The 72089-nt window shown below is 33.2% G+C and overlaps 2 protein-coding genes across 4 annotated transcripts; both read left to right on the top strand.

Annotated features, from left to right (window-relative positions):
- Positions 1-27366: 27366 nt before the first annotated feature.
- Positions 27367-61679, top strand: LOC143224918 (putative E3 ubiquitin-protein ligase UNKL). The gene is made up of 16 exons (XM_076453388.1): positions 27367-27494; positions 27596-27805; positions 34114-34400; positions 39382-39517; positions 39960-40077; positions 41153-41237; positions 41829-41947; positions 42333-42452; positions 42773-42921; positions 45490-45686; positions 47220-47339; positions 48742-48971; positions 54235-54504; positions 56559-56633; positions 57910-58071; positions 58790-61679. Exons 1-16 carry the CDS (start codon positions 27427-27429, stop codon positions 58964-58966), a joined length of 2523 nt encoding a protein of 840 aa, XP_076309503.1. The 5' UTR covers positions 27367-27426; the 3' UTR covers positions 58967-61679.
- Positions 61680-62969: 1290 nt separating this feature from the next.
- Positions 62970-65966, top strand: LOC143224919 (histone H3.3A). 3 transcript variants are annotated; one of them, XM_076453392.1, is made up of 4 exons: positions 62982-63095; positions 63824-64011; positions 64423-64718; positions 64934-65966. In XM_076453392.1, the coding sequence occupies exons 3-4, from the start codon at positions 64437-64439 to the stop codon at positions 65060-65062; spliced, it is 411 nt and encodes a 136-aa protein (XP_076309507.1). In that variant the 5' UTR covers positions 62982-63095; positions 63824-64011; positions 64423-64436; the 3' UTR covers positions 65063-65966. The 3 variants fall into 3 exon arrangements, with proteins under 3 accessions (XP_076309504.1, XP_076309507.1, XP_076309506.1); XM_076453391.1 differs by having other exon boundaries at positions 62987-63095; positions 63919-64011; XM_076453389.1 differs by lacking the exon at positions 63824-64011 and having other exon boundaries at positions 62970-63095.
- The last annotated feature ends 6123 nt before the right edge of the window (positions 65967-72089 follow it).

The raw sequence follows: 72089 nt of genomic DNA, 5'->3' as shown, positions 1-72089 counted from the left end.
GTCTATTAGTTTAAAATAGGAACAGTTTTGTGTGCTGTTGAGTACCTGGTCTATTAGTTCAAAATAGGAACAGTTTTGTGTGCTGTTGAGTACCTGGTCTATTAGTTTAAAATAGGAACAGTTTTGTGTGCTGTTGAGTACCTGGTCTATTAGTTTAAAATAGGAACAGTTTTGTGTGCTGTTGAGTACCTGGTCTATTAGTTTAAAATAGGAACAGTTTTGTGTGCTGTTGAGTACCTGGTCTATTAGTTTAAAATAGGAACAGTTTTGTGTGCTGTTGAGTACCTGGTCTATTAGTTTAAAATAGGAACAGTTTTGTGTGCTGTTGAGTACCTGGTCTATTAGTTTAAAATAGGAACAGTTTTGTGTGCTGTTGAGTACCTGGTCTATTAGTTTAAAATAGGAACAGTTTTGTGTGCTGTTGAGTACCTGGTCTATTAGTTTAAAATAGGAACAGTTTTGTGTGCTGTTGAGTACCTGGTCTATTAGTTTAAAATAGGAACAGTTTTGTGTGCTGTTGAGTACCTGGTCTATTAGTTTAAAATAGGAACAGTTTTGTGTGCTGTTGAGTACCTGGTCTATTAGTTTAAAATAGGAACAGTTTTGTGTGCTGTTGAGTACCTGGTCTATTAGTTCAAAATAGGAACAGTTTTGTGTGCTGTTGAGTACCTGGTCTATTAGTTCAAAATAGGAACAGTTTTGTGTGCTGTTGAGTACCTGGTCTATTAGTTTAAAATAGGAACAGTTTTGTGTGCTGTTGAGTACCTGGTCTATTAGTTCAAAATAGGAACAGTTTTGTGTGCTGTTGAGTACCTGGTCTATTAGTTCAAAATAGGAACAGTTTTGTGTGCTGTTGAGTACCTGGTCTATTAGTTCAAAATAGGAACAGTTTTGTGTGCTGTTGAGTACCTGGTCTATTAGTTTAAAATAGGAACAGTTTTGTGTGCTGTTGAGTACCTGGTCTATTAGTTCAAAATAGGAACAGTTTTGTGTGCTGTTGAGTACCTGGTCTATTAGTTCAAAATAGGAACAGTTTTGTGTGCTGTTGAGTACCTGGTCTATTAGTTCAAAATAGGAACAGTTTTGTGTGCTGTTGAGTACCTGGTCTATTAGTTCAAAATAGGAACAGTTTTGTGTGCTGTTGAGTACCTGGTCTATTAGTTTAAAATAGGAACAGTTTTGTGTGCTGTTGAGTACCTGGTCTATTAGTTCAAAATAGGAACAGTTTTGTGTGCTGTTGAGTACCTGGTCTATTAGTTCAAAATAGGAACAGTTTTGTGTGCTGTTGAGTACCTGGTCTATTAGTTTAAAATAGGAACAGTTTTGTGTGCTGTTGAGTACCTGGTCTATTAGTTCAAAATAGGAACAGTTTTGTGTGCTGTTGAGTACCTGGTCTATTAGTTTAAAATAGGAACAGTTTTGTGTGCTGTTGAGTACCTGGTCTATTAGTTTAAAATAGGAACAGTTTTGTGTGCTGTTGAGTACCTGGTCTATTAGTTCAAAATAGGAACAGTTTTGTGTGCTGTTGAGTACCTGGTCTATTAGTTCAAAATAGGAACAGTTTTGTGTGCTGTTGAGTACCTGGTCTATTAGTTTAAAATAGGAACAGTTTTGTGTGCTGTTGAGTACCTGGTCTATTAGTTCAAAATAGGAACAGTTTTGTGTGCTGTTGAGTACCTGGTCTATTAGTTTAAAATAGGAACAGTTTTGTGTGCTGTTGAGTACCTGGTCTATTAGTTTAAAATAGGAACAGTTTTGTGTGCTGTTGAGTACCTGGTCTATTAGTTTAAAATAGGAACAGTTTTGTGTGCTGTTGAGTACCTGGTCTATTAGTTTAAAATAGGAACAGTTTTGTGTGCTGTTGAGTACCTGGTCTATTAGTTTAAAATAGGAACAGTTTTGTGTGCTGTTGAGTACCTGGTCTATTAGTTTAAAATAGGAACAGTTTTGTGTGCTGTTGAGTACCTGGTCTATTAGTTTAAAATAGGAACAGTTTTGTGTGCTGTTGAGTACCTGGTCTATTAGTTTAAAATAGGAACAGTTTTGTGTGCTGTTGAGTACCTGGTCTATTAGTTTAAAATAGGAACAGTTTTGTGTGCTGTTGAGTACCTGGTCTATTAGTTTAAAATAGGAACTGTTGAGTTTTATTAGTGTTTTGCTGTTGAGTACCTGGTCTATTAGTTTAAAATAGGAACAGTTTTGTGTGCTGTTGAGTACCTGGTCTATTAGTTTAAAATAGGAACAGTTTTGTGTGCTGTTGAGTACCTGGTCTATTAGTTTAAAATAGGAACAGTTTTGTGTGCTGTTGAGTACCTGGTCTATTAGTTCAAAATAGGAACAGTTTTGTGTGCTGTTGAGTACCTGGTCTATTAGTTCAAAATAGGAACAGTTTTGTGTGCTGTTGAGTACCTGGTCTATTAGTTCAAAATAGGAACAGTTTTGTGTGCTGTTGAGTACCTGGTCTATTAGTTCAAAATAGGAACAGTTTTGTGTGCTGTTGAGTACCTGGTCTATTAGTTTAAAATAGGAACAGTTTTGTGTGCTGTTGAGTACCTGGTCTATTAGTTCAAAATAGGAACAGTTTTGTGTGCTGTTGAGTACCTGGTCTATTAGTTCAAAATAGGAACAGTTTTGTGTGCTGTTGAGTACCTGGTCTATTAGTTTAAAATAGGAACAGTTTTGTGTGCTGTTGAGTACCTGGTCTATTAGTTCAAAATAGGAACAGTTTTGTGTGCTGTTGAGTACCTGGTCTATTAGTTTAAAATAGGAACAAGTACCTGGTCTATTAGTTCAAAATAGGAACAGTTTTGTGTGCTGTTGAGTACCTGGTCTATTAGTTCAAAATAGGAACAGTTTTGTGTGCTGTTGAGTACCTGGTCTATTAGTTTAAAATAGGAACAGTTTTGTGTGCTGTTGAGTACCTGGTCTATTAGTTTAAAATAGGAACAGTTTTGTGTGCTGTTGAGTACCTGGTCTATTAGTTTAAAATAGGAACAGTTTTGTGTGCTGTTGAGTACCTGGTCTATTAGTTTAAAATAGGAACAGTTTTGTGTGCTGTTGAGTACCTGGTCTATTAGTTTAAAATAGGAACAGTTTTGTGTGCTGTTGAGTACCTGGTCTATTAGTTCAAAATAGGAACAGTTTTGTGTGCTGTTGAGTACCTGGTCTATTAGTTCAAAATAGGAACAGTTTTGTGTGCTGTTGAGTACCTGGTCTATTAGTTCAAAATAGGAACAGTTTTGTGTGCTGTTGAGTACCTGGTCTATTAGTTTAAAATAGGAACAGTTTTGTGTGCTGTTGAGTACCTGGTCTATTAGTTTAAAATAGGAACAGTTTTGTGTGCTGTTGAGTACCTGGTCTATTAGTTTAAAATAGGAACAGTTTTGTGTGCTGTTGAGTACCTGGTCTATTAGTTTAAAATAGGAACAGTTTTGTGTGCTGTTGAGTACCTGGTCTATTAGTTCAAAATAGGAACAGTTTTGTGTGCTGTTGAGTACCTGGTCTATTAGTTTAAAATAGGAACAGTTTTGTGTGCTGTTGAGTACCTGGTCTATTAGTTTAAAATAGGAACAGTTTTGTGTGCTGTTGAGTACCTGGTCTATTAGTTTAAAATAGGAACAGTTTTGTGTGCTGTTGAGTACCTGGTCTATTAGTTTAAAATAGGAACAGTTTTGTGTGCTGTTGAGTACCTGGTCTATTAGTTTAAAATAGGAACAGTTTTGTGTGCTGTTGAGTACCTGGTCTATTAGTTCAAAATAGGAACAGTTTTGTGTGCTGTTGAGTACCTGGTCTATTAGTTTAAAATAGGAACAGTTTTGTGTGCTGTTGAGTACCTGGTCTATTAGTTCAAAATAGGAACAGTTTTGTGTGCTGTTGAGTACCTGGTCTATTAGTTCAAAATAGGAACAGTTTTGTGTGCTGTTGAGTACCTGGTCTATTAGTTCAAAATAGGAACAGTTTTGTGTGCTGTTGAGTACCTGGTCTATTAGTTTAAAATAGGAACAGTTTTGTGTGCTGTTGAGTACCTGGTCTATTAGTTCAAAATAGGAACAGTTTTGTGTGCTGTTGAGTACCTGGTCTATTAGTTTAAAATAGGAACAGTTTTGTGTGCTGTTGAGTACCTGGTCTATTAGTTCAAAATAGGAACAGTTTTGTGTGCTGTTGAGTACCTGGTCTATTAGTTTAAAATAGGAACAGTTTTGTGTGCTGTTGAGTACCTGGTCTATTAGTTTAAAATAGGAACAGTTTTGTGTGCTGTTGAGTACCTGGTCTATTAGTTTAAAATAGGAACAGTTTTGTGTGCTGTTGAGTACCTGGTCTATTAGTTTAAAATAGGAACAGTTTTGTGTGCTGTTGAGTACCTGGTCTATTAGTTTAAAATAGGAACAGTTTTGTGTGCTGTTGAGTACCTGGTCTATTAGTTTAAAATAGGAACAGTTTTGTGTGCTGTTGAGTACCTGGTCTATTAGTTTAAAATAGGAACAGTTTTGTGTGCTGTTGAGTACCTGGTCTATTAGTTTAAAATAGGAACAGTTTTGTGTGCTGTTGAGTACCTGGTCTATTAGTTTAAAATAGGAACAGTTTTGTGTGCTGTTGAGTACCTGGTCTATTAGTTTAAAATAGGAACAGTTTTGTGTGCTGTTGAGTACCTGGTCTATTAGTTTAAAATAGGAACAGTTTTGTGTGCTGTTGAGTACCTGGTCTATTAGTTCAAAATAGGAACAGTTTTGTGTGCTGTTGAGTACCTGGTCTATTAGTTCAAAATAGGAACAGTTTTGTGTGCTGTTGAGTACCTGGTCTATTAGTTCAAAATAGGAACAGTTTTGTGTGCTGTTGAGTACCTGGTCTATTAGTTTAAAATAGGAACAGTTTTGTGTGCTGTTGAGTACCTGGTCTATTAGTTCAAAATAGGAACAGTTTTGTGTGCTGTTGAGTACCTGGTCTATTAGTTCAAAATAGGAACAGTTTTGTGTGCTGTTGAGTACCTGGTCTATTAGTTCAAAATAGGAACAGTTTTGTGTGCTGTTGAGTACCTGGTCTATTAGTTTAAAATAGGAACAGTTTTGTGTGCTGTTGAGTACCTGGTCTATTAGTTTAAAATAGGAACAGTTTTGTGTGCTGTTGAGTACCTGGTCTATTAGTTTAAAATAGGAACAGTTTTGTGTGCTGTTGAGTACCTGGTCTATTAGTTCAAAATAGGAACAGTTTTGTGTGCTGTTGAGTACCTGGTCTATTAGTTCAAAATAGGAACAGTTTTGTGTGCTGTTGAGTACCTGGTCTATTAGTTTAAAATAGGAACAGTTTTGTGTGCTGTTGAGTACCTGGTCTATTAGTTCAAAATAGGAACAGTTTTGTGTGCTGTTGAGTACCTGGTCTATTAGTTTAAAATAGGAACAGTTTTGTGTGCTGTTGAGTACCTGGTCTATTAGTTTAAAATAGGAACAGTTTTGTGTGCTGTTGAGTACCTGGTCTATTAGTTCAAAATAGGAACAGTTTTGTGTGCTGTTGAGTACCTGGTCTATTAGTTCAAAATAGGAACAGTTTTGTGTGCTGTTGAGTACCTGGTCTATTAGTTCAAAATAGGAACAGTTTTGTGTGCTGTTGAGTACCTGGTCTATTAGTTTAAAATAGGAACAGTTTTGTGTGCTGTTGAGTACCTGGTCTATTAGTTCAAAATAGGAACAGTTTTGTGTGCTGTTGAGTACCTGGTCTATTAGTTTAAAATAGGAACAGTTTTGTGTGCTGTTGAGTACCTGGTCTATTAGTTTAAAATAGGAACAGTTTTGTGTGCTGTTGAGTACCTGGTCTATTAGTTTAAAATAGGAACAGTTTTGTGTGCTGTTGAGTACCTGGTCTATTAGTTTAAAATAGGAACAGTTTTGTGTGCTGTTGAGTACCTGGTCTATTAGTTTAAAATAGGAACAGTTTTGTGTGCTGTTGAGTACCTGGTCTATTAGTTTAAAATAGGAACAGTTTTGTGTGCTGTTGAGTACCTGGTCTATTAGTTTAAAATAGGAACAGTTTTGTGTGCTGTTGAGTACCTGGTCTATTAGTTTAAAATAGGAACAGTTTTGTGTGCTGTTGAGTACCTGGTCTATTAGTTTAAAATAGGAACAGTTTTGTGTGCTGTTGAGTACCTGGTCTATTAGTTCAAAATAGGAACAGTTTTGTGTGCTGTTGAGTACCTGGTCTATTAGTTCAAAATAGGAACAGTTTTGTGTGCTGTTGAGTACCTGGTCTATTAGTTTAAAATAGGAACAGTTTTGTGTGCTGTTGAGTACCTGGTCTATTAGTTTAAAATAGGAACAGTTTTGTGTGCTGTTGAGTACCTGGTCTATTAGTTTAAAATAGGAACAGTTTTGTGTGCTGTTGAGTACCTGGTCTATTAGTTTAAAATAGGAACAGTTTTGTGTGCTGTTGAGTACCTGGTCTATTAGTTCAAAATAGGAACAGTTTTGTGTGCTGTTGAGTACCTGGTCTATTAGTTCAAAATAGGAACAGTTTTGTGTGCTGTTGAGTACCTGGTCTATTAGTTTAAAATAGGAACAGTTTTGTGTGCTGTTGAGTACCTGGTCTATTAGTTCAAAATAGGAACAGTTTTGTGTGCTGTTGAGTACCTGGTCTATTAGTTCAAAATAGGAACAGTTTTGTGTGCTGTTGAGTACCTGGTCTATTAGTTTAAAATAGGAACAGTTTTGTGTGCTGTTGAGTACCTGGTCTATTAGTTCAAAATAGGAACAGTTTTGTGTGCTGTTGAGTACCTGGTCTATTAGTTCAAAATAGGAACAGTTTTGTGTGCTGTTGAGTACCTGGTCTATTAGTTTAAAATAGGAACAGTTTTGTGTGCTGTTGAGTACCTGGTCTATTAGTTCAAAATAGGAACAGTTTTGTGTGCTGTTGAGTACCTGGTCTATTAGTTCAAAATAGGAACAGTTTTGTGTGCTGTTGAGTACCTGGTCTATTAGTTTAAAATAGGAACAGTTTTGTGTGCTGTTGAGTACCTGGTCTATTAGTTCAAAATAGGAACAGTTTTGTGTGCTGTTGAGTACCTGGTCTATTAGTTTAAAATAGGAACAGTTTTGTGTGCTGTTGAGTACCTGGTCTATTAGTTCAAAATAGGAACAGTTTTGTGTGCTGTTGAGTACCTGGTCTATTAGTTTAAAATAGGAACAGTTTTGTGTGCTGTTGAGTACCTGGTCTATTAGTTCAAAATAGGAACAGTTTTGTGTGCTGTTGAGTACCTGGTCTATTAGTTCAAAATAGGAACAGTTTTGTGTGCTGTTGAGTACCTGGTCTATTAGTTTAAAATAGGAACAGTTTTGTGTGCTGTTGAGTACCTGGTCTATTAGTTCAAAATAGGAACAGTTTTGTGTGCTGTTGAGTACCTGGTCTATTAGTTCAAAATAGGAACAGTTTTGTGTGCTGTTGAGTACCTGGTCTATTAGTTTAAAATAGGAACAGTTTTGTGTGCTGTTGAGTACCTGGTCTATTAGTTTAAAATAGGAACAGTTTTGTGTGCTGTTGAGTACCTGGTCTATTAGTTTAAAATAGGAACAGTTTTGTGTGCTGTTGAGTACCTGGTCTATTAGTTCAAAATAGGAACAGTTTTGTGTGCTGTTGAGTACCTGGTCTATTAGTTCAAAATAGGAACAGTTTTGTGTGCTGTTGAGTACCTGGTCTATTAGTTTAAAATAGGAACAGTTTTGTGTGCTGTTGAGTACCTGGTCTATTAGTTCAAAATAGGAACAGTTTTGTGTGCTGTTGAGTACCTGGTCTATTAGTTTAAAATAGGAACAGTTTTGTGTGCTGTTGAGTACCTGGTCTATTAGTTCAAAATAGGAACAGTTTTGTGTGCTGTTGAGTACCTGGTCTATTAGTTCAAAATAGGAACAGTTTTGTGTGCTGTTGAGTACCTGGTCTATTAGTTTAAAATAGGAACAGTTTTGTGTGCTGTTGAGTACCTGGTCTATTAGTTCAAAATAGGAACAGTTTTGTGTGCTGTTGAGTACCTGGTCTATTAGTTCAAAATAGGAACAGTTTTGTGTGCTGTTGAGTACCTGGTCTATTAGTTTAAAATAGGAACAGTTTTGTGTGCTGTTGAGTACCTGGTCTATTAGTTTAAAATAGGAACAGTTTTGTGTGCTGTTGAGTACCTGGTCTATTAGTTCAAAATAGGAACAGTTTTGTGTGCTGTTGAGTACCTGGTCTATTAGTTTAAAATAGGAACAGTTTTGTGTGCTGTTGAGTACCTGGTCTATTAGTTCAAAATAGGAACAGTTTTGTGTGCTGTTGAGTACCTGGTCTATTAGTTTAAAATAGGAACAGTTTTGTGTGCTGTTGAGTACCTGGTCTATTAGTTTAAAATAGGAACAGTTTTGTGTGCTGTTGAGTACCTGGTCTATTAGTTTAAAATAGGAACAGTTTTGTGTGCTGTTGAGTACCTGGTCTATTAGTTTAAAATAGGAACAGTTTTGTGTGCTGTTGAGTACCTGGTCTATTAGTTTAAAATAGGAACAGTTTTGTGTGCTGTTGAGTACCTGGTCTATTAGTTTAAAATAGGAACAGTTTTGTGTGCTGTTGAGTACCTGGTCTATTAGTTTAAAATAGGAACAGTTTTGTGTGCTGTTGAGTACCTGGTCTATTAGTTTAAAATAGGAACAGTTTTGTGTGCTGTTGAGTACCTGGTCTATTAGTTTAAAATAGGAACAGTTTTGTGTGCTGTTGAGTACCTGGTCTATTAGTTTAAAATAGGAACAGTTTTGTGTGCTGTTGAGTACCTGGTCTATTAGTTCAAAATAGGAACAGTTTTGTGTGCTGTTGAGTACCTGGTCTATTAGTTCAAAATAGGAACAGTTTTGTGTGCTGTTGAGTACCTGGTCTATTAGTTCAAAATAGGAACAGTTTTGTGTGCTGTTGAGTACCTGGTCTATTAGTTCAAAATAGGAACAGTTTTGTGTGCTGTTGAGTACCTGGTCTATTAGTTCAAAATAGGAACAGTTTTGTGTGCTGTTGAGTACCTGGTCTATTAGTTCAAAATAGGAACAGTTTTGTGTGCTGTTGAGTACCTGGTCTATTAGTTCAAAATAGGAACAGTTTTGTGTGCTGTTGAGTACCTGGTCTATTAGTTTAAAATAGGAACAGTTTTGTGTGCTGTTGAGTACCTGGTCTATTAGTTCAAAATAGGAACAGTTTTGTGTGCTGTTGAGTACCTGGTCTATTAGTTCAAAATAGGAACAGTTTTGTGTGCTGTTGAGTACCTGGTCTATTAGTTTAAAATAGGAACAGTTTTGTGTGCTGTTGAGTACCTGGTCTATTAGTTCAAAATAGGAACAGTTTTGTGTGCTGTTGAGTACCTGGTCTATTAGTTTAAAATAGGAACAGTTTTGTGTGCTGTTGAGTACCTGGTCTATTAGTTCAAAATAGGAACAGTTTTGTGTGCTGTTGAGTACCTGGTCTATTAGTTTAAAATAGGAACAGTTTTGTGTGCTGTTGAGTACCTGGTCTATTAGTTCAAAATAGGAACAGTTTTGTGTGCTGTTGAGTACCTGGTCTATTAGTTCAAAATAGGAACAGTTTTGTGTGCTGTTGAGTACCTGGTCTATTAGTTTAAAATAGGAACAGTTTTGTGTGCTGTTGAGTACCTGGTCTATTAGTTCAAAATAGGAACAGTTTTGTGTGCTGTTGAGTACCTGGTCTATTAGTTCAAAATAGGAACAGTTTTGTGTGCTGTTGAGTACCTGGTCTATTAGTTTAAAATAGGAACAGTTTTGTGTGCTGTTGAGTACCTGGTCTATTAGTTCAAAATAGGAACAGTTTTGTGTGCTGTTGAGTACCTGGTCTATTAGTTCAAAATAGGAACAGTTTTGTGTGCTGTTGAGTACCTGGTCTATTAGTTCAAAATAGGAACAGTTTTGTGTGCTGTTGAGTACCTGGTCTATTAGTTCAAAATAGGAACAGTTTTGTGTGCTGTTGAGTACCTGGTCTATTAGTTTAAAATAGGAACAGTTTTGTGTGCTGTTGAGTACCTGGTCTATTAGTTCAAAATAGGAACAGTTTTGTGTGCTGTTGAGTACCTGGTCTATTAGTTTAAAATAGGAACAGTTTTGTGTGCTGTTGAGTACCTGGTCTATTAGTTCAAAATAGGAACAGTTTTGTGTGCTGTTGAGTACCTGGTCTATTAGTTTAAAATTTTTTGTGTGCTGTTGAAAATAGGAACAGTTTTGTGTGCTGTTGAGTACCTGGTCTATTAGTTCAAAATAGGAACAGTTTTGTGTGCTGTTGAGTACCTGGTCTATTAGTTCAAAATAGGAACAGTTTTGTGTGCTGTTGAGTACCTGGTCTATTAGTTCAAAATAGGAACAGTTTTGTGTGCTGTTGAGTACCTGGTCTATTAGTTTAAAATAGGAACAGTTTTGTGTGCTGTTGAGTACCTGGTCTATTAGTTCAAAATAGGAACAGTTTTGTGTGCTGTTGAGTACCTGGTCTATTAGTTTAAAATAGGAACAGTTTTGTGTGCTGTTGAGTACCTGGTCTATTAGTTCAAAATAGGAACAGTTTTGTGTGCTGTTGAGTACCTGGTCTATTAGTTTAAAATAGGAACAGTTTTGTGTGCTGTTGAGTACCTGGTCTATTAGTTTAAAATAGGAACAGTTTTGTGTGCTGTTGAGTACCTGGTCTATTAGTTTAAAATAGGAACAGTTTTGTGTGCTGTTGAGTACCTGGTCTATTAGTTTAAAATAGGAACAGTTTTGTGTGCTGTTGAGTACCTGGTCTATTAGTTTAAAATAGGAACAGTTTTGTGTGCTGTTGAGTACCTGGTCTATTAGTTTAAAATAGGAACAGTTTTGTGTGCTGTTGAGTACCTGGTCTATTAGTTTAAAATAGGAACAGTTTTGTGTGCTGTTGAGTACCTGGTCTATTAGTTTAAAATAGGAACAGTTTTGTGTGCTGTTGAGTACCTGGTCTATTAGTTTAAAATAGGAACAGTTTTGTGTGCTGTTGAGTACCTGGTCTATTAGTTTAAAATAGGAACAGTTTTGTGTGCTGTTGAGTACCTGGTCTATTAGTTTAAAATAGGAACAGTTTTGTGTGCTGTTGAGTACCTGGTCTATTAGTTTAAAATAGGAACAGTTTTGTGTGCTGTTGAGTACCTGGTCTATTAGTTCAAAATAGGAACAGTTTTGTGTGCTGTTGAGTACCTGGTCTATTAGTTCAAAATAGGAACAGTTTTGTGTGCTGTTGAGTACCTGGTCTATTAGTTTAAAATAGGAACAGTTTTGTGTGCTGTTGAGTACCTGGTCTATTAGTTTAAAATAGGAACAGTTTTGTGTGCTGTTGAGTACCTGGTCTATTAGTTTAAAATAGGAACAGTTTTGTGTGCTGTTGAGTACCTGGTCTATTAGTTTAAAATAGGAACAGTTTTGTGTGCTGTTGAGTACCTGGTCTATTAGTTCAAAATAGGAACAGTTTTGTGTGCTGTTGAGTACCTGGTCTATTAGTTCAAAATAGGAACAGTTTTGTGTGCTGTTGAGTACCTGGTCTATTAGTTCAAAATAGGAACAGTTTTGTGTGCTGTTGAGTACCTGGTCTATTAGTTTAAAATAGGAACAGTTTTGTGTGCTGTTGAGTACCTGGTCTATTAGTTTAAAATAGGAACAGTTTTGTGTGCTGTTGAGTACCTGGTCTATTAGTTCAAAATAGGAACAGTTTTGTGTGCTGTTGAGTACCTGGTCTATTAGTTCAAAATAGGAACAGTTTTGTGTGCTGTTGAGTACCTGGTCTATTAGTTCAAAATAGGAACAGTTTTGTGTGCTGTTGAGTACCTGGTCTATTAGTTCAAAATAGGAACAGTTTTGTGTGCTGTTGAGTACCTGGTCTATTAGTTTAAAATAGGAACAGTTTTGTGTGCTGTTGAGTACCTGGTCTATTAGTTTAAAATAGGAACAGTTTTGTGTGCTGTTGAGTACCTGGTCTATTAGTTCAAAATAGGAACAGTTTTGTGTGCTGTTGAGTACCTGGTCTATTAGTTCAAAATAGGAACAGTTTTGTGTGCTGTTGAGTACCTGGTCTATTAGTTTAAAATAGGAACAGTTTTGTGTGCTGTTGAGTACCTGGTCTATTAGTTCAAAATAGGAACAGTTTTGTGTGCTGTTGAGTACCTGGTCTATTAGTTTAAAATAGGAACAGTTTTGTGTGCTGTTGAGTACCTGGTCTATTAGTTTAAAATAGGAACAGTTTTGTGTGCTGTTGAGTACCTGGTCTATTAGTTTAAAATAGGAACAGTTTTGTGTGCTGTTGAGTACCTGGTCTATTAGTTCAAAATAGGAACAGTTTTGTGTGCTGTTGAGTACCTGGTCTATTAGTTTAAAATAGGAACAGTTTTGTGTGCTGTTGAGTACCTGGTCTATTAGTTCAAAATAGGAACAGTTTTGTGTGCTGTTGAGTACCTGGTCTATTAGTTTAAAATAGGAACAGTTTTGTGTGCTGTTGAGTACCTGGTCTATTAGTTTAAAATAGGAACAGTTTTGTGTGCTGTTGAGTACCTGGTCTATTAGTTTAAAATAGGAACAGTTTTGTGTGCTGTTGAGTACCTGGTCTATTAGTTTAAAATAGGAACAGTTTTGTGTGCTGTTGAGTACCTGGTCTATTAGTTTAAAATAGGAACAGTTTTGTGTGCTGTTGAGTACCTGGTCTATTAGTTTAAAATAGGAACAGTTTTGTGTGCTGTTGAGTACCTGGTCTATTAGTTTAAAATAGGAACAGTTTTGTGTGCTGTTGAGTACCTGGTCTATTAGTTTAAAATAGGAACAGTTTTGTGTGCTGTTGAGTACCTGGTCTATTAGTTTAAAATAGGAACAGTTTTGTGTGCTGTTGAGTACCTGGTCTATTAGTTTAAAATAGGAACAGTTTTGTGTGCTGTTGAGTACCTGGTCTATTAGTTTAAAATAGGAACAGTTTTGTGTGCTGTTGAGTACCTGGTCTATTAGTTCAAAATAGGAACAGTTTTGTGTGCTGTTGAGTACCTGGTCTATTAGTTCAAAATAGGAACAGTTTTGTGTGCTGTTGAGTACCTGGTCTATTAGTTTAAAATAGGAACAGTTTTGTGTGCTGTTGAGTACCTGGTCTATTAGTTTAAAATAGGAACAGTTTTGTGTGCTGTTGAGTACCTGGTCTATTAGTTTAAAATAGGAACAGTTTTGTGTGCTGTTGAGTACCTGGTCTATTAGTTCAAAATAGGAACAGTTTTGTGTGCTGTTGAGTACCTGGTCTATTAGTTCAAAATAGGAACAGTTTTGTGTGCTGTTGAGTACCTGGTCTATTAGTTCAAAATAGGAACAGTTTTGTGTGCTGTTGAGTACCTGGTCTATTAGTTTAAAATAGGAACAGTTTTGTGTGCTGTTGAGTACCTGGTCTATTAGTTCAAAATAGGAACAGTTTTGTGTGCTGTTGAGTACCTGGTCTATTAGTTCAAAATAGGAACAGTTTTGTGTGCTGTTGAGTACCTGGTCTATTAGTTTAAAATAGGAACAGTTTTGTGTGCTGTTGAGTACCTGGTCTATTAGTTCAAAATAGGAACAGTTTTGTGTGCTGTTGAGTACCTGGTCTATTAGTTCAAAATAGGAACAGTTTTGTGTGCTGTTGAGTACCTGGTCTATTAGTTTAAAATAGGAACAGTTTTGTGTGCTGTTGAGTACCTGGTCTATTAGTTCAAAATAGGAACAGTTTTGTGTGCTGTTGAGTACCTGGTCTATTAGTTTAAAATAGGAACAGTTTTGTGTGCTGTTGAGTACCTGGTCTATTAGTTTAAAATAGGAACAGTTTTGTGTGCTGTTGAGTACCTGGTCTATTAGTTTAAAATAGGAACAGTTTTGTGTGCTGTTGAGTACCTGGTCTATTAGTTTAAAATAGGAACAGTTTTGTGTGCTGTTGAGTACCTGGTCTATTAGTTCAAAATAGGAACAGTTTTGTGTGCTGTTGAGTACCTGGTCTATTAGTTCAAAATAGGAACAGTTTTGTGTGCTGTTGAGTACCTGGTCTATTAGTTCAAAATAGGAACAGTTTTGTGTGCTGTTGAGTACCTGGTCTATTAGTTCAAAATAGGAACAGTTTTGTGTGCTGTTGAGTACCTGGTCTATTAGTTCAAAATAGGAACAGTTTTGTGTGCTGTTGAGTACCTGGTCTATTAGTTCAAAATAGGAACAGTTTTGTGTGCTGTTGAGTACCTGGTCTATTAGTTTAAAATAGGAACAGTTTTGTGTGCTGTTGAGTACCTGGTCTATTAGTTCAAAATAGGAACAGTTTTGTGTGCTGTTGAGTACCTGGTCTATTAGTTCAAAATAGGAACAGTTTTGTGTGCTGTTGAGTACCTGGTCTATTAGTTTAAAATAGGAACAGTTTTGTGTGCTGTTGAGTACCTGGTCTATTAGTTTAAAATAGGAACAGTTTTGTGTGCTGTTGAGTACCTGGTCTATTAGTTTAAAATAGGAACAGTTTTGTGTGCTGTTGAGTACCTGGTCTATTAGTTTAAAATAGGAACAGTTTTGTGTGCTGTTGAGTACCTGGTCTATTAGTTTAAAATAGGAACAGTTTTGTGTGCTGTTGAGTACCTGGTCTATTAGTTTAAAATAGGAACAGTTTTGTGTGCTGTTGAGTACCTGGTCTATTAGTTTAAAATAGGAACAGTTTTGTGTGCTGTTGAGTACCTGGTCTATTAGTTTAAAATAGGAACAGTTTTGTGTGCTGTTGAGTACCTGGTCTATTAGTTTAAAATAGGAACAGTTTTGTGTGCTGTTGAGTACCTGGTCTATTAGTTTAAAATAGGAACAGTTTTGTGTGCTGTTGAGTACCTGGTCTATTAGTTTAAAATAGGAACAGTTTTGTGTGCTGTTGAGTACCTGGTCTATTAGTTCAAAATAGGAACAGTTTTGTGTGCTGTTGAGTACCTGGTCTATTAGTTCAAAATAGGAACAGTTTTGTGTGCTGTTGAGTACCTGGTCTATTAGTTCAAAATAGGAACAGTTTTGTGTGCTGTTGAGTACCTGGTCTATTAGTTTAAAATAGGAACAGTTTTGTGTGCTGTTGAGTACCTGGTCTATTAGTTTAAAATAGGAACAGTTTTGTGTGCTGTTGAGTACCTGGTCTATTAGTTTAAAATAGGAACAGTTTTGTGTGCTGTTGAGTACCTGGTCTATTAGTTTAAAATAGGAACAGTTTTGTGTGCTGTTGAGTACCTGGTCTATTAGTTCAAAATAGGAACAGTTTTGTGTGCTGTTGAGTACCTGGTCTATTAGTTCAAAATAGGAACAGTTTTGTGTGCTGTTGAGTACCTGGTCTATTAGTTCAAAATAGGAACAGTTTTGTGTGCTGTTGAGTACCTGGTCTATTAGTTTAAAATAGGAACAGTTTTGTGTGCTGTTGAGTACCTGGTCTATTAGTTTAAAATAGGAACAGTTTTGTGTGCTGTTGAGTACCTGGTCTATTAGTTCAAAATAGGAACAGTTTTGTGTGCTGTTGAGTACCTGGTCTATTAGTTCAAAATAGGAACAGTTTTGTGTGCTGTTGAGTACCTGGTCTATTAGTTCAAAATAGGAACAGTTTTGTGTGCTGTTGAGTACCTGGTCTATTAGTTCAAAATAGGAACAGTTTTGTGTGCTGTTGAGTACCTGGTCTATTAGTTTAAAATAGGAACAGTTTTGTGTGCTGTTGAGTACCTGGTCTATTAGTTTAAAATAGGAACAGTTTTGTGTGCTGTTGAGTACCTGGTCTATTAGTTCAAAATAGGAACAGTTTTGTGTGCTGTTGAGTACCTGGTCTATTAGTTCAAAATAGGAACAGTTTTGTGTGCTGTTGAGTACCTGGTCTATTAGTTTAAAATAGGAACAGTTTTGTGTGCTGTTGAGTACCTGGTCTATTAGTTCAAAATAGGAACAGTTTTGTGTGCTGTTGAGTACCTGGTCTATTAGTTTAAAATAGGAACAGTTTTGTGTGCTGTTGAGTACCTGGTCTATTAGTTTAAAATAGGAACAGTTTTGTGTGCTGTTGAGTACCTGGTCTATTAGTTCAAAATAGGAACAGTTTTGTGTGCTGTTGAGTACCTGGTCTATTAGTTTAAAATAGGAACAGTTTTGTGTGCTGTTGAGTACCTGGTCTATTAGTTCAAAATAGGAACAGTTTTGTGTGCTGTTGAGTACCTGGTCTATTAGTTTAAAATAGGAACAGTTTTGTGTGCTGTTGAGTACCTGGTCTATTAGTTTAAAATAGGAACAGTTTTGTGTGCTGTTGAGTACCTGGTCTATTAGTTTAAAATAGGAACAGTTTTGTGTGCTGTTGAGTACCTGGTCTATTAGTTTAAAATAGGAACAGTTTTGTGTGCTGTTGAGTACCTGGTCTATTAGTTTAAAATAGGAACAGTTTTGTGTGCTGTTGAGTACCTGGTCTATTAGTTTAAAATAGGAACAGTTTTGTGTGCTGTTGAGTACCTGGTCTATTAGTTTAAAATAGGAACAGTTTTGTGTGCTGTTGAGTACCTGGTCTATTAGTTTAAAATAGGAACAGTTTTGTGTGCTGTTGAGTACCTGGTCTATTAGTTTAAAATAGGAACAGTTTTGTGTGCTGTTGAGTACCTGGTCTATTAGTTTAAAATAGGAACAGTTTTGTGTGCTGTTGAGTACCTGGTCTATTAGTTTAAAATAGGAACAGTTTTGTGTGCTGTTGAGTACCTGGTCTATTAGTTCAAAATAGGAACAGTTTTGTGTGCTGTTGAGTACCTGGTCTATTAGTTCAAAATAGGAACAGTTTTGTGTGCTGTTGAGTACCTGGTCTATTAGTTTAAAATAGGAACAGTTTTGTGTGCTGTTGAGTACCTGGTCTATTAGTTTAAAATAGGAACAGTTTTGTGTGCTGTTGAGTACCTGGTCTATTAGTTTAAAATAGGAACAGTTTTGTGTGCTGTTGAGTACCTGGTCTATTAGTTCAAAATAGGAACAGTTTTGTGTGCTGTTGAGTACCTGGTCTATTAGTTCAAAATAGGAACAGTTTTGTGTGCTGTTGAGTACCTGGTCTATTAGTTCAAAATAGGAACAGTTTTGTGTGCTGTTGAGTACCTGGTCTATTAGTTTAAAATAGGAACAGTTTTGTGTGCTGTTGAGTACCTGGTCTATTAGTTCAAAATAGGAACAGTTTTGTGTGCTGTTGAGTACCTGGTCTATTAGTTCAAAATAGGAACAGTTTTGTGTGCTGTTGAGTACCTGGTCTATTAGTTTAAAATAGGAACAGTTTTGTGTGCTGTTGAGTACCTGGTCTATTAGTTCAAAATAGGAACAGTTTTGTGTGCTGTTGAGTACCTGGTCTATTAGTTCAAAATAGGAACAGTTTTGTGTGCTGTTGAGTACCTGGTCTATTAGTTTAAAATAGGAACAGTTTTGTGTGCTGTTGAGTACCTGGTCTATTAGTTCAAAATAGGAACAGTTTTGTGTGCTGTTGAGTACCTGGTCTATTAGTTCAAAATAGGAACAGTTTTGTGTGCTGTTGAGTACCTGGTCTATTAGTTTAAAATAGGAACAGTTTTGTGTGCTGTTGAGTACCTGGTCTATTAGTTCAAAATAGGAACAGTTTTGTGTGCTGTTGAGTACCTGGTCTATTAGTTTAAAATAGGAACAGTTTTGTGTGCTGTTGAGTACCTGGTCTATTAGTTCAAAATAGGAACAGTTTTGTGTGCTGTTGAGTACCTGGTCTATTAGTTCAAAATAGGAACAGTTTTGTGTGCTGTTGAGTACCTGGTCTATTAGTTTAAAATAGGAACAGTTTTGTGTGCTGTTGAGTACCTGGTCTATTAGTTCAAAATAGGAACAGTTTTGTGTGCTGTTGAGTACCTGGTCTATTAGTTTAAAATAGGAACAGTTTTGTGTGCTGTTGAGTACCTGGTCTATTAGTTCAAAATAGGAACAGTTTTGTGTGCTGTTGAGTACCTGGTCTATTAGTTCAAAATAGGAACAGTTTTGTGTGCTGTTGAGTACCTGGTCTATTAGTTTAAAATAGGAACAGTTTTGTGTGCTGTTGAGTACCTGGTCTATTAGTTCAAAATAGGAACAGTTTTGTGTGCTGTTGAGTACCTGGTCTATTAGTTTAAAATAGGAACAGTTTTGTGTGCTGTTGAGTACCTGGTCTATTAGTTCAAAATAGGAACAGTTTTGTGTGCTGTTGAGTACCTGGTCTATTAGTTTAAAATAGGAACAGTTTTGTGTGCTGTTGAGTACCTGGTCTATTAGTTTAAAATAGGAACAGTTTTGTGTGCTGTTGAGTACCTGGTCTATTAGTTCAAAATAGGAACAGTTTTGTGTGCTGTTGAGTACCTGGTCTATTAGTTCAAAATAGGAACAGTTTTGTGTGCTGTTGAGTACCTGGTCTATTAGTTTAAAATAGGAACAGTTTTGTGTGCTGTTGAGTACCTGGTCTATTAGTTTAAAATAGGAACAGTTTTGTGTGCTGTTGAGTACCTGGTCTATTAGTTTAAAATAGGAACAGTTTTGTGTGCTGTTGAGTACCTGGTCTATTAGTTCAAAATAGGAACAGTTTTGTGTGCTGTTGAGTACCTGGTCTATTAGTTCAAAATAGGAACAGTTTTGTGTGCTGTTGAGTACCTGGTCTATTAGTTTAAAATAGGAACAGTTTTGTGTGCTGTTGAGTACCTGGTCTATTAGTTCAAAATAGGAACAGTTTTGTGTGCTGTTGAGTACCTGGTCTATTAGTTTAAAATAGGAACAGTTTTGTGTGCTGTTGAGTACCTGGTCTATTAGTTTAAAATAGGAACAGTTTTGTGTGCTGTTGAGTACCTGGTCTATTAGTTCAAAATAGGAACAGTTTTGTGTGCTGTTGAGTACCTGGTCTATTAGTTCAAAATAGGAACAGTTTTGTGTGCTGTTGAGTACCTGGTCTATTAGTTCAAAATAGGAACAGTTTTGTGTGCTGTTGAGTACCTGGTCTATTAGTTCAAAATAGGAACAGTTTTGTGTGCTGTTGAGTACCTGGTCTATTAGTTCAAAATAGGAACAGTTTTGTGTGCTGTTGAGTACCTGGTCTATTAGTTCAAAATAGGAACAGTTTTGTGTGCTGTTGAGTACCTGGTCTATTAGTTCAAAATAGGAACAGTTTTGTGTGCTGTTGAGTACCTGGTCTATTAGTTCAAAATAGGAACAGTTTTGTGTGCTGTTGAGTACCTGGTCTATTAGTTTAAAATAGGAACAGTTTTGTGTGCTGTTGAGTACCTGGTCTATTAGTTTAAAATAGGAACAGTTTTGTGTGCTGTTGAGTACCTGGTCTATTAGTTTAAAATAGGAACAGTTTTGTGTGCTGTTGAGTACCTGGTCTATTAGTTCAAAATAGGAACAGTTTTGTGTGCTGTTGAGTACCTGGTCTATTAGTTTAAAATAGGAACAGTTTTGTGTGCTGTTGAGTACCTGGTCTATTAGTTTAAAATAGGAACAGTTTTGTGTGCTGTTGAGTACCTGGTCTATTAGTTCAAAATAGGAACAGTTTTGTGTGCTGTTGAGTACCTGGTCTATTAGTTTAAAATAGGAACAGTTTTGTGTGCTGTTGAGTACCTGGTCTATTAGTTTAAAATAGGAACAGTTTTGTGTGCTGTTGAGTACCTGGTCTATTAGTTCAAAATAGGAACAGTTTTGTGTGCTGTTGAGTACCTGGTCTATTAGTTCAAAATAGGAACAGTTTTGTGTGCTGTTGAGTACCTGGTCTATTAGTTCAAAATAGGAACAGTTTTGTGTGCTGTTGAGTACCTGGTCTATTAGTTCAAAATAGGAACAGTTTTGTGTGCTGTTGAGTACCTGGTCTATTAGTTCAAAATAGGAACAGTTTTGTGTGCTGTTGAGTACCTGGTCTATTAGTTTAAAATAGGAACAGTTTTGTGTGCTGTTGAGTACCTGGTCTATTAGTTTAAAATAGGAACAGTTTTGTGTGCTGTTGAGTACCTGGTCTATTAGTTCAAAATAGGAACAGTTTTGTGTGCTGTTGAGTACCTGGTCTATTAGTTTAAAATAGGAACAGTTTTGTGTGCTGTTGAGTACCTGGTCTATTAGTTCAAAATAGGAACAGTTTTGTGTGCTGTTGAGTACCTGGTCTATTAGTTCAAAATAGGAACAGTTTTGTGTGCTGTTGAGTACCTGGTCTATTAGTTTAAAATAGGAACAGTTTTGTGTGCTGTTGAGTACCTGGTCTATTAGTTCAAAATAGGAACAGTTTTGTGTGCTGTTGAGTACCTGGTCTATTAGTTTAAAATAGGAACAGTTTTGTGTGCTGTTGAGTACCTGGTCTATTAGTTCAAAATAGGAACAGTTTTGTGTGCTGTTGAGTACCTGGTCTATTAGTTTAAAATAGGAACAGTTTTGTGTGCTGTTGAGTACCTGGTCTATTAGTTTAAAATAGGAACAGTTTTGTGTGCTGTTGAGTACCTGGTCTATTAGTTCAAAATAGGAACAGTTTTGTGTGCTGTTGAGTACCTGGTCTATTAGTTCAAAATAGGAACAGTTTTGTGTGCTGTTGAGTACCTGGTCTATTAGTTTAAAATAGGAACAGTTTTGTGTGCTGTTGAGTACCTGGTCTATTAGTTCAAAATAGGAACAGTTTTGTGTGCTGTTGAGTACCTGGTCTATTAGTTCAAAATAGGAACAGTTTTGTGTGCTGTTGAGTACCTGGTCTATTAGTTCAAAATAGGAACAGTTTTGTGTGCTGTTGAGTACCTGGTCTATTAGTTTAAAATAGGAACAGTTTTGTGTGCTGTTGAGTACCTGGTCTATTAGTTCAAAATAGGAACAGTTTTGTGTGCTGTTGAGTACCTGGTCTATTAGTTTAAAATAGGAACAGTTTTGTGTGCTGTTGAGTACCTGGTCTATTAGTTTAAAATAGGAACAGTTTTGTGTGCTGTTGAGTACCTGGTCTATTAGTTTAAAATAGGAACAGTTTTGTGTGCTGTTGAGTACCTGGTCTATTAGTTCAAAATAGGAACAGTTTTGTGTGCTGTTGAGTACCTGGTCTATTAGTTTAAAATAGGAACAGTTTTGTGTGCTGTTGAGTACCTGGTCTATTAGTTCAAAATAAAATAGGAACAGGAACAGTTTTGTGTGCTGTTGAGTACCTGGTCTATTAGTTCAAAATAGGAACAGTTTTGTGTGCTGTTGAGTACCTGGTCTATTAGTTTAAAATAGGAACAGTTTTGTGTGCTGTTGAGTACCTGGTCTATTAGTTCAAAATAGGAACAGTTTTGTGTGCTGTTGAGTACCTGGTCTATTAGTTCAAAATAGGAACAGTTTTGTGTGCTGTTGAGTACCTGGTCTATTAGTTTAAAATAGGAACAGTTTTGTGTGCTGTTGAGTACCTGGTCTATTAGTTCAAAATAGGAACAGTTTTGTGTGCTGTTGAGTACCTGGTCTATTAGTTTAAAATAGGAACAGTTTTGTGTGCTGTTGAGTACCTGGTCTATTAGTTCAAAATAGGAACAGTTTTGTGTGCTGTTGAGTACCTGGTCTATTAGTTTAAAATAGGAACAGTTTTGTGTGCTGTTGAGTACCTGGTCTATTAGTTTAAAATAGGAACAGTTTTGTGTGCTGTTGAGTACCTGGTCTATTAGTTCAAAATAGGAACAGTTTTGTGTGCTGTTGAGTACCTGGTCTATTAGTTCAAAATAGGAACAGTTTTGTGTGCTGTTGAGTACCTGGTCTATTAGTTTAAAATAGGAACAGTTTTGTGTGCTGTTGAGTACCTGGTCTATTAGTTCAAAATAGGAACAGTTTTGTGTGCTGTTGAGTACCTGGTCTATTAGTTCAAAATAGGAACAGTTTTGTGTGCTGTTGAGTACCTGGTCTATTAGTTCAAAATAGGAACAGTTTTGTGTGCTGTTGAGTACCTGGTCTATTAGTTTAAAATAGGAACAGTTTTGTGTGCTGTTGAGTACCTGGTCTATTAGTTCAAAATAGGAACAGTTTTGTGTGCTGTTGAGTACCTGGTCTATTAGTTTAAAATAGGAACAGTTTTGTGTGCTGTTGAGTACCTGGTCTATTAGTTCAAAATAGGAACAGTTTTGTGTGCTGTTGAGTACCTGGTCTATTAGTTTAAAATAGGAACAGTTTTGTGTGCTGTTGAGTACCTGGTCTATTAGTTCAAAATAGGAACAGTTTTGTGTGCTGTTGAGTACCTGGTCTATTAGTTTAAAATAGGAACAGTTTTGTGTGCTGTTGAGTACCTGGTCTATTAGTTCAAAATAGGAACAGTTTTGTGTGCTGTTGAGTACCTGGTCTATTAGTTCAAAATAGGAACAGTTTTGTGTGCTGTTGAGTACCTGGTCTATTAGTTTAAAATAGGAACAGTTTTGTGTGCTGTTGAGTACCTGGTCTATTAGTTCAAAATAGGAACAGTTTTGTGTGCTGTTGAGTACCTGGTCTATTAGTTTAAAATAGGAACAGTTTTGTGTGCTGTTGAGTACCTGGTCTATTAGTTTAAAATAGGAACAGTTTTGTGTGCTGTTGAGTACCTGGTCTATTAGTTCAAAATAGGAACAGTTTTGTGTGCTGTTGAGTACCTGGTCTATTAGTTCAAAATAGGAACAGTTTTGTGTGCTGTTGAGTACCTGGTCTATTAGTTCAAAATAGGAACAGTTTTGTGTGCTGTTGAGTACCTGGTCTATTAGTTCAAAATAGGAACAGTTTTGTGTGCTGTTGAGTACCTGGTCTATTAGTTCAAAATAGGAACAGTTTTGTGTGCTGTTGAGTACCTGGTCTATTAGTTCAAAATAGGAACAGTTTTGTGTGCTGTTGAGTACCTGGTCTATTAGTTCAAAATAGGAACAGTTTTGTGTGCTGTTGAGTACCTGGTCTATTAGTTCAAAATAGGAACAGTTTTGTGTGCTGTTGAGTACCTGGTCTATTAGTTTAAAATAGGAACAGTTTTGTGTGCTGTTGAGTACCTGGTCTATTAGTTTAAAATAGGAACAGTTTTGTGTGCTGTTGAGTACCTGGTCTATTAGTTCAAAATAGGAACAGTTTTGTGTGCTGTTGAGTACCTGGTCTATTAGTTTAAAATAGGAACAGTTTTGTGTGCTGTTGAGTACCTGGTCTATTAGTTCAAAATAGGAACAGTTTTGTGTGCTGTTGAGTACCTGGTCTATTAGTTTAAAATAGGAACAGTTTTGTGTGCTGTTGAGTACCTGGTCTATTAGTTTAAAATAGGAACAGTTTTGTGTGCTGTTGAGTACCTGGTCTATTAGTTTAAAATAGGAACAGTTTTGTGTGCTGTTGAGTACCTGGTCTATTAGTTCAAAATAGGAACAGTTTTGTGTGCTGTTGAGTACCTGGTCTATTAGTTCAAAATAGGAACAGTTTTGTGTGCTGTTGAGTACCTGGTCTATTAGTTCAAAATAGGAACAGTTTTGTGTGCTGTTGAGTACCTGGTCTATTAGTTCAAAATAGGAACAGTTTTGTGTGCTGTTGAGTACCTGGTCTATTAGTTCAAAATAGGAACAGTTTTGTGTGCTGTTGAGTACCTGGTCTATTAGTTCAAAATAGGAACAGTTTTGTGTGCTGTTGAGTACCTGGTCTATTAGTTCAAAATAGGAACAGTTTTGTGTGCTGTTGAGTACCTGGTCTATTAGTTTAAAATAGGAACAGTTTTGTGTGCTGTTGAGTACCTGGTCTATTAGTTTAAAATAGGAACAGTTTTGTGTGCTGTTGAGTACCTGGTCTATTAGTTTAAAATAGGAACAGTTTTGTGTGCTGTTGAGTACCTGGTCTATTAGTTCAAAATAGGAACAGTTTTGTGTGCTGTTGAGTACCTGTTGAGTACCTGGTCTATTAGTTTAAAATAGGAATAGTTTTGTGTGCTGTTGAGTACCTGGTCTATTAGTTTAAAATAGGAACAGTTTTGTGTGCTGTTGAGTACCTGGTCTATTAGTTTAAAATAGGAACAGTTTTGTGTGCTGTTGAGTACCTGGTCTATTAGTTTAAAATAGGAACAGTTTTGTGTGCTGTTGAGTACCTGGTCTATTAGTTCAAAATAGGAACAGTTTTGTGTGCTGTTGAGTACCTGGTCTATTAGTTTAAAATAGGAACAGTTTTGTGTGCTGTTGAGTACCTGGTCTATTAGTTTAAAATAGGAACAGTTTTGTGTGCTGTTGAGTACCTGGTCTATTAGTTCAAAATAGGAACAGTTTTGTGTGCTGTTGAACAGTTTTGTGTGCTGTTGAGTACCTGGTCTATTAGTTCAAAATAGGAACAGTTTTGTGTGCTGTTGAGTACCTGGTCTATTAGTTCAAAATAGGAACAGTTTTGTGTGCTGTTGAGTACCTGGTCTATTAGTTCAAAATAGGAACAGTTTTGTGTGCTGTTGAGTACCTGGTCTATTAGTTCAAAATAGGAACAGTTTTGTGTGCTGTTGAGTACCTGGTCTATTAGTTTAAAATAGGAACAGTTTTGTGTGCTGTTGAGTACCTGGTCTATTAGTTCAAAATAGGAACAGTTTTGTGTGCTGTTGAGTACCTGGTCTATTAGTTCAAAATAGGAACAGTTTTGTGTGCTGTTGAGTACCTGGTCTATTAGTTCAAAATAGGAACAGTTTTGTGTGCTGTTGAGTACCTGGTCTATTAGTTCAAAATAGGAACAGTTTTGTGTGCTGTTGAGTACCTGGTCTATTAGTTCAAAATAGGAACAGTTTTGTGTGCTGTTGAGTACCTGGTCTATTAGTTCAAAATAGGAACAGTTTTGTGTGCTGTTGAGTACCTGGTCTATTAGTTCAAAATAGGAACAGTTTTGTGTGCTGTTGAGTACCTGGTCTATTAGTTTAAAATAGGAACAGTTTTGTATGCTGTTGAGTACCTGGTCTATTAGTTCAAAATAGGAACAGTTTTGTGTGCTGTTGAGTACCTGGTCTATTAGTTCAAAATAGGAACAGTTTTGTGTGCTGTTGAGTACCTGGTCTATTAGTTTAAAATAGGAACAGTTTTGTGTGCTGTTGAGTACCTGGTCTATTAGTTCAAAATAGGAACAGTTTTGTGTGCTGTTGAGTACCTGATCTATTAGTTCAAAATAGGAACAGTTTTGTATGCTGTTGAGTACCAGGTCTATTAGTTCAAAATAGGAACAGTTTTGTGTGCTGTTGAGTACCTGGTCTATTAATTTAAAATAGGAACAGTTTTGTATGCTGTTGAGTACCCAATCTATTAGTTTAAAATAGAGACAATTTTGTGGTTTTGTGTGTTGTTGAGTACTTAATCTATTAGTTTAAAATAGAGACAATTTTGTGGTTTTATGTGCTGTTGAGTACCTAATCTATCAGTTCAAAATAGATACAGTTTTGAGGTGATAACTTTTGTGTCACTTTTCGTGAACATTCGAAATTATTATAAACATTTAATAATTTCAACAACGATTCATACATTATCAGAGAACAATGAAAGAAAATAAATAAATTTGTTTTTGAGAGCTCAAGAAAGACATATTTCATTTGCATTTTTATTTATTTATTCTTGTCCTTCAATTTGTAGTTATATCTATAAACATCCGTAGATTAGGTGTTATACACCACAACATTTAAAGTATAAGAAATATAAATGATTTATGTGTTTCGACAATAGTATTGGTTTAATTAATATATTTTATAGTAAGATTCTTGTAAATGGTTATCCTCCTAATGACATGTCTGCCGACTTATAACGCTAAAAACTAAGTTTCGATACCCGTGATGGGCACAGCACAGATAATGCATTATGTAACTTTGTGCTTAACGTCAAACAAACATTCATAAATAGCTTTATTTAGTTTTTATTACTACGAAACGTTTACACCTCTGTCGAAGACCAGATTATTATCCTAAAAATGGGTCTAGTCTGTTCAGTTAAAACTAATATTTTACACCTCTGTCGAAGACCAGATTATTATCCTATAAATGGGTCTAGTCTGTTCAGTTAAAACTAATATTTTACACCTCTGTCGAAGACCAGATTATTATCCTCTAGTCTGTTCAGTTAAAACTAATATTTTACACCTCTGTCGAAGACCAGATTATTATCCTATAAATGGGTCTAGTCTGTTCAGTTAAAACTAATATTTCGTACGAACTTCTCATTTTAATTTTGAGCCAAAAGTAAGCCTAAAGTTGGATCAGAGCATAGTAGTATATATTGGCCTTTTGTAATGAAATACACCTGAAATTTTGGGAAAACAAAAACATGTTTGTTTGTTTGTGTTTTTTTTTAGAAGAAATTACATTCTTTTATCTCAAAAACTAACCAAAATAATGTAATCGTGAAATGAAATAGAAAAGTGAGCACTCTCATGTTCTTTCTGCAGCATTGACTGAAATATATAGTTGTAACATAGTTATTCCCTTGTGGATTCTTTTAAATTATCAGGTGAAAATATTTCAACTTCCAGTCCACTCAATGAGAGAAAATTAGTTTAATTCCTTCTACAAGCGCAGATAGCCCTCGTGTTGCTTCGCGCGAAATTGAAACAATCCTTTTTCTAGGACTAAAGAAAACTCAACTTCTCAATGTCAAAACCCCGCAGCCGTTAGCTATCAAATAAATTACATCATTAAATATAGTTCACAATGAAATACATGCGTTTAGCCCAAAACTGCACAATGGGCTATCTGGGCTGTAGTGATCAAACAACATGGGTCTATTACTAAGCCACCGGGGATGGTGCAATAAATTAGATACATACACGTTTTCTACAGCAACTTTTAATTTTACATTTATTATTATCTAATGAAAGATTAGAAGAAATGGACAAAAAATTCCGTGCCATTGTTTAAAGCAAACTCATAATTAATGTTTATTAATAGGCAAAACATTAAAATTATTGGTTGATACTGTCACTTCTTCCACCCTGTATAAAATCATAATACATTAGATACATTGTATTTTTTATGGAGAAAAAAGATATAGTAATAATTTTTTGTAGTTTGTATTAGTTCTGGTGAATACATGTGGAAAGAAGAAATTATTTTCTGTTTAAACACAGTGACACAACGACATGTCTACGGACTTAAACACTAGAAATCAAGTTTCGATACCCGTACACAGATAGTTCACGATGAAGTTTGGGACTTAACAACAAATAAACAATCTATTTAAACTAAAAGTGTTACTCATATTTTATTTTCGTATATATTTTATACGATGATATTCCATGGTTTGTTTTCAATTCATTTATATTTATAAATTTGAATTTTAAAACATGAATAAGTGAAAGAATGTTTATTACACATACATATATGTATTTGATCGTGTGGTAATATTACGTATTACATCTCACGCGCTTAAATGACAGATAAATCACATGGGTTGTAGTATCCAATCAGATATCGCCATCGAGAGAGCGTACCTTGCGCAGTAGAATTGCGCAGTAAAAATCAAGATCCAAAATGCCGTCTACAGTAGAGACTAAAATTATTTCTCTACCAACGCAAACGGAGAAGCCAATACATTACACGTAAGTCAATGATTCACCATAAATATGATTTCATTATGTTCCTTAATAATTTAGTTGCGTTATTGTAGCAAAAGGCTTACATTATTTTGTTGTTTTTACAGATATTTGAAAGAGTTTCGTGTTGAGCAGTGTCCGTTGTTTGTCCAGCATAAATGTACTCAACACAAACCATTCACGTGTTTTTATTGGCATTTTATGAACCAACGTCGTCGTAGACCTGTAAGAAAACGAGATGGCACGTTTAACTATAGTCCTGATGTATACTGTACCAAATTTGATGAAACGACAGGACTATGCCCCGAAGGAGACGAGTGAGTCAACTATTTTAAATTCGTTTTCATTTTGAAATTTGAGTTCTGTACTTATATCTTACGATTATCTCGCATTTGAAAAATAACGTATCTTGACATATTAATCCCATTCATTCAAATAATCAAATGCAGTGTCATATCGTAAAACAACCAGTGTGTTTTGTTAACCTTGACAATTAATACTACTACGTTTTGATAGTGTTAAAAATCAACACATGGTTATGACTTTGACTTGTAAACAATGTTATCCACGATATTGTACACACGCCATGTTGGGGTGGCGCGCGTTTGTGACGTGTGCAAATAAGAACCAATGAGAAACAAAATAAATGATCTCATCGTTAGGCGCATGACGGACTGAAGTTGACATTTCAGTTTAGTTTAATAACAGCGAATTTTTATTTGATTTCGAAGTAAATAAACACGTAGTTGCATGAATGACATTACTGTTATATAACAGTTCATTTTACTCGTATTTGTTGGCAGTTTTGAATTACATACTTAAATGTTAAAGTATGATTGTGTTTTTGTAAAACACAGAAGCCTTTTTAAAACGTTTTCATAAAACTTCTGTTAGTGTTATTAATGCTAGTTTTCACATTTATTTTCAGTCATAATCCAGTCAATTGTGTTCCTTACATAATTAAACTGATGGTTAGACAGGGGCATAAAACAGGTTTTTTACACTTTTCTTGCGATTAGTGTAAATTACAATATCTAAAATAGATTATCGGTCCTGTTGAATACATAATCTTGTCAGTACATACTTTCCTAATAAAGATTTTATCATTACCATTCAAGCTGTCTTCAGACATTTATTTTCTAAAACTTATTGGGTTGCTCGTTATCAGATTCAAAATTAGTCGATTGTAGTTAATAAAATGACAAAATGAATGTTGTTTGTAGAAGGTTAGAAAAAATTATATATTTTTTTGCAATTTGTAATGCACTGTTTGTTAAGGAATTCAAAATAAGGAATATTACAATTTCGTCAGTTTCTGGTCCATGGAAGATGATTTTTTATTATTCAGTAAAAATAATGCAAAGTCCAATTCACCTAAAAAATGTTCAGTGTTTTGTGCCTTCAGCTGAAAGTTTTACAGATAACATCTTTTCATCAACTAATCATAACCAAGTTGTAGACTTATGGTACAAAAATGAAATTACTTAATGTATTGTCTTGTTACTTAGGGAATTGTCTCTGTCAAGATGGTCAGGAAAATGTACTAGTGATACTGTGGAATTGTTCTGAACAGGAATCTTGGGATGTCTAACAGGTTTGAAACCCTGGTGAAATTTTTGCTGAGACTTTGGATGTTCTCCTATCAACATTTTTCCAAAAATTATTACAGTAGATTACTTTTAGGCTTGGACCACATATCCTGGATTATACTCTGTTGTACTTTAGGTTAGCTGTTGCCTTTACACTTTGCTCCTGTTTTTATTGTTACTTAAAGTCCAACATCTTATGGTGTGTTTGTCATATAGGGCATAGGGATATTGGTGGTCATAGAGAGTGAAGCCAGTTAACCTCATATCTGCATGTACTCAGTTTCCAGTATACACTCTTACCTGATGCCGATTATCCATACATCATGTTATTTATAGGAGCTTCCAATAGTAAACATAACTTTCAGTTTTTCTTTTACTTGGATCTTATGTTACTTGCTTTTGTATTAGGCCATTTTATCTGTTCATCTCTGGAGGTAATTTTCAACATTTTGGCACTAAGTTGGATTGAGTAATGGTAATTGTTAAATCAGTGTCAACCAACATACTGCAAGACTTTCCATTAGTTAACCCATTGATTAATGAATTTTTTAATACTATTTCTCTGCTGTCCGAGCTGAAAGTTTGTAATTTCTGGATAATGAACTTAGTTTTCTTTATTTGAAACTTTGACCAAATGAAGGTCCATCACAAACTAGAGAACTTTCTTAAAGATATGTACCTACTTTCCTTTAGTCTAATTTACATATCATTATCTAATATAACATCTGTGAGTTGGTCATATACCAAAGAATCTGTTATTTTATGTGGAGCATCTAGGTAAATAATTCAACATCCTGTACAAGTTTAAATAAGATCTCATCATTCCTCCATATTTTATTACTGAACTTTGTTTTGGAAACTTCCTTTTGATGTGTTATTCCAAACATCTTTGATAAGGCAGTATCTAGTGCTAAATAGTTGTTACGACTCTGGTCTGGGAGTGTGCTTAATGTTGTCATGACTGATACTTTTAAATAGACAGTGAGATAAAAGTCTTGTTTTCTACTCCATCCACTGCCTTTAGAAATATTTGATCTTGCTTCAATCAAGCATTGTCTAATTGATATTTAATAATTCTGTTTCATTTTCACTGAAATAGTTTTAATTCTGATACTACTGCTGTAAATTTATTTAATTGAGTAGGCATTTTTGAATATTTGATAAAAGTAATGCAAATTCCATTACACTTATTTGTAACAAGTAATTTCTTCTGTAACTACCTGTAATCTGCTCCTTGATACATTTTACTTATAAATAAAACTAAACAGTCACTTACTAACTTTCCTTTTGTATCTAGAGTACAAACTCAGAAAAACGTACATCACTGAACTGGCTTACTAATTCACTCACAGACTTACTCTGGTATTTTTTGTACATTATTTGTTTTCTCCAAACCTCATGAAAAATTTGAAATGTTACATCAAATTTAAGTATTAAGAAAATGTCTCGGCTTCAAAAATCCTTGTTATATCATGCTAATCAAATATTAAAAACACAGCCTTCAACATTATTTTTGATGTAGTAGCCATTAATCATTTGCAGTATAACACAACTATTAATGTGAACTCAAAAATACAAGGTAACTAGAATGTACAAACAGCATTCATTAGAAAAATATGGTATTTTAAAATATGAGTTCCTTTTAAGTCAATTGATGAGTTGTACAGATGAGTTGAAACTTAGCTTGAATGTTCCATGCAGCTCAAACAGGGATTATAAAATTCATGGCGCTGACGAAAGAAACAATCTTGTTAATCACAATTATGGTAACTCTCAGAAACGTGCAGTATAAATATTTGAAATGCATGTATTGTAGGTGTAGTGGTACTCACCAGAAAGAATGTGAAGTGTGTACCAAACATGTTTATTATTTATTGACACTAACAAAAAATTTACTAATATACTGATATAATTATGAACTGTGCTTTTTATAATTACTATGTGATAGAAAGAAGAGAAGGAACCCCATAATTTCGAGCTTCTCTTCCATTTAAATTTAAATCTAATGTTAAGTTACAGAGTTGATACATGTGAATATCAAATATTACTGTAATATGTATATTGTAATATCTGATAAATGATGAAACATTTATTTTTTATCCAGACAACTTCATAAGGTTTGCATAGGGTTTTAAATAGCTCCAATAACTAGTTGTAATGTATATTTATGGTTTCCAACTTGTGGTATATGATAAAGTAAAATAGCTAGTTAGCACCACTGTTAGTCCCTAAAAATTGTTTTGTTTGTAAGGTTGATTTTTTTTGCTTTAATTTTGTCTGTATGTCAGCATATGTAAAAAAAGAGACATGAATGTGAATGCACCATAGTTTGACAATGCTAAAAATAGTATCAGTTTTGATAGGCCACAATTAATACCACAGAAATGTAATTAGTTGTGCTAGTTAATTTAAAAGTATTTCAGTGAAATTTTTTAGTTTTTTTAATAAAAAAACTGTAGTCTGTAGCTTTCTCTAGGCTACAAAAATATTTATTTTAAATGTACTTATATGATTTCTAATATAGTAACATTAATATTTGTGAAATAGTTTTTAGTAAGATAGGATTATTGATTCGTCTAGTATTTATGAGTGGTATTTATAATGGTATACTTGAAGTTGATTAGAAATGGAGATTAATAATTTAGAAAAATTAGTAGTATGCTCCTCTGTTATGTGAGAGGTCTCAGGTTTGATATTAAGTTTAGGAAATAAAACCAATTGCCATAGAAAAACTAGCATCCAAACCAGAGGTTTTCCATGACATTAGAAGAAGGCCTAAGAATGCACTAACAATGTCTAAGAGGATTAACCCTTTAGCTTAAGGGGTAAAGTACTAACCTAGTGTGTGAGAAGTTTAAGATTTGATAATGACCTGGGAAAGTAAAATAAAACAATTGGATCGCTACCACAATCTGAAGTTTAGAAATATCGAACATGTTAATATTTTAAGTACTAATTAACTGCCTGATTCATTCTTTGAAGAAATCATTTTAGGAAAGGATTTTGTAATAGTAATTAAGAGGGCTGATGTAAATCAGGTATATTGAACATATTTATTATTTTCACATGTGACTAATCTTTTTTTAATTTAAGTTTTAAAACACAGCCTTGAGGATTAGATTTAGTTATGTATTATAATGGTAGTTGGTGTATGATTATACAATAAGCCTAACTATATAAGTACAACTAAGTAACACTTGTAAAAGGATATGCTGTGAATATATATATATTTTTTTAATTTATGATGAATAATGAAAATCAAGGAGAAATATAGCACCACTTTTTTTATTTTTTTACTCGTACGGGTTTTTTCTATCTTACTAGTACAATGCATATATTATTATTTGATATTATTAAATTAGTGGTGAAGGATAAAATGTTTGAGGTTTAACAGTAATAGTAATGAAAACAGTAGGATATATTCTGTACAGCAATTTGTTGTATTTTTTTCATAGGTGTACAGTTTTAATTTTAATCCATAATTATGCTCATTTTTTGTTAATAGCTATTGCTATTTTTCTATATTCTAATAGTTAAAATGTACCTATAGTGGGATATAGCTGGATTATCCACTAGGCCTATGTCCTTAAGGGCTCCAGAATAAAATCATATTTTGTTTGTTCCTGTTTTTGCATGATTATTTGTTAAATGTTTTCACATAAAAAAAGTTGTTTTTTAGCTGAGTTTGCCAACAATCAATCTATAGGCTTTAAAGAAATTATAATCTTTATCATTTTGTATTTTGTTATTTTGTTATTCATTATTTTGATTTAATTTAAATAGTTTTATCATTTTATTATATTTTTCAACCCTTTTGGTGAAAAATGTAATTTATTAAACTAAATATTTGTAATTACATGGGGTGCAAATGCAGCACATTTCTCTTTTTTTGTTTTTTGACACTTGTTTCATTATTTTTTATCAGTTTTGACAAATTATTTTCTCACATTAGTGAGTGTTATTGTGAATTTGGTCATTGATAAGGGTTGTTATTTAAAAAGTCTGTGGTAGGGGTTGAGGGCCCAAGTTTGGTTAATCTGACATTACAGTGAGGAATCATATCTACATTAAAGAGTCATACAAATAAATGGTTTTGCACAGCCACACTGTATCATAATTATTTACATATTTGTAAATGACTGAAGATTTCTGTCATACAAAATCATACACAGTGTTGTATTATAGTTATGTAAACCTGTAAATTAGTTCTGTAGGGATATGATTTTTTTTGGGTTGAAATTATGAAACCTAAAATAGAACTATTTTAAATGACTTCATGAAGCTAAGTTTAAAGTAAAATACTATTATAAATGCACAGGGTAGGCTACATTGAATTTCCAATGAAAGAAATGAAACTACAACTAATACAATAAATCTCTTTCTGTGATTTAGTAGTATTTTTTTAACATAAAAATTTTCCCAAACATCCACTGTAACATGTGCAACATAAAAGTCCTTGTAAGAGTTTCACACAAGGACATCCTTTTTTTATTATTATTATTATTGTTTGTTTAGTGTATTATAATGAAAATTTAAATATGTATGATAATTCATTTTTAACAGTTAAGGAAGAGGTTAGCATTACATACAATGGTTGAAAGTAAAGCAAATATTACGACTTTGTAATTTTCCTAAAATATTAAAATTGTTAGTTTGGTTATAAACAGGTAAGAAGTAGGTAATATTTATCTGCAGTGTTTTCTTCTTATATGTTCTCTGTCACCCATTGAAGATAATTAAATAATCATTGTTGTTTCCAAAAAAGTTTAATATGTTTTCATGTAGGAGGGATATTTTAAGTTTCACATAATTGATTTTTACCAAAATTAATTTTAAAGTTTTAACAAATTAAATATAATTTTTAGAGTTCAAACAAATTAAGACTTTATCTAATATATATATATATATATATATGTATGTAAAGAAGACGTGTGATAACCATTTGTTTATAATAAGAACCAAAAATAAAAATTACCACATTTTTTCTGTTATTATGGTTAAAAGGTATAGAATAATATTTTAATATTTCATTCTAGCTGTCCATATTTACATCGTACAGCTGGAGACACAGAAAGACGGTATCATCTGCGTTACTACAAGACTGGAGTGTGTGTTCATGACACTGATACAAGAGGCTATTGTGTAAAAAATGGGCCACACTGTGCTTTTGCTCATGGAATGCATGACTTGCGAAATCCAGTTTATGACATCCGAGAACTGCATGCTATTGACTATTCTGAAGAAGGAGGAGGTAATGGGGTATCTGGACCAAATAGTCTTGACAAAGAAAGAAATGCTATAAATGAAGATCCAAAGTGGCAAGGTACAATTAAACAAGTAAATTTTGAAGGATTATTTAAGTTGAAGTAATATGTCATGCATACTCTTAATGTCATAGAAAGTTTAAAGTTTTGTGCACTGTTTTGTTTTTTCAAGATGTACATATTATTGAATAAGAAACCATTACATGTTGTTTGGTTCAATAACATTCTCACTTGACAAAAGGAAAGGATATATTGGTTTGTAATAGTGTAAGGTTGTTGACATAATTCTACAGAAATTCGTAAGTTCCAGAAAGTACAATTCAAACATCTTTTGTATAAAAGAATAAACAACTTGACACAAGATCATTTAATCCGTATAAATTACACGTCTGCTTGTCAACAAATGTATAATCCACCTACTCATTTATGAATTAACAAATATTTGCAGTTACTGTTTCACAAAATGATAAAATTTAAATGTTAAGTTGAATTTATCTTGCACTAGCATTAGAAATCCCTGAAGGAATCCTGAGAAAATGTTGCATTTATTTTATTTTTACAGAACAATATTTCAAAGCTTACTTCTGTAAAGATACTCGTGTAATTATCTTCCATTATATAATCCAGTGTATAATTATATACACACACACACACACACACACACACATGCTCACACGTGCAAAAAATATCTTAAACATTTAAATAGTGTATTCCATCATTTGGGTGTCTGTTTTACAAAAGGTGACATAAATTTCAGAGTGTTCTTTCTTTTGTAAGTAACAGTATGCAGCCAAAATAGATGTTTATGATACAAATAAATAATGTCTATGATATTTCCAACCATGTTTCCTTACTTTTTTATGATCCATATTTGCAGATTTTTAAATATTCAATTTTTTTTATTTATCTTGTTTGTTTTTATTTAAGCTCCATTCTGATTTTAGGTGATCAAAAATCACAAAACCATGTATTTTGGCCTGTGGTTCTTTTGTATTGTAATAAGTGTAGATGAAATTATACAATGTAGTAAATTAGATAAATTTGGAACTTGTGCTTTTTGTTGATGTTATGGAGCGGAAAGGTGAAAACACATTAAAATTATGTATTAACTAATCCAAATAATAATTTGCTCAAAGATATGAGAATTTCATCAGACTGAAATGGACAGATAACAAATTTGTGCATTTAAGGCAATTTTATGGGTTTGAAAGGTAAAAAGGTTTATACTATGTCTTATTTATTCAGAAATTACCTGTAAAATATTTGTCATTGTGAATGAATCTGTTTTTGCAGAAATTGACACTCGTATGTCATAAAGTCGCAATTTAGTATGCTCCGATACATGTTTCTCGCAAAGAAGTGTGAACTTGATACCGTGTTAAGTGTCAATTCATCTGAAGTATATATGTTGTAGTTTGTGTCTCTTCATCTCCCTTGAATACCATTTACTTTTTAAATATATTGTATTCCCAGGATCATATCAAATAAAGTGGATGGGGGAGAGAGATACTACATCAGCTTGTAAATGTTGGCCTTTCCAGATATATTTCATTTTGAACCTGTAAGAGCTTTTAACTTTCACATATACCATAGATGATTTAATCAAATGCTTTGTTATGCTGCTTTTCTCTCTGTTTCAGTTTCTAACTTGAAGTAACATTCAGCTGTCATGTAGAGTTAAGGTGTGCAGCTCATAAAAAAGAAAAATTGTTTGGAAGTCTCTTTAACTATTGAAAGTGTAAGGTTACAAATTGCATTTTGGTTATCACAATTAGGATCACACATTTAATGCGGACAGAAATCAACTACATAGTGTGACTGAAGAAACAGGAGTCACTAAAGCAGTGTGCTCTGTATAATTTTAGGTTTTATTTATTTGTCACAAATCGCTGGTTAAGCCTCACATGGAATACAGTTTAAACTTCTTATCTAAGAAACAATGTTGGTTTACTAGAAATGTTTCAGGGGGGGGGGCTACTAAGATGATTCAGGGGTGAAAAGTTTATCTTGCAAAGATAGGTTAAGATTTCTCTCACGAAAACAAGGGTAAGAGTTATCCAGTTTTGTCTATTAGGATAAAGGCATGACTTTTTTATGTTAGGTTCCATTCCATATAAAACAATTCCATTTTCCTGACAGGACTGTTAACCTTGGAATAAGTTGACATAAGTTGGCAGTAGTAGAGGTCGGCACTTTACAAACATTTAAGGGGTGAATTGATTTCCTAGAAATTAAAGGGTGGATTTCAACCTTTACTTTCCTAAGGGTGGGTGTACAAGAACAGATATGAAGGACAAAGTAGTCACTTGCTGTCTATATTTTATATTCACAGTGCTGTAAAGCATTCTGTTCTATGCTTGTTGTAGTAAGTCTTTGAACAACATTTTTAATGTGTACAAGCTAGAATATTAATAGCAGACAGAATTACAAGTGATAGTTTAACATTCACATGTGCATTAAATTTATCAGAAATACAATATACACACTATTGTATCACAGTTAACAAATTCTTTTATCTATAAACAAGAATAAGCTTAGTATCAGCATACAATATTTAATTATAGCTTGGGGCTACAAAATGTTTTATCCCATCAATGAGAGACTATTTAATATATGGTCTATATTATTGTATATTTTTTATTGTGTGTGTGTGTGTGTGTGTGTGTGTGTGTGTGATTTATTCTAATTTCTATAATTTTCTGTGTGTCCTGAATAATGATTATGATACACCAAAAAAATATAATTTGTGAATTCTTTTCACATTTTAAGTTTAACAGTTATTAGTGAAATAAATAAGAACTGCATAACTTCTTTCACTTATAAATCACGGTTTGATATTAATATCTGTACTATCAGTAGTGCCTGTTATTGGAAGTAAAAGTTCAGACCAAACTCTTCTGAAAGTAAGGAAGTGATGTTATTCATTGTAATGAGTGGGTGGGCAGCTGTGAATTTTAATGTTTTTGGCAATCCTCCAGTGTTCTGTGAATGAGGTTTAACTGTTTGAAACTGCACGGAAGTGCTGGCACACTGCCAACATAATTGATGTGTGTGTCATAATCTTCTTTCATTTGGTTTGATATTGTTGACTCTTTGTGTGTGCAGTACGTGATCAGCGTAATACACATGGAATAAGCCAACTATGATTCAGGTGTGTAGATTGGTAAACAGACTGATTATAGATAATTCAGTGCACTAAATATGCTTAGATGAAAATAGGTTTGCCAGATTTGGTTAATTGTAGATAATTATTTGTTGTGTGAGAAAGAAAGCCTGTTTTGTTGTAGTGTACTCATGTTTTTTTAATCGTGAACATAAATATAATACAACAGTTATATCTTAAAGAACTTATGCAATGTGTAACTGGTTACACCTACTACATTATTTTTGATAAGATGTAGTACCTGTATGGCAATCTTTCAGGTGTGTCATCATGGAGATGGACATTTTCTGAAATTCATTGCTGAGAAACTGAAAAAATCTCAAAAGCCTCATAAACTCAGGTGCACATTTATATAAATATAATAGTACTGTGTTCATGTAACTACTTTACAAGGCATGGATGGATCTTTACCAAAATTAGTATGGAAGTTGATTTGGACTCTGCAGCATTACATACAAATTTTCAGTTTTGCATTTTACAGTTTTTATGGGTCTTTTTACATTTTGCGTACCACTATTTCACCCATTTTAGATGGATCTTAACCAAATTTTGTGTGGATGTTAATCAAGTCCATGGGGGATCATATAAATTTTGAGTTTTGCATTTTACAGTTTTTATGGATGTTTTTACTTTTTTTTTTTCCCACTACTTCACCTCTTGTGGATGGATCGTCGACATATTTGATGTAGAAGTTTGTTGGGTCCAAAGAGCAATACATATGAGTATGTTTTGCATTTTTCAATTTTTATGGGCATTTTTGTGTTTTTGCACTTTTTATCACTACTTTGCCCCTGTTAATGACAAATTTAGCATGAAGATTTGTTGGATCTATTTGGAGCTATGTACAATGTTGCATTTTCACATTTTATATATGTAAAAACGACTCATTTGGGTTGAGAAAATATTTTATGTAGAGGAGCGAACAGCGTTTCGACCTTCTGCGGTCATTGTCAGGTTCACAAAGAAAGAAAGAGGTAACTGACCGGAAGCTGACCACATGTTTGAAAGGGGTTGTGTAACTGAGTATCGGAATGAAGAGGGCGTGTTTAGATGTTTGAATATATAATTTTATATTATTTTATTGTTTTTAATATTGGTATAAAGGTGTTCCTTTGTATTGGTTTATTTTGGGTTTAAATTGTTGTATAAGTAAGGCTCTTTCTTTCTTTGTGAACCTGACGATGACTGAAGAAGGTCGAAACATTGTTTGCTCCTCTATGTAAAATATTTTCTCAACCCAAACGAGCCGTTTTTGTATATATATTTTTCTCTACAAGCGAATTTTCTCGACATCACTGATTTTCACATTTTATATTTTGAAGTTTTTACAGTTATATAAGGGAAGCAACTTTCATGTCCTAAGATAACCTTTTATTAATTACAAATCTATGTAACTTCCATTTAGGTGGACAGGTACTTCAGCTGGTAAACATGTATTTTATAAAGATAAACTGAAAAAACTGTAACAAAACCCTGACAGCTTCATAAATAAATATTAATTACAGATAAAGATAACTATGAAAAAATTTCAACAATTTCATAACAGTAAACATATTTTATTAAACTGTGGAAGGCAGACAAGTGTTTAGGTGTATGTTGAACAAATTCAAGATAAATGTCATGTCTTCCTTATACCACCAAAGTATATATATGTGTGTTTCTATTTGATTTATGATAACAGCCAGGTTTTGTGAGTTGCTAAATGAAAAATCAGAAACAGAGTAAATTAAATATTTTGATGAAAAAACTTAGAATGAAAATCTACCTAAAATATCAGAAGTTGGCTCGTATACCTTGTTTAAAATGTTATGTTTTGTATAAGCTGTTTTAAAGTAAAAGAACTAATTTGTTTGTTGTTTTGTTTTATGTGTTTTCAGATTCTAATTACGTTTTAGCCAATTATAAGACAGAACCATGTAAACGACCTCCTAGGTTGTGTAGACAAGGTTATGCCTGTCCTCAGTACCACAACAATCGGGATCGAAGAAGAAGTCCTAAGAAATATACATACAGGTGAGAAGAAGGTTGGGTTTTTCTTCTGTTTTATTCATGATAAAATGAATATATTATACACACAGAATTCAATCTTAAATACAAAACCCAATATTTTGAGACTGCTTTTAAAGTAAATCTTTTTCTTAAATATGAATTGCATTTTTTTTCTCTTGACTGGAGTATCAAGTTTCCCTTTTTAAACTACATTTTAAGGTAGTTATATGTGATGCTAACGTTGCATTACCTTGTAAATATACAACTTTATGATGTTTGTGTGTGTGTGTGTGCATAATATTGAATTTAGATTGCCTAGAAGTGAAAAACATTGATACACATTATTTCAGTGATGTAAGAAAATGATTAAAAATTATTTTTTAACCATTTTTTACAAAAAATATAAACAATAATGTTATTCTGGACAAGTTTAATATTTTGGGTTTTACAATTTCCATTTTCTCAGATCAACACCATGCCCTAATGTTAAACAGGCAGATGAATGGGGTGACCCTGCTAACTGTGAAAATGAAGAGAACTGTCCTTATTGTCATACACGTACAGAACAACAGTTTCATCCAGATGTAAGAACACTGACAGTAAAGCTTTCTAAAGTTGGTGGTAAATAAATTTAGAGCATAAGGAAATAAAAAAATATATTACCAGACAAATAGAAAATTTTCCAAACAACTTTTTATTCTGTAAATAGAATAGTTTAACCCTTAAATGGAATATTTTAACCCTTAAATGGCAGCCATCATCAATTGATGCTGCTCTGTATAACATTCCTGCTGTTTAAGGGTTAATCTTATCAAATAAAGTAGCTAGAAGGAAGAAGTTTAGAACTAAAAGAATAATATATATGTAGTTTGTAACATATGGTTTATAGAATGAAGGCTATTATTGATTTTAACAGATATTCTGAAATATTTACCACTCATTTTATTTGAAACTATATAGGGTCATATGGGTTTTGTGGACTGTCAGGATTGGATCCACAGGTTTATCTAAAATCAGTATTTATGTTTGTACACTGTAGAAATTTTATTTTATGGCCCATCTAAAGGAATATAAAGGGAATTTAGGGACTGTAAGGATTAACTGAATGTATTTACTTGAAAATTGTTAATTATTCATATATTGCTTTTAAAACAAAGGGACAGAATATTTATAATTTCTCCAAGTTCTACAAAAAATTTACTAGTAAAAATTATTTAGAAATGTTTTAAGCTTTCAGTGAATGTTGGAGTTAAATGTGTCATTGCTGTGAGTTACTTAGTAGAAAAGTCCTTTTAAATACTGACTTTGTATCTGTTAATAGTAGAAAAGACTTTTAAATATTGATTTTGTGTCTGTTACAATTAGTAGCAGTTAATTTTATGACTATTGATTTTGTGTCTCTTATTAACAATAGCAGATAGTGATTTTGTTTTCTATTTTTTATAGAAAAATCTTTCAGATTACTGATTTTGTCTGTTATTAGTAGAAATTACTTTGTTGAATGGGAACTGTTATAATGGAAGTGTAAAAACTGTTACCTGTTAATTCAAAAGTTTACAATTCATATATTGTAGATAGTGTAGTAAATTATTATGTGAAAACTAATCATCCATTTATTGCTTTTTGTTTGGTGAAGGTTAGAAACTGTTTCTCTTGCAGATTTACAAATCAACAAAATGTAATGATATCCAGCAAACAGGGTACTGTCCTCGTGGCCCCTTCTGTGCATTTGCTCATGTTGATAGTATGTTTTTGCTTTTGATCAATATCTTTCCATAGAGTCTAAATTATTTCTAAGCTACCCTATAAGAAGTGCTCAACACAATTTGGGTTTTTTGCTAATCTTGATATGACATAGAAAATAAGTCCTACCTGTAAGATACTCAGGTTTATTTGGGTGTTTTTTCTCTGCCTTTTTACAGATAGCAAAAGGAGAGTAGAATTATGTTAATTAAGTTACAACTAGAATGAACATTATCAGAGTTCTACACATAGCATCTTATTTAGTGTTAAACCTTTCCAACACAATAGCTATACATGCTGTTGTTTTATTTTTTCATGAAACGTGATGCACATTATACACATTTAGTATGACTGAACCATAAAACAACAAAAGTATTATAAATATTATAGAAACTGTTAGAAACAGGATTAAATAAAGGAGGAATTGTAAAAGATGTTCAAATTTATGTTGTCAAGAGATTAGTTTAGGTTCTACAAATAACATACCAATGTTTAAATTTGTAGTTTATAATAAAATGTAATAAAAAATGAAACATGAATCATCTATCAATTTTAAAGAAAGGGTGAACATCTCTTTCTCTTGTTATTACAGAGGAAATTTCTGAGGTACGAGACATAGGACATGATAGTACTACTAACTTAGCAGCCATTTTGTCAAATGTTCTATCGCCTAGCTCAGCAGCTAGTCCTTCTCAGTCTCAAACAATACTGGTGGGTTTGTTTTATAAAATTCTGGATTATTATTATTAGTGTAATTTCAAAAGAATAAAATAATTTTTACATGTTCTACCAGTGAAAACGTTGTGTGTTACATAAGAAAATAGACAAAGAGAAACATTTTGTGATGACAATAAATCCACTTGAAGTAAAAATCTATCTCAAGATTACTTGCATGGGTATTAACACTTTTACCAAAATAAAGGTGAGAACAACGTTTTGACCTGAAGATGACCAAGGAAGTTCGAAACATTATTGTCTGCTTTATTTTGGTAAAAGTGCTAGTACCCATACCAACTGCCCTGAGACAGAAAGAGAAGCATTGTTTAACATAGAATATTGGACACTCTTGTTGATGAAACATTTTACTCTTTAACAGACAATAAGTGAAAAAGAGAATTCCCAACCTCTGAGAAATGAAATCCACACTACTGATATTGAGGGATCTTCAGAGCACATAGTATCAACTTCATCAACAGAAGCAACAGTAATTGATGGGGTAAGAATTATGTTGATATTAGAAATGTGAAAATGAAAGATTTACATATTTAGTGGTAACTATATTTTTTGTTTTTCCTAGAGATTAGTGAAATTAAGGTATTAATGTGAGTAAAATTTAAATAGCAATAATTTTGGGCGTGGCCAATAATGATGGGTTTTGAAAAAAGAAAAGCAGAGCATCACTCTTTATTTGATTATTTAACATAAAATGTATATACTGTGGTTTTTATTTTTAGAACAAAAATTTGTATTTGGTAAATGTCAGAGAATATAAAGAAATGACAAGAAAAGACTGAATTTTTGTTTTCCTCTTCTTAGTCATCAATGGACTGTACAGTCTTCACACCTCTTAATCCATTGCCTACACCAATAGCCCGGCCTCGATCGTGCAGTTCATCAACTAATCATTCTGGTGATTCTTTAATTTCTTACCATAAGGCCCCAGGGTCTGAAAGAGAGGATCGAGACGACGTATATATATATATGTATATATATATGTACTCAGAACTTTAAATTTGCTTTTATTGGAAAGTGCAAAAGATATTTGATTAGTGATATTGTTTTTATTGAGCCTTTGTTGTCCTTGGTTACTTTACGGTGAAAGTGAGATGTTTGTATGGAGTACTCTAAGTAAGATTCATAGGTTCTCACGTGGTACTCAGTGACAAGGCTTTGAGTGTTAATTCTTATAGGTATTCAGTGGGTGGAAGATGTGTTGCTTCTGAGATAAACACTGCGAATAGCGTAAATGTTACTTTACCATAAAATAAAACTTTGTATTGTTATGTGTGGTATTTTTGTGTAGTTATTTTTGTATTGTTAAAACATAAAGTTAATTATTTATGATTATCAAATAGCTGTCATCATGTCAGTTATCCAGAGAATTCTTGAAGTAAAAGTAAATTAATTTAAATAATTACTTCTCTGATTTTTTATATCATATACCATCATTAACATTTCACAAAGCACCTGGAGTTGATTTACTGGGTGGGAGCTCATCTTAATTACAAGTTCATGCAAGTTATTCACTTACTAAACTTCCACTGCTTTGTCTCTTTATATCCTTTTTTAGTGTTTTGTACTCTAATTCATAATTTTTCTTCTTTTCACCCAGAACCTTATTTTCTAAAGATAAATAAAGTTAAATAAATAATGAAAGTTGTTTATTTTGTATCTTGTATATTATTTACTGTTGTGTGTGGGATATTGAAGTTCAGGACACAGAGCAACTGCAGCACAAAACAGCTTTTGTTTATCTTAAATAGCTTTAAACTTGTAACAGTATATATCTACTTATAATTACATTTTTATTGTTTTATTGCCCTCTGAACCTTGTCTAGTTACCCTTTGCATCATTATAAGTTATAATTCACTTGAGGAACATGCAGCTTCTACTATGCTGTCAAATTACATTACCCATGAGCTGCTCACATGCATCCTTTTTTAAATATTTTTATTATTATTATTATTATTATAATTGTTTATTTACCTAATCTCACCTTAACTAATGTAAATAATAATACAGAATAAACATAAAAAACAAGAAATAACCTACTTTTTTCAGTATTTTGTTTGCTCTCAATAATCAATGACAGTTAACCTTAATTTTTTTTAAACTAATGGTTGTAATGCATTAAATAATTTTTATATAATTAAATAATGCACCAAACAGTATAAACTAATAACATGTACAGAGCAAAAGGTTTCCTCCAACAATGACAATTTTTCTGGCTTTCTAATTGCTTGACAAGAGCTTTTACAAATGCATCAAAGCTAACCATCGTGATTTCTATATGAAACTGACTATTTTGTGTTTTGAACACAACATTATAAAATACGTTGTGTAATGGATGAAAACCTTGACTTTCAATTGGTTGTAGGTAAATGTAATTAAACACAAGGGAGAACTATTAACAAATCCCCAAGGAGAAGATGTGATGGGTGGGTGTGGCAGGAAGGGTCTGATTTTGTCTTTTGATGGTTCTGTAACCAAACAAAATTAAAGGCTATAAAAAAATTATGGTTTGTCTGAGGAATGATAATTATACAGCGAGTAATTTATGTTTAATTTTGTAGTTTCTGTAGGGGTGGTGGATAAAATATAGATGAGAAGATACCTAAAGAAAATGTGTCACAGAGGAAATTTAGGATTTTTTTAAATGTTGGCTTGTCAAATTAAGAACGTAAAACGTATATACTAATAAAATATGGATTAGTAGCTAAGATTTTGAACTGTAGTAATTGGTATAACGTAAAAATGAAAGTAAGTGGTAGTTTTAATAAAATTTTGAATATAAGACACTAAAACCTTGTGTCTGCACAGTAAAGGATACCTGGGCCAAGAGGGTTAATATACATAAATAATATAAGTAGCATTACAAACAAATGGTTTTGTTTTAAGTAACAATTTCTGTTTAGTTTTGATTTTTTTTTTCTCTTCTGTGTGATTGACATAGCACTATAAGTGAATGAGACAGAATAATGGGATGCTTGTATATAGATCAGATATACAGAGCACATTGATATAGATGGAGAGGATCACAACATTAAAATTGCAACGTAGTGGGGTATGGTATAAAGACTGGAGCAAGTGGAGTGAAATTCATACAAATGCTCGGACAGGCAAAGATGTTAACCTTTTGTTGGAATAAAGTTAAAGTGTGAGAGGAGGCAACTATAATTGGAAACACATTTTTAGTATACGAAGATGTAAACTTTCAGTAGTGGCATGTACTGTTGTGTATATTATAAAGTTTAAGATACAGAATAATCTGTAGCTAAAAACGTCTTTGTCTCATTATTTCATTTTTCTTTAACAGATTAAAGTGTTACTTAATTCCCAGCTACAGACCTCTGGGTCTGGTAAAGTGGGATGCTCCAAATGTTATCAGGAAATGTAAGGTTGTTGCAAGTTGATGAATAAAAATATTTTTTTAAAACTGTTACTTTTCATAATATAATTTGAAAATGGAAACAGAAATAAAGTTTATTGTTTTTGAGAAATAGAGAATAAGAGTTTTTCTTTCTTTCTTGTAGGTGACTCTTAGGAAACAGTTTGAAGCTATTGATAATGATCCATCTTTAGACATTATTGAAAAAGCTCGTCGTAAACATAGTCTCTGTTTAGCTCTTGGAATTGACCTGAGCCACCTGGTATCCTCTTTATCACAAGGAGTCTCTTTAGCATCCTCATTTTATCCTGCAGCTGTAAATACAGTTGAATCTGTTGTAGGTAAGTGAAATAGTTTTCTATATCTTGAAGCTTTTGCCAACATTATTGATGAAAGACATTTTCTGTTTTATTTCATGTTCCTTGCAAATGGAGTATATCTTTTGTCAGTAAATACATATACGTATATAATAAATAGTAAGCTGTCTTATTATGAAAAAGTGTTGTAGTTTCTAAATCACTTTTGTTTTGACATCATTTTAGCATGTTTCAGTGAAACTTTAGGTTGAGAAGGCATAATAGCTTTGAAAAATTAAATTGACTGCAGATAATTGTCGAAATAAAAAATGACTTTTCAGCTTCTAAGTTTCAGTATAAAAAGATGTAATTTTGCTTCCTTTTCTGTTAACAGTCAGTTGCAGTTTATTAAAATTCCAAACGTAATAGCTTATATTTTCATACCATAAGTGCTCTCAAAGAAGAGATAAAAATGTCTAAAATTTTTACGTTTTATGCTAATGGAAGCAGGGAAAAAAATTATATAAAATTAATACTATTTTATAATAGTTTGTAGGATGTGATACATTACTTGTTTGATTTTATTAAGTCAGTCTTGCCACAATAATATTTATATTTTCCAGCTTAGTATGTTTTTCATTTTTAGATTATATTAATCTTTGAGTCTAATATTGCCTCAGTTATGTTTTTAAACAAGAGTTTTCAATGTAAGTTAGATTTTCAGAAAAAGTTTGCAAACTAAAAACATCAGTCAGTAGTACAAATTAATATCTCGAGTGAAAAACATTTTATTGCGGACAAGTTGTGAAAGTTTTCAGATATTTCAATTTTTTTTTAATGGGGTCTTGTTGTTATATACATCAGCTGCCTAACTAAAATTAAAAATGTAGACTCGTGCTTTCTCACACTGATCTGTTTTCTTTTGACAATCTCTATTAGTAATAGTTCTTCAAAAGCCAAGACTAATTTTTTTGGACAGTGGGTAGTTAGTTTTAGGGAGATATGGTGAAGGTTTCTTATGCATATAGCTTATTAGAATCATAATTTGTAGCATTTGTGATTTACACACTACAAGGTTCCTGTTAAAAAAAGATGGAAGTTAATCAATATTAGAATTTTTTCATGAGTTCAAGTTGAGATGGCTATTCTTTGATAGATTGTTTAGGCAGAGTATACATGATGAAACTTTGTAGAATGGACTGCAACTGCCTGTTGCAGAGACACAAGTGTAGAAGACAACATTTCAAAAGTCTTATGCCTTTCTTACTCTACACTTGTCTCCACAACAGGCAGTTGCTACCGATTCTACAAAGTTTCATCATGAGATGGTTATCATTAAAATGTTGAATGTTACAAACATTTGTTGTAGTGTTGGAAAACTTGATTATAACAGTAAAATGAGGAATTTTTCACATTTCCATATTGAACAAATACAGTTTGACTAAAATTGAATACTCTATATTAATGGATTTGTTTTGTACTTATTTTTCATGCATATCATAAATAAAACTTACAATACTGTGAGTTTTTATATTGTTGAATATTCCAATATTTAAGGGGTTTGCATTTTTTAATTAGGAAATGCTTTAGATGATTTGAACCTTGATGACGTTAATTTTGAAACATCCATAGACAAAGAATTAGAATGTGAAGCTAACCCTTCAAGTTCTTCAATATCAGCTGGACTGGCTAGTTCTGGTATGTGATTAATATAATTTTCTTGAGAGTAAATATATCAGTGAGGTTTTGTTAAATGATCATATATTTTTGTCTGTTTTTGTGTGAACTACTTTCTAAGGATCACTGTAGTCAAAAATACAGAAATTAGTTTCCTATATAGAAAGAGTAATGAAATTACCTGTTTCTTGTATGGCTTATAAACCTAGTGATGAAAATTTTAAATTAGTTTACAAATGAGATATCACAAAAAGAAATGTTTGGGGAAACAAAAATGTTGTTGACATAATGCATATCTTAAAAAGTGCATGTTATTTAAATTTGTGTTCATAATTATACTTTTTAATAATTATTTGGGCTGAGCATGGCTAACTGGTTTTTGTAGCTGTCTGTGACTCTGCATCCAAGTCCTGTAAAAGAAAATAGAAAATCAAGCTTTGCATGTTAAGGCAGTGGTTGCATTCCAAGGATAATGTTTCAATTTCACTATTTGGTCAGACCCCATGGTGAACCAAGAGCTGGTAGTGGATACCATTCACTAGCTACCTTTCCTTTAGTTTTATCATTCCAAAATTAAGGACTGTTAACTCAGAGAGCTCTTGAGTAGTTTGTGTGAATATAAGGAAACAAACAAAACAATACTAAATCAAACACCATTAAAAGAAAAATAGCGATTTCATAATGTATACTCTCTGTATCTGCTCTGCTGACTTCATTTTTGTTTGAAAAATGATTGATCATACCACTAGTAATAGAATTCCTTTTTGCTGAGTAAACTTAAATTAAACCGTGAAGAGTATAAACCTGTCAACAGAATAAACATATAAATATTGAAGGTTGGAAAATAAAGGAATTATATATTTATTCTAATTATCAGCTTGTAAAATAAAGCTATCTGTCTTATCTTAATAATAATTTACCTTTTTTTTTCTTAAGGATTTTCCATAATCATGTCTGATTTGAAAATAAAAGTAGAATGCTTATAGAAAACTAAATTTGTTAGATTTGTTTTATCCCTTTCTTAGAGATAAGTTTTAAAAATAAGATTGCTTAGATATGTTCCACATCCTAAGATGGCTAAAGCTTCTTACATTCTTGATTGGTCAATGATTTCTAGATATTTTTTTTTTCTCAAAATCACATAGGGAGTTTCAAATAGACCTGGGAAATATCAAAGACATTGTAAAGCTGATGTTTTGTGCAAATCTAAAATCATCTGCATTATTAGTGAAGTCATAATGTTTTATTTATTTTGTCTTTTAATATGTCTTTAACAAAAAAAATATTTTTTTGGTTGTATAAAAATTGAATAATGTTTGATATTAAGTTTAAATGTACTATGGTGATAAAATATTTTATCTGATATTATGATGATGTACATGTTTCACAGATAAACTCACTGGTTTTTTTGTTGTTTTTTAAGGAATTTTGGGCAGTTCAGCACCAGTAAATATTCCTGGTAGTGAGAGTATTCATGATCACAGTAGACTGAGTAACTTATCTCCTATTACATCTCCCCTTGGGTCTCTTCCTCACAGTCTTCCTATGGGAGGAGCTTCTGTTCTACATGCAGTTGTTGGATCTAGACCTGAACACTCATTGGATAAGGTGAAGTTTGAATTCAGTAGGCCTAACATTTGTGATAAAAATCATGTAAGCTGCAATTTTGTTTGTTGTTCTTGTTAGGCCTATTAGACCTTTTAGCATTTAAACCATAATTTATGTGAAAGAGTTTTGTAGTATGCCATTCAGTGCTTAAGAAGTGGTTTTGAAATGATAAAACAACTCCAGTTGAATATTGTTGTTTTTGTGTGTGTGTTGAGTTAAAATATCGAGCTGGTCTTCAAGTTTGGAAGTACATACATAAATGTGTAACAGTTTTTTTACTAAATACAGGATAAATTTGAAAACTAATTTCATTATCTGTACATCTGGTAAGCATATCAAACCCTTGAGTCAACTTTTCAACATCATCTGTTGAAGTCACATGAGATAAAACTTAGTTGTTCTTCCAAGTTGAACTCTATAAATTATTTATTGTGGACTAGCTGTGTTCTTGGGAGAATTCTAAGATACACACTTATTAGTTTATGTATATATATGTAGACAACTTTTATTCTTGTAGAATCTGGGTAAATAAACATTCACTAAAACAAAAATAGATGAGTTTAAGCAACATTAGTTGAATACAAACAGGAGGTTTCTTTGTAGCCTTGGTTAACGTAAAAATAGTTTGGTGCATAAGAAAAAAGTGTTTTCTCATTCTTAAAGATAAAGCTTGGTAATCAGTAGCCTAAAATCTAAAAACTTTGTGATGGTATTACATTAACTATATCAGTGTACTTTGAAGAATAATTTGTTGTTTGAAATAAAAGCACTCAAATTCACAAAATGTTTTAAATTAGCTTATAGTCTAGATTTATATTTCTTTCATTAGTTATCATGTTTCTGTAGGATGGGATGGGGCTCAACAAGATGCTGCTCAGACGTAATATGATGCTAACAGTTAAACTAAACTCTTTTTTGATAATAGTGTGTGTGCATTTATGTGTGTCCACTTCTAACTGGCAAGCCGCTGAACATATTGTCACTGAACCTGACATGAACCTCATTTGTTTTCTGTACATTAAATGAGAACGTCTCAACAAGTGGTTAATAAACCTACGTGTTCAGTACAATGTATACAAATAATGATAGTAAAAACCAGGGGCGTAGATCCTGGGTGGATATATCCCCCCTCATTTTAGGTGGGGAAGGTATGGTGCAAAAAATCATCCCCCGTACAGTTTGGTCTGTTGAATTGTTTTATTGCATCACAGGCCTACAAATTGTGTGTTTGTTCTTGTGATTCTGATATTAGACAGTTCTGCAAGCCAGTTACTAGTACTACAACTGACAATGCAGATGCAGATAATTCAACAACCTCAAGCAAAGGAATAGAAACTTGCCATACAGAGGAAATACCACGTTCATCAGAGGACGAGTCTGAAAATGTTTGTGCAACTATTGCACATCATGAACCACCAGATAGTTGTGAAACAAGTTTGTGCAGCAATGAAAAAATCTGACACTCCACAGATACAGTGTGGAAAGCCATATCATCCAGACGCACAACTAATACCACGACAGAAAGCAAAATCTCAAAATCTCAACTTCCAGGGCAAGTGGTTTGAGTTTCCATGGCTGCACTTTGACACTCAGACTCAAAAAGTTGTATGCTTTTGTTGTGCCAAGGTAGAAAATAGAGGCCTTTTTACAGGGAAATAGGAGAGGCTAGTGGAGTATACCTTCATACCCACCAGTTTTTGCAACTGGAAAAAGGAAAAACAGAAATTTAATGAACACCAATCCTACTCTCAGCACAGATTCGCTATATCTCCAGAAGGTTCAGTTGATGTAAATCCAGTGACTGTCCAGCTACATGATGGAAAAAGGAAGCAGCAGGAAGAATGCAAAAGAAGTCTAGCCAAAATATTCAGAAGTTTATGTTTCTTACTGCTTCAAGGTTTAGTATTACGTGGACCTACTGATACCGAGGGGAACTTCCTGCAGTTAATGAAGCTCCTGGAAGAGGAAGATCCTGAGTTGACAGCCTACTTGTCAAAGAAAATTACATTAACATCACCCCAGGCTCAGAATGAAATAATGGAGATGTTTAGTCATCAAATACTGATGAACATAGCACACTAAGTGCAGCAAAGTAAAATCTTTGCATAAATGGTTGATGGCACTCAAGTTGTAACAGATGCCGAACAGGAAGCAATATGTGTACGATACGTAGATGAGAACTTTGACGTCCATGAGACATTTCTTGGTTTGTACAGTGTTTCCAATACAACTGGTGAAACAATATCCTCGACTATACTTGATGTACTGACAAGACTCAACTTATCACTGTCGGGATTAAGAGCACAAACTTATGATGGAGCCGCTAACATGAGTGGTGAGTACAGTGGATGCCAGGCAAAAATAAAAGAGAAGCAACCATCAGCTTTGTTTTTTTCACTGCAGAGCACACAAGGCTAATTTAATAATGCAACATGCAGTTGAAGCTTGTGAATGTGTACGAGATTCTATCCAGTGGGTACATGAACTTGGTGTCTTGCTTCAGAGGTCAGGCAAATACAAGACAATCTTTGAAAATATTGTATTGTCAGACAGCCACAATGGTCCAGTTAAATACATCCACCCACTGTGTCCAACACGCTGGTAGTGCCACCTATCTGCAATTACATGTGCTAATGATCACTACAGTGACACTGTTGATTCTTTGTCTAAATTAGCAAATGAAAAATCAGATGTAGCAGTGAAAGCACGAGGTCTGCTGGACATATTTGACAAAGAAAAGACAGTTTTAGGTTTAGGATTGTTGATGGCTCAGCATCCATTAGCTGCATTAGAGGAACTAAACCGTGCATTCCAAACAAAATCAGCAACAGTATCTGGCATGATTGAAGCATCTGCAATGACAGTTGAGCAATTGCGGGTATTGCATACAGAGGAAAATTACAACAAGATATTTGATGAAGCTGAGAAAAAGGTAACTTCCCTAGATCTGGTGCCTATTGAACTACCACTCATTCACAGACCCCCCAGAAGGATCACTGGTGATGGCTCAGCACACCATTCTGCAACAGCTAGGGATTACTACAGAAGCCAATATTTTGAATTTGTGGGCACAGTCATAGAACATCTGACCACTAGATTCAATGCAGACAACAATGACTTGAGGTAATATCTGACACTTGAAAACATGATCACATCTGGCAACATTGACAACTTGGTTATAAACTTCTATCCAGAGGTCTCTGCACAACAGCTCGAGTTTCAGTTGCCCAGGTTCAAAGGAACAACAAAAGCAGTATCTCTGAAAGGTGCAAAGGATGCTTACTGTAAAATGCATGAAACAAGCCAGTAGATGTTTAGTGAAGTTTCTTCTTGTGAAAATTTTGCTTGTATGTCTGGTATCAAGCTGCGAATGTGAACACAGCTTTTCTGCAATAAGACTGTTGAAGACGTGGTTAAGGTCAACTATGTCTCAGTGCCGCCTCAACCATGTGGCAGTTTGTCACCCTCACAAAGATGAGGTCGACAAGACAAATATAGAAGAGCTTATGAAAGAATTCATAAACAGATCATCTCAAAGGAGGTCTACGTTTGGGAACATGTAGACTAGAGGACTAAATGAATCTTACTTCAATGAAAAGTATGAATAATTATATGCTACATTATATTGATGTGTAATTTTTAAGAGTTCACAAAGACATCTTAATTATTTTTATCAAACAACATGAACAGTTTTTCAGTAGATATAAACTTATCAAGGGTAATTACTAATTTTATTAATATTTGAAAACATAATTCATGTAATGAAAGTAATAAGTAACCTTGTCAAGTATAATGACCATCTTTTATACTGTGCAGAGTGCAGGAATAAATTCATGTGGCAGTTAATTTGTGACACACTTGTCTTTATTCTATTAACATTTTGAAAACTGTTCACAACACCTCACTTATACAAACCTACATGGAAACCTTGAAGTGTCGTGGGAACAAAATTACTCTGTGACTGCATGTTTACAGCTTTCAGGTTCACGTAATCAGAGATTACCAATTTGCAAATTGAACAGTCCATATAAGTGGTTGCAAAAATCATCCCCCCTCCCCCATCGGGTGTAAAAAATCTACGCCCCTGGTAAAAGCATATTGTAAATGTAGAATAATGTAGGGATGGCAGTGCCAAAAAGAATGTAACAAGAATATATGTTAGCTAGACACCTAAATTAAACCAAGCAACTTCCCTGTTCATTACTTTACAAGATGGTATCATCAGTGTTTTGGACAATCCATGGTTTGGTGGCTCATTAATAAACTTGAGAACATATAATGCTGAAATACAAGGTTGGTTGGAACATTACAGATAGCTCATTGCATATTTTTGTTCTTAAAGTTGTAACAGATAATCCACAAAACAATTATGTATCAGAGTAACTATGAGACAATATAAAACTTCATTTCTTCATATTCTGTTTTTGTTTTGTTTTTATATCGGTATATTTCTGTGATGTCAACCATTGAAATAACTCTTTAAGACATATATTTTTATATTAAAATTATTAAAAAAATTTTTTATTGTATTGAGTAATGTTGATTATTCTTGTAAATGGTATATAAATATTTTAGAAAATCATATCAGAGCAATAACTTGCAATATGAGAGCCATAAATATTACTATCACTGTAATGTATAAAAATAATATTATATGGTGTTATATACAACTCATTACCTAGAAGGAAGTATGTCACAACCACGTGGTTTGTTTTTGCCCAGGTGCTGCTGCAACATAATACTTTACTTTGTTCATATCCACATCCAGAAGTGCATTTGAGAATTCATGGAATTTGTTTTGCACACTCTTAATAATTTATATTACATTGCATAAATTAATACATTTTCTATAAAGAAATTATAGTTGGAAAAATATTACAACTCTGTAATCTGTTTCATGTTATAACAATAGGGATGTGATATGGTAGCAACAAGAAAGAAGGTAAAAAAAGAGCAGGGAGACATTGTTGAAAAAAGAGCAAGGAGACATTGTTAAAAAAGAGCAAGGAGACATTGTTGAAAAAAGAGCAAGGAGACATTGTTGAAAAAAGAGCAGGGAGACATTGTTGAAAAAAGAGCAAGGAGACATTGTTGAAAGATTTCTTTCAAACATTTTCAGAGGGGAAGGAAAAAGCCACTACTTGTAGATTAGATTTAATAATCCAAAATTGGTTCATTATTTGTCTGAGTTTACAGAAATCAAATTGATATTTTCCTGTATTCTATTCATAATTATGAAATACCTTAGATCTGCTATTAGAAAACAGTTGTATCTTATATTTCTTTCTTATTTACTTTCTTTTTCAAGGCTGCTGCAGCGTTTTATGGTCATCCAAGTTCTTTTGATAACACAAAGTATGGACACTTTCCTGGTTCTGGAGTCTGTGATTATACTGCCTCTCAAACTATGTCTTCAAATAGTAGAGTAGGAGCTACTCCCACTTCTCCATTTTTGTCAAATATGTCTTCATTTCATTCAGTTAATTCTGGTGTCTCTGAAGTTCATAGGTTACATGAAGAACATCTTAGCAGAACCAAATTAGCCACAATGGAAGAAGGTTATAATCAGTTGAGAATGGTAAGTGGCTCGTACTCTAGAAATTCATCGATAAACTGTCTCTCCAGTAAATCCATTAATTAGTAAGTTGTACATTTAAGTTAATAGATTCCAGTATAAACATGGTATATTGACCTTCCACTTTAAGTTTAGAATACCGGTTCGGTTGTAATGATAAAATTATGCAGTAGCTCTTTCTGTTCTTATTTTCTATTTTAGTTATTTGTTACTTTACTTGTACATTGTTTTTCATAATCGTATTAGTTTTTACCACCATTAAGCACTAGTGCCGATCATTTTTTTTTAACCTTAGCACTGAATGCAGCAATGGTTAAGAATGCTATGTAAAAATAAAACTGGCACCAGTATAAAATACAACTTTTTATTTGCATATTGGAATTAATAACTGATGAAACAAGTTGATGTTTATGATTTATTTGTAAAGCAAGGAACACTACAAAGACAATTGAAACAAATATAAAATACATCTTATTTAATTGGATAATAGCTGTTTAGGAGAGGAATTTCATATAAATGAAAATATTTTGACTAGTGAGGTGTACACCATAAGAAAAAATCTAAAAGCAGTTTTTCAGCTTTTATAACATAGTAACATTTCAACATTCAATTAAATTTTTTAGATTTTATCACTTATCTCCGGAAGATAAGTAACAGGGTAAAAAAAAATAAAAAAATGTGGTGGTATGAAACATTAGTTATTGATAAGAGAAGAGTGTTGAAATGAAAATTTGAAGTTAGTGCTAAATTTGTTAACATAAGACGCTAGTTTAAAATGTGTAGTATGCATGTGTAAGAATTAGTTTATAGTTAGCATTGAGCTATAGTGAGTATTACTGCAACAACTAGTTTTGAAGTTGATAGTAATCTGAAGGCATTGTAAGAATGGGTTGAAAGTTGACAGTGAGCCAAGTGTGTTAGTATAACAATTATTTTAAAAATTGGTGTTGAGCTGAATATGTTAATGTCAGAATTAAAGTTGGTAATGATCTGGAGTGTTTTAATCTTAAGAGTTATTGGTGATCTAAAATGTGTTAATGTAAGAATGTCAGTACAATTTTCATGAGTTGAGTGTCTTAGTGTGTAAGAACATTGGTTTAATTTTGATAAGCTAATTGTGTTAACACAAATACTGCTTTAAAATTGGTGAATTAATAGTGAATGAAATGTAAAGCAATAATACACTACTTATTGGTTGATTATAATATATTTAAGGAAGATATGCACTCCCTGAGTTTTGCCTTGAATATTTGAACAATTTTCATAATGAAGCAAGATTGTAGGTAATGATGTATAATGAAAAATTTAGTTCAGAACGTGAAACAACTCGGACTTTATGCTCATTCAAGCATGACAGTTATTCTATATAAACAACCTGAGCATTTGTTTGCTAATGTGTGGATATTATGAAGTTCTAAACTTTTATTTTAGGAATGTAGATTATCAACACTCATAATAAAAAAAAATTCATGATAAAAATGTAACTATTCTAAAGCAGACAATTACACAAACAAAATGTAAATTAAAATACTGTGAACCAGAAACTGGTTTGTTACAAATTTGAATTAGCTTTCTTAATGTTCTTAGTATTGTGTAGCTTTGATACAGTTAGTATAGAATTAGGAAAAAGCAACTAAACAGTTGTTTCAATTGGAACATAAACTCTAACTGTTACTTTGAAACAGTTCATTTGATATCTGTATTCCTTATAATGTTTCCTTTAGTATTAACAGCATAATACCAGTTCTACAAACTGTATAGTAACTTTTGCCTCGTCTTGTATATTTGTTTGTAAGTGTCATATAACAAGTTTTTCATGCTCCATGGTTGCTTCACTAATAATGGAAACATGATGACACATAATCTTTCATAATTTAGTTTTATTAGTGTGTCAATTTATAAAATGCTGAGGCACACACATAGTTTCACATTAGAAGAACAAGAAACACCGATGTGTGTAACCTCAAACAGTGGTTCATCAGGGAAACTATGGTACACATTTTACTTTTCTGGGCTTCCTTACAAAATTTACTCAGGAGTTCATGTGAACATTCCAGGCATGTGAAGCATGGAAGTGGCAAGCAGAGGATGCAAGTAGGAGGGAAAAGGTCAAGGAACAGCAAAGAGACGAGGTATGTGATGTACAAAGTAAATGGGTTTTCAATAATAGAATAGTTTGTAATGTACATGCAATGACTTAAAGATGCAGTGAGTGATAACCCTTTGAATATTTTATATACATTTTCAGGTTCAGTTTACTGTGCTTGTCAAATTTATAAGTATAAGTTTGTTTGTGCATAATAACCAGTTACAGTAATGTCATGTCCATTTTGCTACAACTGTTTTGCAGCACATAGACACAGGCAATGGAAATGAATTGTGGGCATTTGGATAATATTGAAAGTGGGTCAGGCTCTTTGTTGGGAGAAACTAGGAGAGTTTTGGGGTTATGCTTCCCTGGGTGGCAATTAGAGACTATCTTGATGCAGTGGAAGTCAAAATGAAACTTGGGTTAAAAAAGACAACTGTAAAATAAATAGTTATTAACTTTGTTTTCTTTTTACTTCATATTTTACCTTCTCAGTTCTTCACTTTCAGCTCATAAATTTATTTTAAAGTACTTCTTTTGAAATTTATTGGAGGAAAGGAGCAAAGTGGATACTGTATCTCCATGAATTATAGATTAGAGGATAGCTCCCATGATAGTTATTCTGAGAACTCAGTGTATATTTTATCAGGTCACAGGTTTTACTAATTGTTGAAACTAATAGTAATAAAGCCTCCCAGTGGCACAGTAGCGTGTCTGTGGACTTGCAACACTACAAACCGAGTTTCAATATCCATGGTGGGCATTGTAGCTTTGTGCTTAATTACAAGCAAACAAACAATAGTAATAACTATTTATTCTTATAATTTATTTTTTCTTTGTTTAATATAGATAAGATTAGTTGTTGTAATTACTTTTCAGTATTTTTATACATTTCTAAACGTCAGTAAAGACTGAGGCTAGAAAGTAATTGATATTTAAGATATTATCATAGTATGATGCTGTTTTAAGCAACTCAGGTTTTATTATCCTGATGGGATTTGTGGGGTCAGTTTAGTGGGAAAAGGAAGTTTTATAGAATGGATGATTTATATTTAAATAGGGTGTGGGCTGTCTGTTTGCAAGGAACAGAGGATTTTGATACAATGAGAATAATGAAACTATTGGTCATTAAGTGCACAGATTTTATAACACTGTAATCCAGGTTTTAGTTTGTGGTGGACAGATTATGTAGCTTTACATTAAAAGGAAGTTTGTTTGTTTTTTTGTAAAGTTGGATCTTTGTTTTTAGTTGATGTCATAGTATTATTATAACATCTGAATTGAACCAACCTCATTGTTTTCAATATGATTTGTTTAAGGCGTTAGCTAAACTTGATTTACTCCAGTGTGAAGTAGAAAATATGTCTGGTGGGTCATTACTACAAACAATAACTGGAGTATCAGAATTAGAAGCAATTTCCCTGGGTGAATTGAAACAAATAAAAGACCAACTTAAGAATGAACTAGACAGACTGGAAAAGGTAGGTCTGCTTTTTTTTTACTATAATTATAATGAATTATCACACAGTCATTTAATTTCTATCAAGAAGAAAAATATTTGTAAATAAGACATTTATAAAGAATACATAATTTTTTTTATAAAGTTTAGAAAATTTTCACATAGTTTTTCTCTTTTCCACATAATTTCCAAATAATTAATCAGTTCTGTAGCTTTGCATCAAAAGAAATAACCAAAGAAATATTTGATAAAACAAATTACTGCTTAAATCCAGTTCATTTTTTAGAACTTTTATTTTGTCTCACATTATTATTGTTACTGTGTAACATTTGAATTTTTAGTTTCAGTAGTAAATTATTATATTTTGATCAATGTTATTCAGTTAAGTTTGAGCAGTTATTATTATAATTAAATTTATGTTGTATTATTGGTCTAAATTGTAATTTGAAGAGCCATGTTAAAAGACTAAACCATTATATAGTCACAGAATAGCTTAGAACATGTTTTGGTTCTTTGATGTTTGTCATCCTATTAATGATGTATAATTTAAACGTAAACAAAAAGGCATTGTATTCAAATGTTCTTTTATAGACTAAATGCATGTACAAGTACATTATATTTAAGATTTACTTATGACTAAAGTAGATTTGTTGGTCAGAACAAGGCTTAGCTTTAACTCGGTAGAGTTTGAAAATCTGCTTAAATAATTATTGATTGGTATGTTTTTCTTTTTCTTTCAGGTGATTTATCATAAATCAGCAACAAAATGTATGGTATGTGAAAATCAGAATCGTAGTGTAGCCTTGTTACCATGTAATCATTATGTATTGTGTAACCAGTGTGCCCTCCACCAGTTGAAATGTCCTTACTGCCAGACTGACATTGCCCAGCGATCAAGCATGACCTTGCCATTATAAAGTCATTTTCTCTGTAGATTTTTGAATTATGTTTGATGAAAGGGAAAAAAAACAACAGGTGTTTTGATATAAACTAAAACTTTTTTTTTCAATTGAACTCCCAAAGAAGGTTTAATTTTGTGGTTTTTAATATTTACATCAATTTGAGAATATTAAGTTCTTCCTTATTTCTTTTTCCAATCAGAGTACAACAAAGTGTAAGTTTAGATACCATTGTATAAGATTTATAGGATTTTAAGTTATCGAATAAGAATATATTTAGCACAAAAACATTATTCTTTCTGAGAATTTTTGCTGTGCTTACATATACAAAAGGTGTTTGTGTATGTAAAAAACAGTGGGTAAGGTAGATTGGTGTGTGTCATCTGAATGGTATTAACCTTCAAAATTACTGTGTTGAAACATGTCATATAACAGGTTACTTCTGTAGGGTTAACTCTATAGGTGTATAATGTTAAGATTCAGTAAGCTGCTGGAAAAAAAAATACTTATATAGAAGTTGTTGACGTTGTCAATAGCTGTGTTGTAGTAGTTTTTTTTTATAAGAAAGAGCAAAATGTAAGAACAAAAAGTTATTTTTGCACATCCCACTACATTTATTATGATTTATTAGTTTTTTTTGCCAGTGATGTATCAAAATTTAAATCAAAAAAAGAAGTTAAACAGACACTATAAAGTGTTTACAAAACAATATTACATTTTCAGGACTAAATTGAACACACTGTTTCAATTTGTACATTATTTCTCCTAAATCCATCTTTGGTGGAGAAGTATCCTTGAAAGGTATCAAATATATTTTTATTTTAATATTATATATTTGAAACATTTCTCTGTGACAAAATACAAGCAATACAGGCCAGTAAACCAGAATTAAAATAAAGGACATTTTATATTTAAATTTTATTGGGTGTGTAGATTGTGTCAAGTTGTATAAGACCATGATAAAAAAAATTGTAAAGTATATATATATATGAAATAATTGTGAAGTATTTTCTTTCTCAGCTCTACTAAGTCATATCTTTGCCCTTGTTTCTGTAAGAAAGTATATATCTATCTATATGCAATGAAATAAACTATCCTTTTAAATGTTGTTTTAGTATCACGATAAAGGAATGTAACAAATCATGTTTATTCATATAAATAAAATTTATTCAGTGAATTAGAACATCAAAAATTAGCTATACTTTGAGAAACTGTCAATGTTTTGAGAAGTTAATAGTAGCCATTTTATCAAACAATTTGAATTATTAAAGCTTTATTTTCAACAGAAAACAAAACTTGATAACTGTTTTTGTGAGAAGCTGAGTTGAATGGCAGAAATAGTAGAACTTTGTGTTAGATAGAAGCCAGATCTGTATTTTGTAATTTGAGTTTTAGAACAGTAACTAGTAAGACATTTTTGGGTGAAATTTGAATTTTGCAAGCAATTTTAGATGAAAGAGTTAAGATATATTGTACTGTAAATACCATGGTTTTTCAATTATTATATTGTATTTTGTTAATTGTGGCACAAATAATAGTAGTAGAAAGTATATGTGATGCTTTGAAATTTCCAAAATTTCAAGCATTGATATAAAATATTCACTCAGTTTTAGTCATATAAGAAGGAACTCAACTTGAATAAACTATATATTTATTTATGTAGCATTTAAAAAAAAAAATTCTTTTTCAGAAAATAATAGTTTACATTAAATATAATAGTTACTTGGAAAGAAATAATGCATTTCTTACCTTCCACCCATGATATGTATATGTTTAACACAAATACAAAATTCATAGTCACTAGAATTGCAGTTTGTTGAAAATATTGAATCTTTCCTGAAATTTTAAGAGTTATCTTTTAGAGTAAATACTGAGTTTTTGAACTGAGGTGACACTTTGCAAGTTTAAGTTGGCATAATATTGATACAGCCATTTGTTGCTATTATAGTGAGGTTTTTTTGTGTTTTTGTTTGAGTACATTGTACTTAAGATAGGTGCATTTATCAATATGTAATTGTTTATATGTATATATAAAGAAGTAATGCAAGGGTAATATGATGGATGTTAGTCTAATGCCAAGCTGAAAGTAAGAGTACCTGACAGCTGCAGTTTTCCAGATGTTCTTTGAATAACAATATTATTTCTGTTAGATTAAGAGCACTAAGTCAGTGTTCATATTTTCTCATCAAAACTTGGAAAATTGATATTGGAAAGTGAAATATTAGGTTTTTGGAGTGTAAATATGTTTCCAGATGAGGCCCCATTTTGTGGAAGATCACTTTGGTTCCTTTATAAATGATAATACTCTGAGAAATGCTAAATGTTTTATTTAGGTGCTGCTTAAAACGATAGGGGTAATTTGTTCGTTTTATACAAGAGTACAATGGAGTATGAAATGTTATGCTTGTGATAAATATTTGTATTTCAAAAACAGTTAAATCAGATTTTTTTATGTTTATTAAAGGTTATTTGAATTTTTAATTAAGTTCATATAAACTATTTTAAGAAAACTGAACAACTTTAGAAAAAAGTTTGGAGCATAAAGTGATTATTACATTTGTTCATTATCTTGCTTAACACTGCATGTAAGAAAGCTTTAATGACTTTATAAATTCTTCAGACTATTTTTTCTTACCTTTTATTTCTTTGCTTGTTTCAGAATATAAACAGAGAAAATTTTGGAAAAGAAAATTTATTTGAAAAAAATAATAAACCTATCCTGATGATAAAAGTTGTGTAGTATATTTGCTGTTTGTACATCATTTTGGTAGACATTTGAAAGAGAAAATGAAGAAAAGTTTTTATTTTCAGCTAAAGGAACTTAATTGGTTACTTTGTGAGACAGCTTTGCTTTCAAGATATTAAATTGTATTTTCATAAAAATTAATGAATAAGCCTCAGTTATAAAAGTAACATCAGAGTTTAAATATTAACACATTTCTTACCTGTATTTCAAACTTACTATGTTGTATTAAAACCTAATTACTCTATTGCGACATTTTTACCCAGAAATTATTCAGATGTGTAACACAATGAAGATTTCATTTTTTTCCGAAAGGGGAGGTGGGGACGAGTGTAAACTCCGAATTTTTTCAATGAGCGGTTGGTGCAGCGGATAAACGTATGGGAAGAGCCTCTTTGGCGATGGATATCCGAATTTGAAACAGACAGATTGAAAGTCGAGCGCTCTGATCACCAGGCCAAGTCGACGCTTTTGCGCGCGCGTACACACAGAAATGTATATTTCTAAAATTTCATCATTATAGTCGCATTAACACAATACGTCCACAGCCCGAAGTTTTTTTTTTCTTAATGTTATAAAATAATCATTCATAAGGCACTATATAGAATATGTATATGTAAATTAATAGACGGGGGTAAGAAATCAAGAAGTTACTTAATTTGAAATGTTTCGTTATAACTTAACCGTGATGTTACATAAAAGTATTAACTACTTTGGATGAAGAAATTATGAGAAGAGTGTCGGTGTGTGAGCATACATTTTTTAAAAAATAATTTAAGGCATTTTGTTTTTTAATAAAAGTATTACACGGTTACGAAGGTAACGTTACATTGCATTATCTACTTGTGATTTCAAATGTTTTTACTTTTAAAATATTCTACCTTACTATGAAAGCTGTAATTTGTAATGAAATAATGTACCCAAACGCAAGCAACGTGATACTGATAGAAGAAAAATGTAAAGTTCTGTAATGATGTTACTGATTCATGATATTCTATAATTACCTTTCAAAATCATGACGTTTTAACATGTCATTTTACGTTTCAGGATAGTTTATATGCGACAAAATATAAGTCTAACATTGCACGATGCTTTAAAGTTTTCGATAGAGCTACTTTTGAGGCAAAAAGGGATTCTCTTGGACTATTTTCAACCAATCACCTTGTACGTTACCAACGAATAGCTTTTGGCAATGAATCTTGAAATGACCAATCGTTGTAGAGCTTTAAAGCTCCAATGAGAAGTAAAATATTTGATGACGTATTTGTAGTATGTGATGTCATATTAGACGTGATCGTGGTGTTCGTTAGTTTTAGCGCAAATTCATTGTTTTGTCGGTGAGAAGAGTGTCTGGTATTTATACGTGAGGTATCTGAGTATTAGGGTTCATTTTACAATTTACAGGTAGGCTAAGATTATTCATAGGTTTTTTTGTTTAAATTTACTTCCGTTAGATTATAATTACGTAATAAAGTAAGTTTGACAATAGTGTAAAAAAGGATACATCTGGAGTTAAACTGAACGATAAATATTAGTTGTTAGACTTTTATAAGTTTCATTTACAGAACTTGACAAAAGTACTCGCTTAAGGGTAGGCCTTTTTCGTTTTTTATACTCGTATTTCAAGCTAAAAGTTATCATTATTGGCATTAGGTAAGGACAAACGCTGACATATATAACTTGTGTAAGGCTTAAAAGTAAGAAATTAATTCTTTTCGATTTACTCGGCTATTTTATAGTGATTGTAAATGACGTAATTTGTGTTGATTGACAGTATCAGTAACTTACTTAACAAAGATACAAGTGACAGTTCAATGTCAAAATGATTTATGTTACTTCAGTATTAGTGTTTATTCGAGTGTTGAAGCTTGTTGATTAGTATTTTCTTTTTTACAGGATAGTCATATTACCAACATAATTTCATTTGCTAATCGTGGACTTTTTTTGTTTGTTTGTTTCACTGGAACTTTTAGAGAATACAGTAGTTTTTGTTGTTTTTGTAGTTTCTTACCTGTCATTTTGTGTATATTGAACATAAGTGCTTAAGTGGTAGTAGGTTTTGGAATTGAAGTACAAGAATTTTCTTTCCCTGTTTCTGTTTTTAGTGTTTGGTTGGTATTTCTTTTAATCAGATTTAATTTGGAGTATCACTGGTGCTATGTTAATAGTACTGTGGAAGTTACAACTGTAAATTTTATACCTGAATGTTCTCTGTAAACTTCCTCAGCAAATTTAATCTATTATTCTCAAGACGATTGGTATTGGAATAAGCACTTTAATTACAATACAGAACAACGTTTCGACCTCAGATCATCTTCAGGTAAACATTATTGAGAATATATTTTTACTTCAAGTGGGTTTCTAGTCATTACGAAATTTAAATCTTGGTTTTAATATATAAATATATTACCTAACCGCTTTCAGACTGTATTTATGACAGTGTATAAAGACAGTTCTTAAGCATTTTGTTACAGATAGTATTCTTTTACAAATATGGTAATATTTTTTTCAAAATCTGCAAACCATTCAATAATTTATTTCCTAGATTTGTAAATTTGAAAATCATAAGTAAGGTTTTGAAATTTTATATTTTTGTCCATAAACCATGTTGGAGATCTAAAATGACATTTGTTTTTTCCAGTAAACATCACAGTGTTTTGATAACTCGATGTATAGTGTATGCATGTTGAACTTGTTACTTGTAAGATTAGTTATGGGTATTTTTCTGTAGGTATTCACTAAATCATGGCTCGTACAAAACAAACTGCACGAAAATCGACAGGTGGTAAAGCCCCACGTAAACAACTAGCCACCAAAGCAGCCCGTAAGAGTGCACCATCCACTGGTGGGGTGAAAAAACCTCATCGTTACAGGCCTGGAACTGTTGCCCTTCGTGAAATCAGGCGTTACCAAAAGTCCACCGAATTGTTGATTAGAAAGTTGCCATTCCAGCGTCTGGTTAGAGAAATAGCACAAGACTTTAAAACTGACTTGAGGTTTCAGAGTGCTGCGATTGGTGCTTTACAAGTGAGTATTCAGTTAGTAAAATAAACACTTTGAAGGATTATAATCATAAAACTTCATTGGTGAAGAGAAACATAACAGTCAAATGAAATCTATAATGATTTTATACTATTAGGTATGGTATATACTAAGTGTTTTACAGATTTATTAAGTAATAAAAACATTTAAGTATGGACTTTAAAGGTTGTAGATTGATTAATGTTTTTGTTCACATTTAGGAAGCTAGTGAAGCATATCTCGTAGGCCTTTTTGAAGATACAAACCTGTGTGCTATCCACGCTAAACGTGTCACGATCATGCCAAAAGATATCCAGTTGGCTAGAAGGATCCGTGGTGAACGTGCATAAGTACCTTTTGGTCCACAGTTTTCAGTAAATACGTCAACTTATCAGTCTCTTCGTGTACCATTCAAAACATTATTTTACTTGGAAATGACTGATTGAATGATCTTTGATTTTAACCATCTTTGTCTCAAGATCATTTTGTAAAATGTAGGTTTGTAACTTATTCACTGCTCAAAAAAGCAGACAAGGTGTCAGACCATGGTCACTGTAACTTTGTATGTATGTATGTCAGTTTGTGGTGTTTTTCTTAATTATCATGATGTACATTTTAATCAGGTACATTTTTGTGGTTTTATTTTTTATAGGGCCAAGGTGGAGGTCTGCTGTTTGTTGATCAAGTAATCTTATACTTAGATTGCCAAGTGAGAAACACCAAACTTTATAGCATTTTATAGAAGTTACTACATGTGTGTATATATTTATATATATATGTATAAGGCATTGTCAATGTTGGGGGGATCTGTTTCTTTCTGTAGTCACAACTGCTTCTTTCAGAACAAACTAGAACTGCTTTTCATGTTAATTGGTGTAATTGCATCTGAAACAGTTATGTTCAAACATATTCGTTCATATTTATATGCTGTATTCCAATAATTGTTTTTTCTTGAGTCGATTGTTCATACTACTGTCATTGTCATATTTGAGCCACCACTGCTTCCTATGTTGGACAATAGTATGTGAGTTAATCTGTAAGTTGTCTAGTAATGTTTCATAAGGGACGTGTTTTGGATGTTTAAAGCAAATGTTCATTGTAGGAAGCAGTGTTGTTATTTCACTGCCAGTGTTATTTCCCTCCAGTAAGTGTTGTACAGGACGCACTACTAAACTGTGTTGTGACATATTTTTGGAATATGTTAGTGTTTTTGTAGTTCAATTTCACAGTAGAAAATAAATCTCTTTACGTCTGGTCTGTTTCCATGAACGGTTATTGCTTCACGGAAAATTCTTCATGTTTTCTCGTCTTCTGATGTAACACAATTACTACAGCAACAGTTATAACAATCAAATAAAGCTTTGTTATTCAAAAATAACCCCAAAATACATTTAATAATTATAAGGGATAGTGCATTTGAAGGTTTTGATCTGTTTTCCAATGTTCCATATCCAAACAAAAATCCTGTGTGTAAAAATGTAATTTCATATTTTTATTTTTCTATAAACTTATAATTTTCTATATACTACTGTCATGGTGTAAGGTGACAGCGATAACTGATGTCGCTTTGTTCTTTCTCCTAGTTCAAAATGTGTAGAACATCTAAATATTTTTTGTTTTAAATTAAGTGTTTGAGACGACGAAAAGAAGTTAAACTTAGCCAATTAGCATCTTCAATAATATGTGGCCTTTGTTTTTTCACTCCTCAATCTATCAGTCATTGATATGTGATAAAAACTTAATCTGGATATTACCCAGCTTCGGAAAAAGGAATATCGTAGGAGAATGTTCGATTTAACACACTTTGCAGGAAATTTAAAACTTGAATGTGTATGTGAACAGGAAGCATTTAATGGGTTAATATGATTGTATTCGTTACGAACAGAAGCTTGACTTTTGGTATCAACCCAAACCTCGTGTATGTCAATGCCTTGTGTGATTATGTACCCGAATAGAAAATTCCATAATACATTTAAAACATGAAATGAGATACTAGGTTACAAAGATTTGATTAAACGTTATTGAAATACCTCAATAATGCCTAATGACACTTTTCTTCAGTTAAAAAAAAACAATATTAAAACTATTATAGTAGTGTATCTTCAACCTTAAAAAATTGAATCTGTAACTTAACAGCATTGATCACATGGAAGTGTAAATTAATAGTCCAGTGAAACAGATTTATTTAGAAATATTTTGCTTCGCCAAATTTCAGTTTATAAAGATTGAAACGCAATGAAAAATTGCCCTCTTCACAATAAGAACTAGCCAGGTTGAAAGAAAATGCTGGTATGTGGGAAAAAAATAAATTAGTGAGTACAGCTTGAAAAGAAATCAAAATTTTCAGTGTGATTGATTGATAGTGTTAAGCATACAAGAACAAATGGAACTACAGTGCATGTAACCTTTCACTTCTTGAGGGTTGATTAGAATTTTATAGAAAACCGAGGTTACATTATTGTGTGACACAAATTCTCTGTTAACTGCCATAAAAGTGAAACAGTTACGTTCAAATAGTTCCTGGAGACCAAGGCTGGATATGTATTGAAACTGGAAGTGACTAACTCAGAGTAAGGGTTAAGTTATCGTGGTTCACTGGGGTGCTCCACTGGAATACGGTTTGGAATAAGAAGGTTACAAGTGAGACCAATTGAACAGTCAAAAAAAGCTGTGGGAGGATGAAGTGCTGTTTACACGTCTTAAAGCACTAAAACAATGTATCAAAACTGGTTTTAGTTGTGGTACAAACCTTAATTTCGTTTTACCAATCAGTTAAGCTGAACAAACTTAAACAAGGGTAATAATGAAAATAGAACTTGTTTGGATTACAAGATGTTTGAAGTAACCAGAAATACTGGTTCATATTTTCCCAACATATAGGTAATCGATTTTATCGTTCCGTTTAGGGATCATGCCATCAAGTATGTAATAACGATGAGATTACCAGGGATCGTGACTTGTTCAATGGAGTTGGTTTGGATTTCGTGGAAAGCTACGCTAGCCGACCCTAGTTTAGCAGTGTAAGATTAAATTAGAAGGCGGACAGTCATTAACACCCACAGCTAATACTTGGGCTACTCTTTTGCCAACTAATAGTGGGATTGACCGTAAATTTACAACACGCCCATGGCTGCCTTCTTTCATTAAATTTGGTCCGGCATGAGCAGGTGGTTGGGACACTCGCCTCGTTTGTAAATTTCGCGCAAAGCTAATCGAGGGCTAGCCGTCCCTGATTTAAAAGTGTAAGACTAGAGGAAAGGCAGCTAGTCATCACCGCCAAATCTTGAGCTACTCTTTTTACCAACGAATAATGGGATTGAGCGTCACATAACGCACGGCTGAAAAGGTGGGCATGTTTGGTGCGACGGGGATTCGAACCCGCGACCCTCGGATTACGAGTCAAACGCCTTATCTCATCTGGCTACGGCGGGCTATCACTCGACTCGTAATGTGAGGGTTGGCGGTGGGTGGTGATGACTGTTTTCCCTCTAGTCTTACACTGTTAAATTAAGGACGGCTAGCGCAGGTAGCCCACGTGTAGCTTTGCGAGAAGTTCAACAAAAAAACTATTAGAATGGGTTATGAGATTGTCAGGAATTCGTATGTAAAATTTGGCTTCAGGCTAAGTACAAAAAGGAAAGTACGCGATACGTTTCTGACATGTGACTGAACACTCATTTCTTACAAAATAATGAGAAACGAGAGTTATTCTATCCAGGAGACCTTTACAAAATACATTTCATGTAACAAAGAAAACTATTAAGTTATTGAAAATGATTCATAGTCTACGAGGTTGATTCTGAGGATGGAATGATTATCTTGCAGGTATAGTTTATTATCTTTTGCATTACGCTTGCTTGTCTGGGTGATCAGTATATAAAAAAAACTGATTTCATTGTGTTACATTTAGTATATGAGAAGTCATATGATTAAGATTTAAAAGCAACTGCACTAGACCCCAGAACTTTTCTGACAAAGTGATTAGCTCATGGAATGAATTGCCGTTGGCAATATTGGAGGTTGGTATTTTACAATGGTTAACGAGAGGATTAACAATTTCAAAAAAAAAAAGAATGGGTTAACGTTTTTTTCTTTTTCCTCAAGGATGTATGCACAGAGATCCTTGATAGTCGATACGCTCGTTTATAAATTTTAACCGTCACTGCATTTCGTCTGAAATACCGCGTGATTACAACGGACTGTTTTAAGTCTTACAAAACATTTTTGTCAAATGCCAAGATGGCCGAGGCTCTTGGCCCTTTTGAAAGGTTAATACTTCAAGTAAATTGTTGTAATGTGATAGAGTTGCAGCAATTATTAGTAATATATTTCTTAATCTTTGAATAAGATTTTTTAAGATTTACTCATAATAAACTAATAATACCACTTACGGTTGATATACTAATCTCTAAATAAATTATGATAATTCAATTGGAAATATTTGGCGTCCGTATTATAAAATGTTCTAACGTTAGAAGCTAATAAACCATGACATTTTGTTAGAAAACAATAGACCAGAGATTAAGATGTATATTCAGGTCAAGAAGATGACCTAGGAGGGTCGAAAGGTTGTTCTCTCCTTATCAGTAAGTGTTGATACCCATACCAGCCAATCTGAGATAAAGTTTTACTTCAAGTGGGTTTCTCGTCATCAAGACTAGAAATGAAATATGACATTGTTAATGAATATTAACAACACTTAAATTGTTTTGATATTGCATGATAAATGTTGATATTAATACAATCCATTATTCGTTTGAAACACACAGGATACACGTGACCTTGAAATACAATGTTCTATCCACTTGCTTTTTTTTTTAATTTTGCGCAAAGCAACTTGATATCTGCTATCTGCGCTAGCCGTCCCTAATTTAGCATTGTAAGACTAGAGAGAAGGCAGCTAGTCATCACCACCCACCGACAACTCTTGGGCTACTTTTTTACCCATGAATAGTGGGATTGACCATCACATTATAACTCCCCGTGGCTGAAAGGGCGAGCATGTTTAGTGTAATCCAAAAGTAGGCGGTGGGTGTTGATGACTAGCATGCCTTCCCTCTAGTCTTACGCTGCTAAATTAGGGACGGCTAGCTCAGATAACCTTCGTGTAGCTTTGTGCGAAATTTAAACAAACTAAACTTGTACTTTTATAAAAATGTATATTAATTTACTTTTTATAATGTATACTATTTGCAATGCTGCATGAATGTGACTGAGATTATATGAAATTCTCAAGTGTGTGTTTTCTTATAACAAAGCCCCATCGGGCTATCTGTTGAGTTCGCTGAAGGGAATCGAGCCACTGATTTGAAAGTTGGAAATTCGTAGACTTATCGCTGCATCAACAAGGGATGAAATTCTTAAGTAGTTTCACTGTGTCGGTATTTGGGTATTGATGTTGTTAAATACCCAGGAGCGGTATGTCTTCGGACTTACAACGCAAAATCAGGGGTTCGATTCCCCTCGGTGGGCTCAGCAGATAGCCCGACGTGGCTTTGCTATAAAAAAAAAAATACCCAGGAGGGTCAGGTACATTTGACCTCTTCCTCCCTCCCGAACGATTATAGCGTCTGTCTTTAGGTTTTTTTGTTGTTGTTTTTTTTAGCTTTGGGCCAGAGTAAAAGTATAACATCATACTCAGACCCATTTCAGGGCTCAGTCCATGCATGGACGAACAAGAAGTTTTTTTTTCCTTTTATTATTTCTCTTGTGTTTTTTCCTTCATTTTTTATTTTTTGTATTTTTCTCCTTTTTCTCGATAGAGAGAATGCTACTACTACTTGTAGTAACACACACACACACACACAGATTAAAAAAAAAGAAAAACAATAATTATAATAATAAAAAAGAACAAGGACTAAGTGTCTAGTGCATAGTGGCCAGCTTGTGTTACATTTCTTAAATATATGTTAAAAGGGGAGAGGTATTTAGGACCATTTACATCATGTACGTGATATCTGTCGAGATCACACATTAAGTCATTTTTATGCCAATTCTTATTGAAATATTTTAGAGAATTATGCAAGAGTCTTTCAGATATTGTGTCTATGTTTGCATACTTGTGCATGAATGTGGTTGAGGTGCTACGTGGTACTTTATATGCTGAAGTTAGTACTGAATTTTATATACGTTGAAGTTTCTGTACATGTGTGGGTGCTATGTTAATCCAGGCAGGTGATGCATATTCTATTGTTGGTCTAATGTACGTTTTGTAGATTTTAAGTATGTTGTCTGGTGATGTTCCTTGGATTTTACCTGAAAGACTTCTTGCATAGTTTGCTATTTTCCAGATTCGTATCAGTACATTTTTAATATGTGGTAACCACGTTGATTTTGAATCATAAGTTAGACCTAGAAATTTAGCAGATGTAGCAGTTAGTAAAAGTGATCCATTCATATAGAGTTTTGGTGGATCTTTTTTCAGCTTATTCAGTCTGTTGAATAATATGACTTGAGTTTTTGGAATATTGATTTTGATTCTGTATTTCTGGCAGTATTCTTCGATGTTATTTAGGACTGGTTGTAGGTTCGTTGCTGCTATTGACGGAGTGGGGGCACTTTTCCAGACTGCTACATCGTCAGCGAACTGTGATGCATAACCTAAATTTAGGTCCGACAAAGGCATATTACTCACGTACATGATAAATAATATAGCGCTAACAACCCCTCCCTGCGGGACTCCTGCTTCGGGTGAAAAGGACCCTGAGTGGGCCCCATTTACATTTACTTTACACATTCTGTTATCCAGGAAGTTGGACAGCCAGCGAATAGTTTCCTGGGGTAATGCCATTTCAAGTAATCTATGACGTAAGCCATTATGCCACACTGTGTCAAATGCTTTCTCAATGTCGAGAAAGCAAGCTACAGTGCATTCTTTTTTGTTGAAGCTGTCGGTAATTGATTCTGTAAGTCGAATCAGGTGGTCTGTAGTTTGGCGGGTTTTTTCGAAATCCGTTTTGAATTTCTGGTAATTTTGAATTTTCTTCTAAGTAAACTGACAGACGATTACTAATTATCCTCTCTAATACTTTGCCAATACAACTGGTTAAGCTAATCGGGCGGTAGTTGTTTGGTTTATTCGCTGGCTTTCCTTCTTTCTGGAACATTAATATTATTGCTTCCTTCCAAGAAACGGGGATATATCCTGCTGATAGTGAGAGATTAAATAACGCTGTTAGGTGTTCATATAACCTCTGAGTGCCTTGTTTTAGGAGGATAGCTTGAATACCATCTTCTCCAGGGGCTTTGTTTTTTGTATTGTTAATAGCAGTTACGACTTCTGTTACAGTGATATGTTTTATCAGTTGATGAGTGCTCCAGTCTTTTGTTTTTTCTTGGTGTGTAATAGTGTTGACTGGAAATTTAGGTGTAAAAATG

Source organism: Tachypleus tridentatus, chromosome 9, assembly GCF_004210375.1.
Source record: "Tachypleus tridentatus isolate NWPU-2018 chromosome 9, ASM421037v1, whole genome shotgun sequence".
Classification (NCBI taxonomy): domain Eukaryota; kingdom Metazoa; phylum Arthropoda; class Merostomata; order Xiphosura; family Limulidae; genus Tachypleus; species Tachypleus tridentatus.
The sequence above is the reverse complement of the archived record's forward strand: the minus strand, read 5'-3'. Positions and strand labels throughout refer to the sequence as shown.

Coding starts and splice junctions, on each gene's coding strand:
- LOC143224919 (XM_076453389.1), top strand. CDS start 64,437: ATGGCTCGTACAAAACAAACTGCACGAAAATCGACAGGTGGTAAAGCC. Junction 64,719..64,933: donor CTGCGATTGGTGCTTTACAA/GTGAGTATTCAG, acceptor GTTCACATTTAG/GAAGCTAGTGAAGCATATCT.
- LOC143224918 (XM_076453388.1), top strand. CDS start 27,427: ATGCCGTCTACAGTAGAGACTAAAATTATTTCTCTACCAACGCAAACG. Junction 27,806..34,113: donor CTATGCCCCGAAGGAGACGA/GTGAGTCAACTA, acceptor ATTTCATTCTAG/CTGTCCATATTTACATCGTA. Junction 54,505..56,558: donor GTTATAATCAGTTGAGAATG/GTAAGTGGCTCG, acceptor TGAACATTCCAG/GCATGTGAAGCATGGAAGTG.